Raw genomic sequence first — 72,089 nt, 5'->3', positions numbered from 1 at the left:
TACTCCTACGGTTTGCCATGCAGAACTCCAAGAAGGGATTTCTGCCAATGTCACATGGCGTGAGTCTTTCGAAGACTCAAGGTCCCTCTTCTAGAGAGGAGAGAGACTGCATGGATCAGATCCTTTATACCTCAGCCATAGGATCTATCATGTACGCCATGCTATGTACTCGACCTGATGTCTCGTATGCTTTGAGCATAACGGGCAGATACCAGTCAGATCCAGGTGAAAGTCACTGGATAGCGGTCAAGAATATTCTTAAATACTTAAGAAGGACTAAAGAATATTTCTTGATATATGGAGACAATGATGAGCTAGTTGTAAAGGGTTACAGTGATGCTAGCTTCCAGACCCACCAGGATGACTATAGATCGCAGTCAGGGTTCGTGTTTTGCATTAATGGTGGTGTTGTGAGCTGGAAGAGTTCGAAGCAGGACACAGTAGCTGATTCTACAACAGAGGCCGAGTACATTGCTGCATCAGAGGCAGCAAAGGAGGCAGTTTGGATCCGCAAGTTCATCACTGAACTTGGGGTGGTTCCTAGCATTGCTGACCCCATTGAGCTCTATTGTGACAACAATGGAGCTATAGCACAGGCAAAGGAACCTCGCTCACACCAGCGGACCAAACACATACTACGGCGCTTCCATCTCATTCGAGAGATCATCGAGAGAGGAGATGTGAAGATTTGTAGAGTACTTACAGAGGCTAACATCGCAGATCCCTTGACCAAGGCTTTGGCACAGAGGAAGCATGATGGTCACACTTGTTGGTGCAGCGGAGACCGGCAAGAGGGGGGTGAATTGCTGAAAACAAAAACAAACTATACCCTCCTCGGATTTCAACTCAGAATTTAAATCAGCAACTAAATTAATGAAACAGAAAAAGAAACACGAATAGAAAAGACTCAGAGATTTAACATAGTTACAACCAAGGAAGTTGTTAATCCAGGACAGTAGAAAAGCGTAGTAATAAAAATCTCCTTCTCTGAAGGCGGAGAAACCTTTTACACTTTTGAAGCTCACTAGTTGCTTAGGAATTGCTAACAGATTGATTGCTAGAGTTGTTGTTGAATTCCTAGCTCCAGGGGCCTTTATATAGGCCCTGGAAATCTTATCCCGAGAGTCCAAGGCGCCTCCAACTCGATCTGCGGATAAAACTTTATCCGCAGCGCAAACGGTCAAACTGGCCTGCTCAAGGCGCCTTGAACAGGCTTGAAGGCGCCTTCAAGCTTGTTTAAGGCGCCTTCAAGCTACAGTAACTTCTGCTACAGTAACTTTCTGCTACAGTAATTTCCAGCTTCTTTTGACTCCTTTTTGGGTGATTCCGGCCAACCGAAATAGGGCTCACCCGAATCCAATTTTCGGCCTTCTCCTCGAGCAGCCTTCCGTCCCGGCTTAACGTCCCTCGAACGCCGCGCACGCTCTTCACGCCCACCGGAGTACTCTTCCGCAGCTCTCTCGTCCTTCGGACGCACCGAGCCCGTCGGCTCCCTTCCCGTGCCGTCCTTCTCGCTAGCTGCGTCTTCCGCTCGACTTCCTGTGCTCCTAAGCTCCTGCACACTCAGACACAGGGATCAAACGCAGCAGGACCTAACCAACTTGGTTGATCACATCAAAACTACCACGGGGTCCAACAATCTCCCCCTTTTTGATGTGCATCAACCCAAGTTCAAGTTAGGGTTAAAAATAGACAAAAAATAGTAATTTTAAAGAAAAATTACTAAACTACCAAGTTAAGAATAATTTTTGCAATTAGTAAAATTGTAACACTTTTTTTTTTAAACAAATAAATTTTAAGTTTTCTCTAACTCCCCCTAAACTTGTACTTTTCTCTCCCCCTTTGATCACAGCAAAAATGGGGTTAAGAAAATATGAAACAAATAACTTAAGTTAAGTGAAATGTATAGAATTTTTTTTTAAAAAAAAAAAATTCTAAGTTAAAAATGAATTCTAAAAAAAAATTCTAAGTCAAATTTAAATTTTCATAAAAAAATTTTCTAAGTCAATATGAAATTTTTTTAAAAAAAAATTTCTAAGTCAAAATGAATTTTTCTAAAAAAATTTCTAAGTCAAATTTTTAAATTTTCAGAAAAAATTTTCTACCTCAATATGAATTATTTTAAAAAAAAATTTCTAAGTCAAATTTAAATTTTCACAATCTGACTTTTTTTTAAAAAAAAATTAAAAAGATTTAAAAACTTTTAAAGCATTATTTGATTCTAGTTTAATGCTTTTTCAGAAAGTTAATTAAACATTTTCTTTCAATATTTTAGCTTCCAGGTCGTGGCGAGGCACTAGGCCTTTTTGGTTATTGGAGCAACAACCACTTCCTTAGACAAAGCTTCCATAAAGAATTTTAATGTTTAATTTTCTCACTTTAAGCTTTTAATTTTTGAAAAATTAATTCAGCACTGATTTTGGAACCCAATAGAGGTTCATTCCTACAGGATTATTCAAAAATCTAGGGGGTACATAGTTTCTTGGTATTTTTCTAAGTTGACATTGATGCTTCCTTATATACCAATTTAATTTACCATAAATTCTAATTTTTGACTTTGGAAATTTCTTTAAGCATGCATCATTTTTTAATTTTTCAATTTCTAATTTTAAATTTTCATTTTCTGATTTTAGATGATCATACATTTCTAACGGGCATGCTCTTGCTAAGTTCAACTTTAGTTCAGCATTCTCTTTTTCTAATTGATCTAACTCTTTAGAAAGAGACTTGATAAATTTGAAAGATTGAGTTGGGGTTAGATTGCGTACCTTACTTACCTGATCTGGTGACGCTCCCCCTTCACTGCTGCTTTCTTCTTCTGATGTTCCTCCCCCTTCATCGATGCTCATCTCTGAGCTTGAGTCTTCTTCCGGTTGATGGTTCACCAATAGCGCTAACCTTGAGAATTCTTCGATGTCCGACTCAGAGGTTGACGAATCTGACCAAGTAGCCTTCAGATTCTTGTGCTTGGAGGGTTATGGTTTCTTGTATTTTGGCTTTGCCCTTTCTTTCTCCTTTCTCTTTAGCTTTGGGCAGTCATCTTTGATGTGTCCCTCTTCGTTGCAGTTGTAGCAGCGAACCGTCCTCTTTTTTCGATGATGTCTCTGCGATTTAAATTTATTAGTACTAAAAAACTTATTGAAGTGTCTTACCAATAGTGCCGCTTCGGATTCGTCGACTGAGGCTTCGGAGTCAGAACTGTTCATCTTTGCCTTTAAGGCAATGTTCTGACTTGTCTTCTCTGCTCCGTTGGATTCTGAAACTCGAGATTCGTGAAATTCAAAAGTTGAAAATAATTGTTCTAACGTACTTACCTCGAGGTCCTTAGAGATGTAGTACGCATCTACTAAGGAGGCCCACTCTGGAGTTCTCGGGAAGGCATTGAGCGCGTATCGGATAGAATCCCGATTGGTTACCTCTTCTCCAAGGTTCGTTAGTTGCGTTATCAGCTCCTTGATTCTCGCTTGGAGTTGCGCTACCTTCTCGCCTTGGTTCATCCGGAGGTTCGTTAATTGGTTCCGGAGGATGTCGCGCTTCGCTAGCTTTGCTTCGGAAGTACCTTCGTGAAGCTCCAGGAATTTTTCCCAGAGATCTTTCGCGGAGTCGTAGCTTCCGATCCGATTTACCTCCTGCGGCGGTAGAACGCTGAGTAGATGGAACTCAGCCTTTCCGTTGGCGACGAAATCGGCTTGCTCCTTCTTGCTCCATGTGTTTTCTTCTTTGTCTTTCGGCGCTGCAAAACCATATTTCATCGTAATTAGAATATCAAAATCTGTTTTAAAAAATACCTCCATTTTGCGCTTCCATGTGGCGAAGTCTCCGCCAAACTGGGATGGATGTTCGCCGCCATCGTCTTGATCGTAGTGCTTCAGTTGGCGGTTCTGAGGCGATCGAGCTTCGATACCAATTGTTGGTGCGGGAGATCGACAAGAGGGGTGAATTGCCTGAAAACAAAACAAACTATACCCTCCTCGGATTTCATAATTTAAATAGAACTAAATTAATGAAAGAAAAAGAAACACGAATAGAAAAGACTCAGAGATTTAACTCGGTTACAACCAAGGAGGTTGTTAATCCAGAGAAAAGCGTAGTAAGAAAAATCTCCTTCTCTGAAGGCGAGAAGCCTTTTACACTTTTGAAGCTCACTAGTTGCTTAGGAATTGCTATGATTGATTGCTAGAGTTGTTGTTGAATTCCTAGCTCCGGAGGCCTTTATATAGGCCCTCGAAATCTTATCCCGAGAGTCCAAGGCGCCCAACAGGTTCAAGGCGCCCAACTCGATCCGAGGATAAACTTTATCCAGCAGCAAACGGTCAAAGCTCGCTCAAGGCGCCTTGAACAGCTTCAAGGCGCCTTCATGGGCGCCTTCAAGCTGTTTAAGGCGCCTTCAAGCAATAACTTTCTGCTATAGTAATTTCCAACTTCTTTTGACTCCTTTTCTTCTTCGCTTTGGCTTCAAGCTCCGTTCTTTTGATTGGCCACGGAATAGGGCTCACCCGAACCCAATTCCCGGCCTTCTCCTCGAGCAGCCTTCCGTCCCGACTTAACGTCCCTCGAACGCCGCGCACGCTCTTCACGCCCACCGGAGTACTCTTCCGCAGCTCTCTCGTCCTTCGGACGCACCGAGCCCGTCGGCTCCCTTCCCGTGCCGTCCTTCTCGCTAGCTGCGTCTTCCGCTCGACTTCCTGTGCTCCTAAGCTCCTGCACACTCAGACACAGGGATCAAACGCAGCAGGACCTAACCAACTTGGTTGATCACATCAAAACTACCACGGGGTCCAACACTAGGTCATTGGGGCTTAGAGCCTACACTGATTGGCACTAGTGCTAGTGGGAGATTGTTAGCTAGAGCCCTAGAGCCAATCATTTGATGATTATATTTTTTGGACTTGTTGTATCATATTCTATATAAATAAAGGCATTTGGTTTTTGGTTATTTTACTTACTTGTATTGGTGCCAAATAAACTAAGTATAATAACGTCCTTGAGTAGAAGGTTCTTACCTATATCAATCGGTTAGCTGAACCGATAGTGAGATGATATAGGGAATGTTAGTTAGAGCCCTAGAGCCAATCATTTGATGATTGTATGGACTCATTGTATCATATTCTTGTATATTAATAAAGGCATTTGTTTGGTTATTATACTTATTTGTATTAGTGCCAAATAGACTAAGTATAATAGCGTCCTTGAGTAGAAGGTTCATACCTATATCAATCGATTAGTTGAATCGATAGTGAGATGATATAGGGAACACTACTCTAAATCATTCCTAGTCGAGTATTAACATTCAGGGACAATGTTAATGCAATAAGACTAGCATGTAGGTCAGCTCGATGACTTGATCTCACAAGTCATGGATATAGAGATATCAAGCTGACACATGGGTATACATTGGAGAATGTATACTGAATGACCCGCCATGAGAAAGTATCATGGATCGTTATATGAGTGTCATATACTTTCTCATGTGGCTATTAGTATGACTATTAGTCCTTAGACCTGAAGTCACCATGGATCCCTACATAAGGAGTTATGTACTTTGGTTTTGTCAAACGTCACCCGTAACTGGGTGGACTATAAAGGCGATTACCGGGTATGTAACAAATTATGCAGAGGGATGTGAGTGATGTAGATGGGATCTATCCCTCCCATATGACGGGAGTGACATCAATATTCTTGATAGAGTGAGACCACTAAGTGCATGGCCATGCCCAAATAAGTCAACATGAGGTGTTGAGCTCATTTGATTGAGTGAGTCTACTTGGGGTTCAAGATTTAGATTGATTAGAGGATGACACGGTCTATGCCTCATATTGATCAATCTAGATGTCTAGGATAGAAGTGTAGGATCGAAAAGAATTTAGATATCTCCACAATGACATGATATTGTCCACTTTGGGCCTAAGCCCTCATGGTTTTGCTCTTGGGCTCTACTCAAAAGGCCTCATGCCAATGGAGATATCTTTCTCTTATAAACCCATGATCTTTTCCATGTGCTTTCAATATGGGACTATGTTTGCAACCTTGCAACCCCAACAATCCCCCCCCCTCAAATAAAGGACCATGGGCTTCCCACCTCCGATCCTCGACCCACCAGGTCTTCCTGCCCCTCGGTCTACCCGACCTACTAGGACTTCCTTGCCTAGCCGCAACTAGGACTTCCTGCCCCTCGGTCCACCTGACCTACTAGGACTTCCTGCCTGGTGTCTGGTCCTCTTGATCCGAATATAGGAGCCCTCACTTTCTTTGTTCGAGGTCAATATTGTACTCACATGGTTCAATCAGACCATAGCTCTTGTGCACAGTCGGTGGTTAAACCTTCTGGCAGTCTGGGCTCTGATACCAATTGTAGGATCGAAAAGAATTTAGATATCTCCACAATGATATGATATTATCCACTTTGTGCCTAAGCCCTCATGATTTTGCTCTTGGGCTCTACTCAAAAGGTCTCATGCCAATGGAGATATCTTTCTCTTATAAACCCATGATCTTTTCCATGTGTTTTCAATATGGGACTATGTTTGCAACCTTGCAACCCCAACAAGAAGGACACTTGTCATTATTTTGTGAGGAGTCACAATTGGTAGTCACAAGGTGATGTCGGATCTCGACATTCTTGTAACTTGGGTAGTAATGATGTGTTGCTAGATACCGCTCATTACTTATGCTCCTAAATGTGTTTAGGGCATTGCCAACGTTACAAGAACCTATAGGGTCACACACTAAGGACAATTAGATGGAGATTAGGTTCATATGATGAACCAAGAGGATTAGATTCATTTGATGAATCAAATTGGATTAAGAGTAATCCTAATTGGGCTAACTTGAGTTAGACTCAAGTTGATTCATGTATTCAATGAGTCTAATTTAAATTATGACTCATTAAATAAACTTAATTTAATGAATTAGATTCATTATATTAAGTTGGCTTGAATCAAATGGTTAGATTAGATCAACCATGGAAGAGATTTGGTCAAGTTTGACTTGACTTGAGAGGAAGTTTAAAAGTCAAGTTTGACTTGACTTTATGCCACCTCATTGGTGAGTTGGCATTGATGTGGACCAATGATAATGCACCACATCATCATGGTTGCCACCTCATGGAAGTTACAAAGCCATTTTCTTAATAACTTCACATTAATTGCATTTAATGGGGAGTTACACAATGGAAGTGGCCGGCCACTTTGGTTTTGAATGTGAATTGATTTTTTTCATTCAAGTGTGTATCTCCTTCCTCCTTCCTCTCAAGCTCTCCCTCTCCCTCTCCTCCTTGTTTTGGCCGAATCTCACTAAGGTGCTAGCACACTTTTGTGTGAGGTTTTTCTCCACCTACGTGTCCGTGTGGATACTTCTAGAGGACCGACGCTTGACGGTCTAGAGATCCGGCAACTCCTTGGACGAGCGGGAACGCGAAAGGGCACACAACAAGGGTAAAGCTCTTAACATGTAGATCTAGGGGTAGATCTAAAAAGATATGTAAAACTCGTACTCGGAATTTTCGTTCGGTTTTCCTTGCACGGATCTACGGCTATGGGTGATTCGGGGTTTCCGCGACGCGAAAAGCGGTTTTCGCGGCCCGAAGAACCCAACAGTGGTATCAGAGCCACGTGCAAGGCTTGTACGAGTTTGTTTTTGGTTTTATGAAAACTAAAGTTTCTGTAATTTTCTGTAAAATTATGATTTTCAAGTTTTTATGGGTAATTTTTCCGTAGAAGCGAAGCACAAGTGTCTCGGCACTTGTAGGCTTCGGCTACCGGAAAGATTTTTCCAAAACGGCTTCGTTTCACCCCAAATTTTTTTGGGACAGCGGGCTTGGGTGCCATTAGATCGCTTAGGAGCAACTCGCGATGGTTAGATCGCGGGTAGGGGTACTGCCCCTAACCCCGCAAGGGGATTTGCTCCGCGGTTGCACCCGAAATCGCTAAAAAACGAACCCGCCGGGAAGATTTTTCCGAAACGGCAATGTCTCGGCCCAAATCGTTTTGGGACAGTGGGTTTAGGCGTTGTTGGATCGCAAAGGAACCCTCGCGATGGTTAGATCGCGGGTAGGGGTGCTGCCCCTGGCCCCGCAAGGGGATCCGTTCAACGATTGCGCCCGAAACCGCTAAACGGGTCCGCCGGGAAATTTTACTCGTAAAAATTGTAAAAATTAATTTTAAAATTACAGATAATTATGAAAAATATATAATTTTGAATTATATATTAATTTTGTGATAGTCATGGCCCAAAAACCCAATATGATTGGATTGTGTTGTAATTCATAATACGGCATGCGTGTCGTTATGTGTTTGCGAGTGTTGTATTATATTCGCGACCTGCGCGTCGTGCCTTCTCTTATATTCTTGTTGTAAATTAGATTTAGACTCGAATGTAACTCGAGTTTCAAATTGTAATGTACAAATTGGAGCGGTGGAGGGTCCACACGAGACGGAGTTCCGAGGCGGGCACGAGCAACACAAGGTGGTCAAAGGGAGGAGCTTGGAGAAGCTGTTGACCCTAGGTTGACCAATCGATCTTCTCATTGGCTTGAGAAGATCGTAGTAGGGTCATGACTAAATCACAAATAGATTAATTAACTGCTTGTGTATGTGATGCATATTTAATAAGTAGTTAATTAATTAGTGCGTTACGATTAGATTAGATCTAAGTCGTGCACATGATGCACCCTTGCGATTAGATTAGATCTAAGTCGTGCACAAGATGCATCCCTTTCGATTAGATTAGATCTCAATCGACTCAACTCTAATGCCTAACCGTGCCATGATACCTATCACTACCTCGATCACATGTATTGTTGAATCTGCCAAAGCAGAGCAATACATATTATCTTGGTAGGGTACGGAAGGACAATCTTGGTCCCGCCTATCAACGCATGGGTGAATACAAACTCAATTAGATTGAGTATTCCTAGTTACTCGGTTGGATCGAGTCAATTATAGGCATTCTTCCAATAGTTGGAAAGGTAGGACAAAATCACGTTTATATTAACTCTCGGGCATATTAGCCAAAGCTAACTCGAGTTTTAATATAAATATGGATCTTGATCCTATAAACAAGAGTTGCATAGAGATGTAATTGGTAATCGTTACCTACCGATCATACTAAGCCTTGGGCGTATTAGCCAAAGCTAACTCAAGGGTTAGTATGATGTGGATCTTGTCCCACATGAATTATAGTATTCAGTGGGAGCATAATTTAGTTAAAGGCCTAATTAAATGATTTTTAAAGAATATGATATTTATTTCTGCAAATTTTTTTGTTGTAGATAACCATGACGTCGAACACGAATTCCTTCTCCCTGCGATCTGTCCTTGAGAAGGACAAGCTCAACGGAGCGAATTTCCTGGACTGGTACAGGAACTTGAGAATAGTTCTCACCCAGGAACGTAAACTGTACGTTCTGGAGCAGCCCATTCCGGAAGCTCCTCCTGCCAATGCCCCGCGAGCAGATAAAGATGCTTACAAGAAGCATCAAGACGACGCATTAGATGTGTCTTGTCTAATGCTCGCGACCATGAACTCTGAGCTTCAGAAGCAACACGAGTTGATGGGCGCTTACGATATGGTTGAGCATCTTCGCCAACTATATCAGGGACAAGCGAGGCATGAGAGATTTGAGATCTCTAAGGCACTGTTTCAGTGCAAGATGTCAGACGGGGCTCCTGTAGGTCCTTATGTACTCAAAATGATTGGGTACATAGAGAACCTACAAAGACTGGGGTTCCCACTTGGCCAAGAGCTGGCCACTGACTTGATCTTGCAGTCCTTGCCGGATAGCTATAGTCAATTCGTTCTCAACTATAACATAAACGAGATTGACAAACCACTGCCTGAGCTACTTAGTATGTTACGAACTGCTGAGATTAACCTTAAGAAGGTTAAGCTCATTCTGATGGTCCAGAAGCACAAGGGCAAGGGCAAGCCCAAAGGTAAGGGAAAGTCCCAAACCAAGGGCAAAGGCAAGGCATTAAGCCTAAAGGAGGGGTCGCCAGGATGCTACCTGCTTCCACTGAGACCGGGCATTGGAAGAGGAACCGCAAGGTATACTTGAGGATCTTAAGAAGAAGCGAAGTGAGACTTCCACTTGTATATATGTTATAGAAGTCAATCTATCTATTTCTACATCATGGGTATTAGATACGGATGTGCTTCTCACATTTGTCCTGATGTGCACTGAGAAATAGCGAGCATTGGCAAAGGGCGAGGTGGACCTACGAGTAGGCAATGGAGCACGGTTGCTGTTGTTATCAGCTATCTCTGCCCTCTGGGCTTGTACTAGATTTAGATGATTGTTGTTATGTGCCTGCTCTTACTAAGAACATAGTTTCAGTTTCTTGTTTAGACAAGAAAGGATACTCTTTTATAATAAAAGACAAATGTTGTTCTGTTTATTTAAAAGATATGTTCTATTGTAGTGCACCACTAATAAACGGACTCTATATTCTAGACCTTGAGAGTCCTATCTATAACATTAGTACCAAGAGGTTCAAGTCAAATGACATGAACCAAACCTACCTCTGGCACTGTCGCTTAGGTCATATAAATGACAAGCGCTTATCCCAGCTCCATAATGATGGTTTGCTGGATTCATTTGATTTAGAATCATATGAGATATGCGAGTCATGCCTACGAGGCAAGATGACCAAGACCCCCTTTAGTGGGCATAGCGAGAGAGCAACTGATTTGTTAGGACTCATACATAGTGATGTATGTGGCCCTTTCAATGTTGCTGCTAGAGGCGGTTATAGATACTTCATCACATTTACTGATGACTTCAGTAGATATGGTTATATGTACTTGATGACACATAAGTCTGAATCCTTTGAAAAGTTCAAAGAATTCAAGAATGAAGTACATAACCAGCTTGGCAAGTGTATTAAGATACTTCGATCAGATCGAGGTGGAGAATACCTTAGCCGTGAGTTTCGTGACTACCTAGCTGAGTGTGGGATTCTATCTCAACTCACTCCTCTTGGAACACCACAGTGGAATGGTGTATCCGAAAGGAGGAATCGTACCCTATTAGATATGGTACGATCTATGATGAGTCACACAGATCTTCCGACATATCTATGGGGATATGCTCTAGACACGGCAGCTTTCATACTCAACCGAGTTCCATCAAAGGCCGTGATAAAGACACCATATAGGATATGGACTGGGAGAGATGTCCAGGTGTCTTTCATGAGAATTTGGGGATGTGAGGCTTACGTACGACGCCAAGTCTCAGACAAATTAGGACACAAATCCGACAAGTGCTATTTCATCGGATATCCCAAGGAAACTAAGGGATATTACTTCTACATTCCCAGTCAGCACAAGGTAGTTGTGGCAAAGACTGGGGTCTTTCTAGAAAAGGACTTTGTTTCTAGAAAGACTAGTGGGAGCGCGTTCGATCTTGAAGAAGTTCAAGATGCGAACAATAGAACTAATGCCTCGATGGAAATTGAACTGGAACCACAAAGTGTTGTGGATGATATTGTTCCACAAGGAGTTGAGGAACAACAACCGGTTCAAGTAGACATACCTCTTCGCAGGTCTGATAGGGTACGTCGTCAGCCTGAGAGATACTCTTTTCTCTTGTCTGACCATGATGACATTGTGCTCATAGAGGATGAGCCTACCACCTATCAAGAAGCTGTGATGAGACCAGATTCCGAGAAATGGCTAGAATCCATGAGATCCGAGATGGAATCCATGTACACCAACCAAGTATGGACTTTGGTTGATCCACCTGAAGGGGTAAAACCCATTGGGTGCAAGTGGGTCTTTAAGAGAAAGACTGACATAGATGGACTTATCTATAAGGGTCGCTTAGTAGCTAAAGGTTTCAAGCAGATTCATGGTATTCACTATGATGAAACTTTTTCTCCAGTGGCGATGTTTAAGTCCATTCGGATCATGCTTGCTATTGCAGCCTACCATGACTATGAGATATGGCAGATGGATGTCAAAACCGCGTTTCTGAATGGAAACCTACTCAAGGATGTGTACATGACACAACCTGAGGGTTTTGCAGATCCACAGCATACTAGTAGAGTATGCAAGCTGCATAGGTCCATTTATGGACTAAAGCAAGCTTCTCGGAGCTGGAATCTTCGATTCGATGATGCGATCAAACAGTTTGGTTTCATCAAGAATGAAGATGAGCCTTGTGTCTACAAGAAGGTTATAGGGGACATAGTTGTCTTCCTCATATTGTATGTGGATGACATACTACTCATTGGGAAGGACATCCCTATGCTTCAGTCTGTCAAGACCTGGCTAGGGAGTTGCTTCTCAATGAAGGACTTAAGTGAGGCATCCCGTATTCTAGGGATACAGATCTATAGAGATAGATCTGAGAGATTGCTTGGCCTAAGTCAGAGTACATACATTGACAAGGTACTCCTTCGATTTGCCATGCAGAATTCCAAGAAGGGATTTCTGCCGATGTCACATGACGTGAGTCTTTCGAAGACTCAAGGTCCCTCTTCTAGAGAGGAGAGAGATCGCATGGATCAGATCCCTTATGCCTCAGCCATAGGATCGATCATGTACGTCATGCTATGTACTCGACCTGATGTCTCGTATGCTTTGAGCATGACGAGCAGATACCAGTCAGATCCAGGTGAAAGTCACTCGATAGCGGTCAAGAATATTCTTAAGTACTTACGAAGGACTAAAGAATATTTCTTGATATATGGAGGCAATGATGAGCTAACTGTAAAGGGTTACAGTGATGCCAGCTTCCAGACCGATCAGGATGATTACCGATCGCAGTCAGGGTTCATGTTTTGCTTAAATGGTGGTGCTGTGAGCTGGAAGAGTTCGAAGCAGGACACAGTAGCTGATTCTACAACAGAGGCCGAGTATATTGCTGCATCAGAGGCAGCAAAGGAGGCAGTTTGGATCCGCAAGTTCATCACTGAACTTGGGGTGGTTCCTAGCATCGCTGACCCAGTTGAGCTCTATTGTGACAACAATGGAGCTATAGCACAGGCGAAGGAACCTCGCTTACACCAGCGGACCAAGCACATACTACGGCGCTTCTATCTCATTCGAGAGATTATCGACAGAGGAGATGTGAAGATTTACAGAGTACCTACAGAGGCTAACATCGCAGATCCCTTGACCAAGGCTTTGGCAGAGAGGAAGCATGATGGTCACACTAGGTCATTAGGCCTTAGAGCCTATACTGATTGGCACTAGTGCTAGTGGGAGATTGTTAGTTAGAGCCCTAGAGCCAATCATTTGATGATTGTATGGACTCATTGTATCATATTCTTGTATATTAATAAAGGCATTTGTTTGGTTATTATACTTATTTGTATTAGTGCCAAATAGACTAAGTATAATAGCGTCCGTGAGTAGAAGGTTCATACCTATATCAATCGATTAGTTGAATCGATAGTGAGATGATATAGGGAACACTACTCTAAATCATTCCTAGTCGAGTATTAACATTCAGGGACAATGTTAATGCAATAAGACTAGCATGTAGGTCAGCTCGATGACTTGATCTCACAAGTCATGGATATAGAGATATCAAGCTGACACATGGGTATACATTGGAGAATGTATACTGAATGACCCCCATGAGAAAGTATCATGGATCGTTATATGAATGTCATATACTTTCTCATATGGCTATTAGTATGACTATTAGTCCTTAGACCTGAAGTCACCATGGATCCCTACATAAGGAGTTATGTACTTTGGTTTTGTCAAACGTCACCCGTAACTGGGTGGACTATAAAGGCGATTACCGGGTATGTAACAAATTATGCAGAGGGATGTGAGTGATGTAGATGGGATCTATCCCTCCCATATGACGGGAGCGACATCAATATTCTTGATAGAGTGAGACCACTAAGTGCATGACCATGCCCAAATGAGTCAACATGAGATGTTGAGCTCATTTGATTGAGTGAGTCTACTTGGGGTTCAAGATTTAGATTGATTAGAGGATGACACGGTCTATGCCTCATATTGATCAATCTAGATGTCTAGGATAGAAGGACACTTGTCATTATTTTGTGAGGAGTCACAATTGGTAGTCACAAGGTGATGTTGGATCTCGACATTATTGTAACTTGGGTAGTAATGATGTGTTGCTAGATACCGCTCATTACTTATGCTCCTAAATGTGTTTAGGGCATTGCCAACGTTACAAGAACCTATAGGGTCACACACTAAGGACAATTAGATGGAGATTAGGTTCATATGATGAACCAAGAGGATTAGATTCATTTGATGAATCAAATTGGATTAAGAGTAATCCTAATTGGGCTAACTTGAGTTGGACTCAAGTTGATTCATGTATTCAATGAGTCTAATTTAAATTATGACTCATTAAATAAACTTAATTTAATGAATTAGATTCATTATATTAAGTTGGCTTGAATCAAATGGTTAGATTAGATCAACCATGGAAGAGATTTGGTCAAGTTTGACTTGACTTGAGAGGAAGTTTAAAAGTCAAGTTTGACTTGACTTTATGCCACCTCATTGGTGAGTTGGCATTGATGTGGACCAATGATAATGCACCACATCATCATGGTTGCCACCTCATGGAAGTTACAAAGCCATTTTCTTAATAACTTCACATTAATTGCATTTAATGGGGAGTTACACAATGGAAGTGGCCGGCCACTTTGGTTTTGAATGTGAATTGATTTTTTTCATTCAAGTGTGTATCTCCTTCCTCCTTCCTCTCAAGCTCTCCCTCTCCCTCTCCTCCTTGTTTTGGCCGAATCTCACTAAGGTGCTAGCACACTTTTGTGTGAGGTTTTTCTCCACCTACGTGTCCGTGTGGATACTTCTAGAGGACCGACGCTTGACGGTCTAGAGAGCCGGCAACTCCTTGGACGAGCGGGAACGCGAAAGGGCATGCAACAGGGGTAAAGCTCTTAACATGTAGATCTAGGGGTAGATCTAAAAAGATATGTAAAACTCGTACTCGGAATTTTCGTTCAGTTTTCCTTGCACGGATCTACGGCTATGGGTGATTCGGGGTTTCCGCGACGTGAAAAGCGATTTTCGCGGCCCGAAGAACCCAACAGGGAACACTACTCTTAATCATTCCTAGTCGAGTATTAACATTCAGGGACAATGTTAATGCAATAAGACTAGCATATAGGTCAACTCGATGACTTGATCTCACAAGTCATGGATATAGAGATATTAAGTTGACACATGTGTATGCATTAGAGAATGTATACTGAATGACCCGCCATGAGAAAGTATCCTGGATCATTATATGAGTGTCATATACTTTCTCATGTGGCTATTAGTATGACTACTAGTCCTTAGACCTGAAGTCACCATGGTTCCCTACATAAGGAGTTATGTACTTTGGTTTCGTCAAACGTCACCCGTAACTGGGTAGACTATAAAGGCGATTACTGGGTATGTAACAAATTATGCGGAGGGATGTGAGTGATGTAGATGGGATCTATCCCTCCTATATGACGGGAGAGACATCGGTATTTTTGATAGAGTGAGACTACGAAGTGCATGGCCATGCCCAAATGAGTCAATATGAGATATTGAGCTCATTTGATTTAGTGAGTCTACTTGGAGTTCAAGATTTAGATTGATTAGAGGATGACACGGTCTATGCCTCACATTAATCAATCTAGATGTCTAGGATAGAAGGACACTTGTCATATATTGTGAGGAGTCACAATTAGTAGTCACAAGGTGATGTTGGATCTCAACATTCTTGTAACTTGGGTAGTAATGATGTATTGCTAGATATCGCTCATTACTTATGGTCCTAAATGGGTTTAGGGGCATTGCCAACGTTACAAGAACCTATTGGATCACACACAAAGAACAAGTGGATGGAGATTAGGTTCATATGATGAACCAAGAGGATTAGATTCATGTGATGAATCAAATTGGATTAAGAGTAATCCTAATTGGGCTAATTGAGTTGGACTCAAGTTGATTCATGTGTATAATGAGTCTAATTTAGATTATGACTCATTGAATCAATTTAATTAAATGAATTAAATTCATTATATTAAATTGGCTTGAATTAAATGGTTGGATTAGATCAACCATGAGAGAGATTAAGTCAAGTTTGACTTGACATGAGAGGAAGAGGAAGAGTCAAGTTTGACTTGACTATTTGCCACATCATTAGTGATTTGGCATTAGGAGGACTAATGATGATGTGTCACATCATCAAAGTGTGACACCTCATGGGGGTTACAAATTTATTCTCTTTAATGGCCACATTTAATAAAAATGGGGGTTACCTTTTTGGTTTTGAATGAGAATGAATTTTTCATTCACTCACATTCACATCATCTTCTTCCTCAATCTCTTTTTTTGCTCCTTCTCTTCTCTTGGTCGTGGGTTTCAAGCAAGGGAGAAGAAAGGCGAGTGAGTCTAATCCAAGAAGAAAGGTTAGTGAAAGTCACATAGAGATTTTTAGAGGAGTGTGTTCTCTTCTTTTCCCTTCTTCTTCTTCCAATCCCATCCGAGAGCATCAAGAAGTGCTAGCACACTTGTGGTGTTCTCTTCTCCATCTTTGTGTATTAGAGAACACATCTTGTTCGTGTGGATACTTCTAGAGGATTGTCTACGTTGACAATCTTGAGATCCGGCACTTCCTTGGACGAGCGGGATTCGAAAAGGGCACACATCAAGGGTAATTTTCTAAACATATAGATCTAAGAGTAGATCTAGGTAAGAAACTCGTACATGTAAAATTTTTGTTCTATACTCTTCGCACGGATCCGTTGGCTAGGGAGTTTCGGGGTTTTCGCGATGTGAAAAAGCGATTTTCGCGGCCCGAAAATTCTAACAGGCTGGGTTAAAGAGAAGATCTGCTATGCTTCGACTATGTTTGATTGAGTGTAATCTAACTTGTAATGTAATCAAATTTGTAATGTAATTTAATGTAATCTTGATTACATTACTATGTTTGGTAATGTTAATGTATGTAATCTTTAATTACAAGGATGATTACATTTTTTTATTTGGTATCCATTATTTTTTATAAGGAATGTAATTCGTATTATTATAAAATGATAAAAATATTCTGCGACCTCTATTGACGACCGTTGCACCTCTATCGGAGCTTGTGGCAACCAATGGTCGTTGCCGATCTCCGGTTGCCGGTCGTTGCCACCCGTCGGTCGTCGCCGCCTGTTGGTCGCTGGTCGCCGCCGCCCGCCGGTCGTCGGCCGCCGCCACCCATTGATCGTCAGCTGTCGGCTGCAGCCACCACCGCCGACGGCGGTCGCGATGGATTAGAGGTATATTCGGCATTTAAATTTTGGTTAAACGGTGACCTCGTAATGTAATCGAATTATATAGTATTTGCTTTGTCATCCAGATTACATAACTTCACTGTCTTTTGTAATTCAGATTACATTACATTACAAGTTTAAAATTAAACCAAATAAAATAATCAGCCTTGTAATATAATCCTGATTACATTTTCCCCTATGTTATATCTTGAATTGTGTTGGTACTTTCCCCTATGTTACTAACATACAGGACATTCCTTGAGCAACCCAATTAGGACACTTATTCATTGGCTTGTTGAAATCGTCATCTCGACGGCCCCTCCATGATGGCCTCCTACTATCGAGAAGAAAGATAAATCACAAGGGTTTTCGTCTAATAACAACAACGGATGCAAGGAGAGATTAACCAACTAATGGAATATTTCATACCTGCTGGGAATCAACCTGGGCCTATATACAACACTGGTCTATGATTACTTGGAAGGAGGTTGCTTTTGTTAGATTATATAATTTAGATTATATAATCTATTAGAATTATTAGTTTATAGTTTTTTGGGCAATTTAGTCTTTTACCTTTTTTAGTTTAGGATTTAGATATAATCTTTTATCTTTTCAGTTTATGGTTTAGATTTTTTCTTGTAATTAACTATATAAGGCCTTGTACTCTTTATTTCTCAATCAATTTTGGATTTAATGATATGGTTAATTTCTCCATCTCTTAATTTCTACAGCTTTGTCTCAGGGGTGTAACATAGACGGTGGACGTATGACATTTCTGGCATAATAGTCAGGAGTCGATTCTCAGGAACTAACAACCTGAGATTTAACCCACTATATACTTATGATCTGTATACCTATATTTACTTCCCTTTATATTCATGGGACCGATACTAAATGTCATTAATTTAGCGGACCTATATATATATATATATATATATTTTTTGAATGAGGTTACTTTGCTGCTAAACATTAAGACAGCATTTGATTTGGTCAAAGTAACCTCATTCAAAATATATATATATATATATATATATATATATATATATTTATTTTTGAATGAGGTTATTTTGCTGCTAAAAATTAAGACAGCATTTGATTTGGTCAAAGTAACCTCATTCAAAAAAAATATATATATATATATATATATATATATATATATATATATATATATTTTTGAATGAGGTTATTTTGCTGCTAAAAATAAAACAATTTGATTTATTAAAAAAAAATATATATATATATATATATATATATATATATATATATTTTTGAATGAGGTTATTTTGCTGCTAAAAATTAAGACAGCATTTGATTTGGTTATTTTTTTTTTTCTTTTTCATTTTATTAAAAAAGAGAAAATATTGTTTGGTTGACGGCGTTTTTTTGAAAGTAAGATATCATTTTATAAAAAAATAAAGAATATTTAAAAATTATTTTCTGAAAAACAACGTGTGTTTTTAAGAAAATAAAGTTGAAAGTAAACGCTCTCTTATTTAAGGTCATTAGTGTATCATTTATTCTTAAGAAGCTAATTTTTTGTTGCTCGTGGAAGTGATGTCAAATCCATTATTTAAAAGTCTCTCCGTTTACTTTTATTTAAAGTAATATTTTAATTTGATTTTTCATTTTTTTTTAAATTAAATTGCACAAGACATTCTTTTAAGTATAAACTTCATTAAATAATAAAATTACAAAAAAAATAAATAAAATAGCGTTAGTCATCCTCATCATTCATCAAACCCCAACTATAGCCAAAGGAATACTAAAATACATTAAACTATTATTAATTGAATCAATCAAAATTTCTTTCAATCTTCCTTCATTGACTCATCTCTGAATTGCCATCGCAAAGTTTTTTTCAAGATAATTCTTCTATTGAATATGTACAAAACTATATTATTAATAATATTCAAATCTTTTGAACTCATTTTTTTTGTTATATTAAAAAAATGTTTTCTTTTGTCTCACTCTACCAATCTATATTTCTAATTTCATAATATTATTTCCATTTTTTTTCCTCTTGAATACCTATTTGCAACGAATTAGTTTGCTCCTTATTGATAAAGGAATGAGAAGTCATGTCTTGTTAGTCATGATTGAATTATAATACCATTATAGTAGCTTCTTTGAATGAGACACCAGGTGATAACATAACCTTGAACTATCATATCAATTAAAATTTGTGAAATAGCTTTTTTTTATAAGTTAATTGCACCAAAAACATTAAAAAAAAAAGTTTATTTCAAATATGTAAGTATTGCAGAACATCTACTTATATTGTACTTGTTTTTCTAGAGGCATACGCTTAATCATTTCAAAGTTGGCATTTAGCATATATATATATATATATTTACAAAAATATTTTGACAGAATCTTCTCTATTTTATGCAAAAGAGAATTGTAGTATAAGAAAAATAATAATAATGTATGCAAAATAACTAGTATCAAATCACTAAATTGGCGATCCAATATCAAGTAGATCATTTATGATATAATTATTAGACCATAAAGCAACGAAAAGATCCCACATAACATAACAATAATCCTTTGAATAAGAAAAAAACATAATGTATCCTACACTAATAATCCACATATATTTTAAAGTATTTGAAAAATAAAATAAATTTACTTGCAAACTTCATTTCACATCAGAGGACACAATAGATACATCTCTGAACAATAATTAAGATCTCATGCCCAATCTCAACCCTCGGCCTACAAATATTAAGGTAAAAAAAAAAGGTCAGTTCAATAGGGCAATAAACAAGTTGGATGTTTATGAACTTGTATTTTCTATTTTGAGTTCTTATTGGGTTTCTAAAATCAAGTTCTTTCAGTATAGGCTCAATCAATTTACACCACTGTAAGGGAATCAAAAGATATAATTAAATTAATATTTATCCAATATCATCTTACTAGTTATATATTTTACTACTAAAATGATTTTCAATCTTACCTGTTGAACTATGTTCAATCGAATCTGAGGAACTTGACAGACAACAACCTGTGTCACATGCGAGATGATGGGCCAATCATCTCCTGTCTCCCTTTCGCATCTTCCTTCCAGCTGTGGGCAATTGATAAACTTCAAAACTCTCAACATAGATAGATCCTTCAAACCCCTTGGCACCCTTTCTAATCGTTGGCAGTTCCGGATTGATAGAATACGAAGAGACTTGAGATGCTGTAGCCACTCAGGCAACGTCGTGAGATTGGAAAATTCATTTATGTATAAATCTTCTAGCAGTACAGTACTGCTTGCTGCTAACTCTGTTGTCGTCATCAACGACTCCAATTCATCACAACAACAAATGCCTAACTTCGTGGCTTTGCGGTAAAAGCAAAATGTACCATGTTTCCCACTTATTAACAATTCTTTGAGCGTGTGTAAGCGTTGCAGTTGCCCGCGTAAGTTGACCTTCTTGCCACAAATCTCTATTCGGAACTTATTCAGTGAATTTAAGAATGGTACGAGTAATTCTGGTTCCACTGCTATACGTTGAGATCTCGTGAGACGTAGAGACCTGAGACGCTCCACCTCTGACGGGAAGGATGACAAATTGTTACAACTGTAAATGGTCAACGAACGCATCATTTCTAGGTGCTGCATTTCATCCCCAGGAAGAGATTGGAGTCGTCCGCACTCTGTAATTTTCAATTTCTTCAAGCATGTGAGGTTTCTGATGCAGCCACTTGGAAGAGATGTCATGTCGTTCATATCCTCCACTTTGAGAACAGAAAGAGAACTCAACCTTCCGATACATGAGAGTAGGCTCTCACTGCAATATGATATCTCAAGCTCCTGGATTTTCGGAAACCTCGGCATTGATTTCAATTTGGGACATCGCAGAATCCGCAACTTCTGCAGTAAAGGGAACAACTGATCGACGCCATCAGACTCAGACCATTCCTCTAAATTATAGATCGAAGATAAGGAGAGCTCTCGAAGGGAAGGAAAGCCTCCGTGCCCGTGGAACTCAGCACCCATCTGTGTGAAAATGTCATTCATTATGCATAAGCGAAGCTTCTTAAGGAACTGCAGATTTCCAAACGGGGGAATATGCTCACAACCATAGCAATTGTCAAGGCTAACTTCCAACAAATTTGGCAAGTGTGACTCTATCAACCATGCTGGAAATTGTCTACTCCCGTAATTGCGTATGCTCAACTTCTTTAAGTTCGTGCTAGGAGAAAGATCATCCAACATGTCTTTGTCATTACTCTCCGAGCAATTAAAATGCAAGGATAGTTCACTAAGATGTTTATTCTTCAAAATTTGTCTTCCGCCGCAAGAATAATTCTTAAAATTCTTTGAAAACTTAATTGTCATTTCTCCATGAAGCTTTAAATCCTCAAGCTCTGTAATTGAGCATGCCCCACTTCTGTTATCAGCATCAAAGTGGGGTAAACATCGAAGATTAATTAGTCGTGACAACCCACGAGGCATGTATGTCAATCTAAGGTTATTGCAATGAAGATATTGTAAATTGAGGAGAAGGGTTATGGAGTCGGGTAAAACTTCAATATCATTCCAAGATAAGTTAAGATACCTCAAATGTATCAAATTTCCTATTGATGCTGGTACCTCCTTGATATTGTTGGATCTTAAATCTAAAACCCGCAAGAATTTCAGTTTTGAGAAGACATCAAGCAGGTTGATATTCAAGTGTGAAGATGTATCTTGGGACATAAAGGTGCGCAAGTACAATGGCTTCTTGCTTAAGACCTGAGAAAACATATCATTTGGTAATTCTCCCGGAAATATTTGCAAATAATGATATGTTCGTTTACCAATGTCTTCAACTGAGTCTTGATTAGAATTCCAATATACATCTGCAGATACTGATCGTGCCAGATCATGCATCAAATCATGCATTGTGCACTCGGTTACATCTTGAGATGGTACCAAGAGAAAGAACGATCTCGACACAAGATCATCAAAGATACGGTTGCCCAATGTTTCTGCATCAAAATTTCCTTCTGAACTTACGAAACCATTTGCTATCCACAGTCGTATCAATTCATCCTTGTTCATCATATAGTTCTTTGGGAATAGGGAGCCAAATGCGAAGCACTTCTTTGATTGTAGAGGGAGAGAGTCATAGCTCCACTTTAGTACAGCTAATACTTTCTGTTCCTCATCTTGGAGCTGCCATATTTCACTCTTCAACACCGAGGACCAATAAGTCTCATCTCGAGTGTCATGGAGCATGCTACCAAGAGATATGGCAGCCAAGGGCACACCGCCACATTTCTCAACAATCTTTCCACCGATTCCCATCAACTTTTGGTCCGCTGCTTCATCTCCAAAAGCAGATTGTTGAAACAAGGACAAACAATCATCTCGAGACAACTGTTGTATTTGGTGGGTGGTATTTGAACCCATAATTGAAGAGACCCGTAGGCTACGAGTTGTCACCAAAACTTTGCTTCCTCTCGCCCCACATGTTAAGGCTGCTTTCAGCACATCCCAGCTTGATGCATTTTCATTCCATACATCATCCAGGACGAGCAGGAATTTCTTCCCAGATAATGTTTTTTCTAGCTCCTGCCTCACTAAATCTATTTCTGAGATGTTGACTGGTTTACCAGTAGCCAATTCTAAAACAGATTTCATTAGCCTTTTACGATCAAATTCAGCCCCAACAACTTTCCACATTCTCCAACTTTCAAAATGAGCTTTCACCTTCTCATCGTTGAAAACAAGCTGAGCAAGTGTAGTCTTCCCCAGGCCACCCATCCCAACGATGGCGATGACCTTCAATGTATCATGAGTACTACTTTCATCTTCATCATCATCCTTTGTTAACATGTCGACAATCATATTCTTCTCTGTATCTCTCCCTATAACAACCAAGCTAGTGCGGGAATGTCTCTCTTCATGGAGATTTGATTCCGACGTGCGAATACTGCCTTGTGGCAAATTAAGAAAAATGGAGTTTTGCAGTAAAATAGAATCCAGACTATCTGTTATAGCTTTGATCATGCCGCCTATCATACTCTTAAATACAACTTGATTATTAGAAGAGAAGAAATCGCACACCGGCCTTAAAGCAGTGTTTGATCTCTGCTTCTTCTGCAAGACTTTGGTGTCATAGTAATCCACAACATCCTCGAGATCGTAGGCCAAGTATTTGATCTTCCTCAGCAAGTCCTTCACGGCATCTTTATTTAAAGGGTGGGACTCGACGTCTTGGATCACCATGTCAATGAGGGTGGACAACTCCTTGAGCTTCTCCATCTTCCCTTTGATGCCAGTTATTGCCTTGAGTTTCTCGTCGAGTTCGACGAGAATTGCCACCTTGTCCACCATGAAGCGACCCACAGCTAGCAAAGGTGCTTCCATAGCTATGCCTGAAACTTAGAACAACAAAGATTTAGAAGCTCTTCTTCTTTAATTTGTCGTGCCTGGAAGATTTTGGAGAATGTAAATAACCACTAATTTAGACGAACAAGAGTTTGCAATTTTGTAATATCCATTTTTATATACTTAAATGGAAAAAAAATAAAAAGTCTCCGATACATACAATAATTGTAAAAATTGCATCGGTCAACTACTCTAGTCTTCGATACTGCTACATCAATCATTTAGTCCGATTATGCATTTTGATTGGACGCAGAAAGTCTCCGATAATGATTGTTTACTTACCCTCCCCTCAAGTCACAGCTTTCGATTGGGACAATTAAGCTAATCTTTATTGCCCATGAAAGCAATTGCGGTGGTGTCAAATCCGTTATTTAAAAGGCTCTCCATCTTTGTGGCAATTAAGTATTTATTGCCATGGCATTGATTTCTAATTATTCTAAATACTTGCAAATTGGCATTAATTTAATTAAAATGGTGCATGAGAAACCAAATAGCGCTCCCCTACTGTTTTAAAATATAAATTCAATTTGTTTTTAAATTATTATAAATTATAAATCAAATAATTAAAGAACATTAGAATAAATAAAATGGTTTTTTTTTCCTTCTTATAATGCAACCGCGCACAAGCTTCCATTCATGGGCAACTCCAACTATTTTGAGGAATGTGAGTACCATAAATAGAGTTATAAATGATCTAAGTCGAGTCAAATTTTATATTATTCAAGTTTGTTTAATAAAGTAATTAAATCAAGACAAGTCTAAAATATATCAAGCCGTTAAAATCATTATTCAAACTTAGCTTGGTTCCCTTTTTATGAGCTTGAGCTTCATTCAAATAGGCTTGAGCTTAATGTTATCGGTCTCCCAAATCATATTTGTTTGATAATTTAAAATTTTTACATTTTAAACTTGTTTGATTGATTATTGAGTTTGATAATACAAACTTATTTGTTCATGTTGAAAGTGTATTTGTTTATTTAGCATGCTAATAGAGTTTTATTTATGAACATAATTCTCGAATATTGTTTACGAACGTTATTTATAAATATTATTTAGAACGTTGTTCATAAACATTAACGAGTTGTACACATGTATACAAGCTTGTTCGTTTAATTTAACAAATTATGCAAGTTTATTCATTTAATTGATTTTATGTGTATTGAAGAAATATAAACAAACTCTTACTAAACTGAACTAATACTAAACTTATTCACGAACGTTCAGTTCATTTACATCCTATAGAGCCAAGGCCAGCCTTGAGGCATGTCACCGAGGGCGATGGACAAGGGCCCCCGATTTTTGAGATCATATCCTCTGTCCCAAGATTCTCCGTGTCACCTCACCGATCGGACGGGCTAGATCATATCTCAAGGATGCAGTGCACATCACGAGGCTGTCATGACCGTCCGATCGACGAGGAGGGACACAAGAATCTTGGGACAGAGGATCTGATCAGGGGGCCCCAAATTTGACATGTATATATAATATATATTATATATAATTAGATTATTTTAATAAAAACCTAAAAAAAATTACTGGATTATTTTAATAAAGATCCAAATATATATTATTAAATTGTTTTAATAAATGTCCCAAAAATATATTTTCTATTAAAATTTAATAAAAAAATAAAAGAAAAAAAAAAGAAGGAAGGTAAATGATCATTTTTTCTCTTTCCAAGATTTTATTGTTTGTGCAGCTCTTTCTTCATTAATTTATTTACAGAAGTCATAAGATTATGACTTCTGAAGAGTAAAGTATGAATTCTGAATACTAATTATTTTGTCCTTTCTTCTTCTTTGAATCTCTTCTAATTAAACCAGAAAATTATAATCTCCAATTGAAATTTTAGTTTCATCAATATCATAATTCATCAATATATAAACTTACAATGTAAGCTACCTACTTATCTATATTTTTTTCTTATTGTCAATATTCAATATTAATTTTTATATTGTATTGGAGCCAATATTTTATGGTTTTTCTTATCGATTTGAAAGAGTTAAAATAAATCATCTCAATTTTAATCATTATAGAATAAATTATATCGATTGTTTCGAGCATAAACCAGGCTATATTGTTCTTCAACTATTATTTTCACTACTTGTGTTTGTTTCATTGTTAGCTTTGTTGTTGATTATGTGTGTTTTATTTTTACACTTGAAATTTGTAGTACAAACATGTTTTCAAAAAATATCAATCTTGGAATTAGAAAAGAATATAAAAAAAGTGGAACAGATTATTAAAAATCACAAAGATGTTCTTTGTAATTTTTTAAAGTTAGCTCTTCAATTGAAGATTCAATTGATGAATTACAAGAAGAAAGTCAAGAAGAACTATATGATCATACAACAAATGAGCAGCAATTGAGTAATCAAGAAGAACTAAATGATAATACAATTAATGAGCAGGAAGAATTAAGAGAAAATGATGATCATAATCATGCAACGAATGAGCAAGAAGAATTGAGAGAAGAAGATGATAATGATTTGAATATAAATGGTTTGACAATTTTATGTATCGAAAATGAGGTGTTAAAAAAAATTGATTTTGAAAACCTTATTGATGATTTTGCTTCTTAAAATGCTAGAAGCTATAGATTTTTTCAATGATTATTTTATACTTTTTTTTTTGTATTTGTAGCTATTATACTTTTTGGAAAAACTTAAAAAATATATGATTTTTTAAAGAATCTTGAGAAATATATTTTGTATGGAGTTTAAATTTTTCTATTAAACTATATTCAAATTGTATGTTAGTATAAATTTTTTTCCTATAGGGTCCCTTTCTCTTTTCGCCCATGGGCTCCAAAAAGTCAGGGTCAGCCCTGTATAGAGCATAAAGAAAGAAGCCTAAAAGAGATAACTAAGACTACGCAATATTATTTTGTTTCTCATTCAAATCCTATAGTGTAAATATATCTTATATAAAGATAAACAAGTTGATAAATATATCCACATCATAATGTATATATTTCATATAATCAAAAACTACCATTCCAAATCTTTATTTAATACACATCTTGCAAATCTTAGAGCTTGATTGCATAATTAATTGGCATTAGCTATCTAGCGAGCACCATATACTTGAAAATAAAACTCAAAACAAAACAAAACCTTCTTTGCTATGATAATAAATTGCTTACAACTTTTCCAACATGAACGGAATGATTGGTTGTTTCCATTGAGAAAACAGTATGAGTCAGAAGGGCAGGAATCATCATATAGACGAGGGTTATGTTCCTAGGAAAAATTGAATTTACTATGTTATCGAGTCATCTAAAAAGTGATCATGCCATTAGTTTTCTGTACATTAGCAAGGATTTAAGATGGCAAATGTTCACTTGTTATTGTGGACTTGCAGTGATTTTAACATGTAAATGTTTATCTATGAGATTAACACAAAATAACTTGGGTAACATTTTTTGCAAAGATTGCAACAATATTGTTTTTGAGAATTCCTTTATTTGCAGTCGAGTGCTTGTATTAATTATTCATTTTCTTAGAAACATTTTAACCGAACTTTTCTATTTTATACAAAAGTGCATCCACGTTTAAGAAAAAAACTGCAATGTATGCAAATGATCAGTATCAAATCACATAATTGTCAAACTCAATATCAAATAGTTTATTTATTACATAACACCACCATAAAGCAACAAAAAGATCCCACGTAGCATCCACCAAGAGAGGAAAATCATAATGTATCCAACGACAAATGAAGTCCTAGTGTGACGCATAATAAACCACATATATACTTTCAAAGTTTCTGAAAATAAAAAACTTAAAACAAATTTACTAGCAATAAAGGATTTCATGAGATGCAACTCTCATGCCGAGTCTTCATCTGCTCAGTCTTCATATGCTCAGTCTTCATCTGCCCAATCTTCATCCTCGGCCTACCATTTTAGAGGTCAAAGAAAGACAAAAGGCATGATGAGCACAAACGAACTTAATAACCTAAAAGAGATTTTTTCAAAAAAAAAATCATGATTGAATAAAATTGATGACAACACCGTAGATGTAATTGAATTAATGTTTCTCTAATATCATCATACGAATTATTTTAAGAGTATTCCAATCAGTATTATCACATTTGCATAATAAATGCGTTGTGCAAAACAGCTATTACAAAAAAAAAAGTATACGGTTTTATATGTATATATAAATGTCTAAATTTTGCTATTAGTTTTAAATAAGTGACTATTCTTTATGAGAATTTTGAAAGCTCCCAGGATTCTCCTTTTTTGCAATCTATTTTTTAAAAATCTTTTTGAAAATATTACAAGAATTCCATCAACATGCATGTATACAACAGCACTGAACAATCTCCTATAAATTACCATATATATCAACATTATTATCAAGTGGATGCTTGAAAACTAAGATTTTTGGATAAAAAAGAAATCATGCTATGCTATGCAACCATACAAATATATATATATAATGATGTTGTTTATTTAACTATAATGGTTTTATATCTTACCTTTTCAAAATGTCCTTCTGAATCCCCGTAGTGTATATAAATATTTCACAGATATGAGATGATCGGCCAATCTTCGCCTGTCTCCCTTTTGCATCTACTTTCCAGTTGTGGGCAATTGTCAATCGTCAAACCTTCTAACATATGTATGTTCTTCAAATTCTTTGGCAGTCTTTCTAGTAGTGGGCAATTCTCGATTGATAGTAAACTAAGAGATTTGAGATGAAGCAACCAGTCAGGCAAGGTCGTGAGATTGGAAATTCCATTTATGTGTAGTTCTTCTAGCACAATATTGCTTGCTGCTTCTGCTGTCATCAACAACTCCAATTCATCACAACAACAAATACATAATTCTGGATGTTCATACGCATGGTTCTCGAACAGATCTGATGCATTATGATCACCAGTTAGCAACAATCCTCCGAGCGTGTGTAAGTGTTGCAGTTGCTCACTTAAATTGACTTTGTTGCCACAAATCTGTATTTCGAACTCAGGTATTGAATTCAAGATTTGTACGAGTTCTTCTGGATGCAATATTATACTTGGGCAGCCTGAGAGCCGTAGAAAACAAAGAGAACTGAGATGCCCCACTTCTAACGGGAAGGATGTCAAATTATAACAACCTTCAATGATCAATGAACGAAGCATTTTTAGGTGCTTCATTTCATCCCCAGGGAGAGATTGGAGTTGTTCGCAAGCTATAATTTCTAATTTCGTCAAGAATGTGAGGTTTCTGATGCAGCCACTTGGAAGAGATACCATGTCGCGCACATCAACTACTTCAAGAACAGAAAGAGAAGTCAGTCTTCCAACACATGAGAGTAGCCTCCTCCTGCACCAAAGTACCTCAAGCTCTTGGATTCTAGGAAGCCTCGGCATGCATTTTAATTCTGGACAATTGATTATCTTCACTCGCTGTAGTAAAGGGAACAACTGATTGACACCATGAGACTCCGACCATTCCTCTAAAATATACATCCCATCCAATATGAGTTCTTGAAGGGAAGGAAAGCCTCCACACCCATGGAACTCAACACCCATTTGTCTGATACCATGCATACACCGTAAGTCGAGCTTCTTAAGAAACTGTAGATTTCCAAACGGAGGAAGATGCTCACAAAAACGGCTTGTAATGTAAACTTCAACCAAATTTGGCAGTTGTAAATCTATCGACCATGTTGGGAATTGTGGACTCCCATAGTTGGATATGGTTAACTTCTTTAAGCTCGTGTTGGGACAAAGATCATCCAACATGTCCTTGTCATATCTTTCTGAACCATTAAACTTTATGCATAGTTCATTAAGATCTTTATTCTTCAAGATTTTTCTTCCACCACAAGAATAATTCTTAAAATCATCAGAAAATTTAATTTCCATTTCTCCATGAAGCTTCAAATCCTCAAGTTCTATAATTGAGCATGCATCAGTTCCATCCCCAGCAACAAAGACAGATAAACTTCGAAGATTAGTTAATCGTGACAACCCACATGGCATGTGTGTCAATTTAAAACCACTATCAAATAAATAACTTGATAAATCAAGATCCCTAAGGCTTTGCATATTCCCTAAATCTTTTGGTAGCTCTCGAAGTTCCTTATTGAAACCGAGATTGAGATACTGTAAATTGGAGAGAAGGGTTATGGAGTCGGGTAGAACTTCAATCATATTGTTAGATAAGTTGATGTACCTCAAATGTATTAGATTTCCTATTGATGTCGGCACCTCCCTGATGCCGCAGTATCTTAAATCTAACGCCCGCAAAAATTTCAATTCTGAAAAGACTTCAAGCAGATTGATGCTCAAACGCGAGGAATTATACATAAAGGTGCGCAAGTACAATGGTTTCTTTCCTAAAACCTGAGTCATGCTTGATTCCTCTCCTCGTTGAATTTGCAAATGATATGTTCTGTTTCCAACATCTTCCACTGAGTCTTGATCAGAATTCCAATATGCATTTGCAGATACTGATCGTGCCAGATCATGCATCAAATCATGCATCGTGCACATGTTTACATGACTATCATCATAAACATTGGAAGGTGCCCAGAGAATGAATGACCCCATTAGTAGATCATTAAAGACAAGGTTGCCATTTGTTTCAGCATCAAAATTTCCTTCTGAACATACAAAATCATTTGCTATCCACAGTTTTATCAATTCATCCTTTGCCATCCTATAGTTCTTTGGGAATAAGGAGCCAAATGTGAAACACTTCTTTGACCGTGGAGGGAGGGTGTCATAGCTCAACTTTAGTACAGCTAACACTTTATCTTCCTCATTTCCCAACTGCCATATTTCACTGTTCAATACCGAGGACCAATAGGTTTCATCTCGAGTGATGCGGAGCATGCTACCAAGAGAAATGGCAGCCAAGGGAACACCGCCACATTTCTTAGCAATCTTTCCACCAATTTCCATCAAGGTTCGATCCACTTTTCTGTCACCAAATGCAAATTTTTGAAACAAGAACGAACAATCAGCTGGGGACAACTGCTTCATTTGGTGGATATAAGATGAGTCCATGATGGAAGAAACACATTGGTTACGGGTTGTCATTAAAATTTTGCTTCCTCTAGACCCACATGTTAAGGCTGCTTTCAGTACACCCCACTTTAATGCATCTTCATTCCATACATCATCCAGCACGAGCAAAAACCTCTTACCAGATAATGTTGTTTCTAGCTCCTGTCTCACTAAGTCTATTTCTGAGATGCCGACAGATTTACGAGTAGCCAATTCTAATATAGACTTCAGTATCTTTGTGGGATTAAATTCGGGCCCAACAATTTTCCACATTGTCAAACTTGCAAAATGCTCTTGCACCCTCGTATCATTGTAAACAAGCTGAGCAAGTGTAGTCTTCCCCAGGCCACCCATTCCGACGATGGCAATGACCTTCACTGTGGCATGGTTGCTTTCTTCTTCATCATCATCATCATCATTTGTTAACATATTGACAATCATATTCTTCTCTGTTTCTCTTCCTATAACAACAAAGCTATTTCGGGAGTGGGTCTCTCTGTAGGGATTTAATGACATGTGGCTACTGCTTTGTGGCAAATTAAGAAGAATGGACTTTTGTAGCAAAATAAAATCCAGACTTTGTGTTATAGCTTTTATCATGCAATTTACCCTGCTCTTAAACAGATTATCAGAAGAGATGAAATCACGGACCGACTCAAAAGAAGCATTTGATATCTGCATCTGCAAGACTTTGGTGTCATAGTGATCCACAACATCCTCAAGATCGCAGGCCAAGTATTTGAGTTTCTTGAGCAAGTCCTTCACGGCATCATCAATAAAAGGACGGGAGTCGACCTCTTGGATCACCTTGTCAATGATCGTGGACAAGAACTTGAGCTTCTCCATCTTCCCTTCGATACCAGTTGTAGCTTTGAGTTTGTCGTTGAGTTGGAGGAGATCTGCTAGCCTCTCGCTCATGAGGCGATACGCATCACTTACCAAAGCTTCTGCCATAGCTCCGGATGATGGATTATGCAGAAGTTGTTTGCGGAGGATGTGGCTAATGATACCTTTGGAGAAGAAAAGAGAGCAATATTAATATTTTGCAGGCCGACGACTCCTTGAGGTCTTCCTTTTTTATGGATATTAAATCGATTATTATTTAAAAAGGGCTGGATCTCCAGCAAAATTCGTACAAATCCCTGCTCACCATGCCCGTCACAATCATGGTTCGTCGGGGCGGACTTGGAACGGCCGGAACGGGCGTCCCGGCACGTGAACGCCTCAAGCCGTTCCAAAGTTCCGGTAAATAACGTGGTTTGTTTTGAAACGCATTTCTCGGACGTTATAAAGGCAAAAGAACGGATCGGATCAGAAATGATTACCTCTGGATGAATCGGACAACGACGTCGGAGGCGCTCCGGCGTGGCGGCACCTCACGGGGCGGGGCACGGCGCAGCGGCGGTGATTTAGGGTTTAGGCGCGTGAGAGAAGACGGTAAGACGTACCATGCTTCTAGAAATTTAGAACTTAGAATTTAGATTTTAATAAATAAAATTCAGTTTCTAGAAATATAATCATTTTAAAATAAAATATAATACAAATTCATTTTAAATTTTTAAAAATCTTAAAAAAATTATATGATCATATAAAATTATTTTCCTATTAACTATTAATTATATTATTATATTTTCATAAATAAATTTAATTAAATTAAATACTAATTAATTTTAATTATTATTATTATTATCATTATTATTAAGAATGTCTAGAATTATAGATCGAATGAATGTATAAATTAATATTTTCATATACCTACGGCAACCGTTCAGTAAAATTCATGATGATTATTATGATCATTCTAACAAACCAAGATCACAAAGGCTCTCCATTTATGTCTTAAACAACAAGCAAATATTTTATTATCAAGACATATTCAAATTTGTTCATCAAAAGTGACATCCATCTTATGTACATCTCAATTTGCCAATTCATTCTAAGCATTCCTTCTTGTAAAAAAAAAATTGATAAACTCAGCTAGTTTTGAGGTAATCGTTTGATTCTATAGAATTATTTTAATTAGTCACTAAAGTAAATTAAGAAATATTTATGATGAACGGTCTAAAAATTTAATATTTATTAATTATGTATCTATTTAGAGAAATATTTTTTACAAATATACTATAGTTAAAAATCAAACTATCAAATGTCTAGACCTCCATGTCCTTCCTACCGTATTTGGAAAAAAAGGTCACACCAATTGATGTCAAGTAATTTTATTCCCCCATAAGATTATTCTCAGGAATTCGATCTCATCTATCATATTAATTTGACTATGTCCGTGGGAGCCCAATTTGCATGCTCTCGAAAACACAACTAGCATTTGGCTTCTAACTGAGTTTAGTTAGTTTTATATATTTAGTATATCCCAATTGAGTTGTATTTAAATTATTTGTATAAAAGTTTATTTTCATTGATAATTAGCTAAAACATTTAAATAATTTTAAAATTACAATTAAAATAAATAATAATAATAATAATAAATTAAACTGAACTAAATTTTAATTTGTAGTAAAAAATACAATAGCCTGGCTTCATCATTGTTACATAATTGCTTCTGATTAGGTACTTTGATTGGACAAGGAAAGTCTCCTATTGATAGTGTTTACTTAGGGAGTGCTTGGTTGGAGGGAATGGAAGTAAGGAATGGGAAAGGGATTGAAAGTTAGTGTTTGGAATGTTAATGTTTGGAATGGGAATGGTGGGGCCCACGGATTCAAACCCCCAAATATGAGATTTGGCCATTACCAAGTAAAATGGGGGGAATGGGAATGGTGGGGTCCACGGATTCAAAACTCCTCATTCACATTCTTACTTCAATGAATCTCATTCCTAATCTCATTCCCTTCCACAAACCAAGCACCCCCTTAGATGTACTTGGTTGGATGGTATGAAAAGAGAAATAGAAAAAAAAAATGAAATAACGGTGCTTGATTTGAGTAAATAATGATAGGTCCTACAGAATCAATCTTTCAAATATGGGATTACTTAGCAGGGTATAGAAATCTTTTCATTCTCATTCTACACTTCTATTATTTTTATTTACATTATCATTCATATTCTTGGGACGAATTAGCGAGAACACTGAGTATTCATCTTTTATCATCATCATTTCCATTACCATTCATATTCCTTTCCAAAAAAACAAGCGCACCCATACCCTTCTCACAAATCATGGAAGCAACGTGATGTCAAATGGCATGGTTCAAATCCATTATTTAAAAGGCTCTCCATTGACTTGTTAAGGATCTGGTAAGTATTTTATCGCCAATGGCATGTTGAGACCAGCTCGTCAAAATTGATGTCTAAGTTACTTACATCACAATTCTATATGCTCTTCTTCCCACATCGTATTTGATTTCTAATTAGTCAAAGTGTCCGAAGATATTTGAATAGTTAACAAAAAATTCACCACTCCTTATAAGAAGATGTATACCGTATGACCACTTGTCAAGATTGTTACTCAAAGTCTTTGACCAAAACATCACATGTTAAGAGTATTGTACTCGTGGTCACATGTACGAGTAATTTGAATCAGCAAGACAAAAAAATATTACTTGGACTAGGTATGACATAATCAAACTAGTAGAGGCTGACAAATAAACCATATTCTAAACCAAATTGGTATAAGACAAGTGAAAAAAATGAAACACAAGGTTCAAAAGTGGTTCTAAAATCAACTATAATTTTTCAATCAATTGAAGATCATAATATACTACTAATATCACTCATAATCATTCCATAATTAATAATTAATTATGGATGTCAAACCGAAAACTTATAAGATCACACGCACTACAAGTTTATCTTAGAGATTTAAAACGAGTTTAAAAATTAAATTTTTAAATCGAAAGAGAGATAAAGTTAGTTGAACCAAACAAAAGATAAATATAGAAAAATATTTATTTTGCAAAACTTAGAGCTTAATTACATAATTAATAGGCATTATCTATCCTCCTAGCACAATAAACTTGAAAATAAAACTCAAACCAAAACCTTCTTTGCTATGATAATAAATTGCTTACAACTTTTCCAACATGAACGGAATAATTGGTTGTTTCCAATGCAAAAACAGCATCAGGCATAATACAGGCTTGTACATTTACAAAGGGCAGGCATCATCATATAATACATAGTAATTAAAGTAGATTATTTAGTGACCAACTGCTTCTTCAAGTTAAGTATTTCATTACCATATTGAGCTAGTTGCTTCTTTAACTTGGTCGATGCTTCTTCATATTTCTTGTTCATCAGACCCATTTCATCGACAACCTCTTTGTATCGACCACGATAAGCATCTAAAGTTGCCTGCATTGAGCGAAGCTGCATTCTGAGCTTTGTTCTCTCTTTGTTGTAGTTTAAGTTATCCTGCAAGCATCATCATGTCTTTAAAGAGTAATCTCACACAGAAAAAAATAGCACCAGCCCGAGAAGGAAATCTCTGAGCACAATGCAAAATTTGACATTGTAAATAAAAAGGTAATTGCTTCACATACCTTGTGCATTTTGAGTTCCATTTGCAAAAGCCTTTTTTCTAATTCATTTGAATCAGTCTTGGCCTTCACTATCTGCATAGAAAACAAGTGCTATTGGATAAAAACTTGAACAGATAACAAGACTGATTTCCTCAAGTCTAGACACGCCCCATCCTAACAAAACTGATTGTGCAATTGACCTACCAATTCTTGACCAATAGCAGATTCCAGAGAAGATAACTCATCCTTTTCTCTAGAAATGATGCTCACGTGCTCCTGCAGTTTTCGTAATTCTTCACAAGTATGTTGGTGTTCTGATGACAGTGCTTCAAATCTTGACTTCACCTGTTGGATAATCAAGATTTGATTTTTAATAACACAAATGTGCTTTCAATAAATAAATAAATAAAAACAGTAGATTAAACAAACAGAAAGGCTCACTTCATTCAGTTCCACAATCTCAACTGCACACTGCTTAAGATCGTTTCTTAGTTGATCAATCTCAGAAGACTTGGCCAAGCTGCGGAAGACAAAACTGTTATATTAATTTATAGAATATTAAAAAAAATAAGCTAAGTTGCATGAAATTAATTCTTTTGAGCATAAACTTCAAATTAAATAATAAAATTACAGAAAAAATTATATTAGCATGGAAGGCACTTGAAGTCATCCTCATCAAGCATTGCTTGTCCCTAACTATTTGAGATTGATCTTATATTTTTATTGGGCTTTATGCAAGACTAAAGCAAAAAAAAAAACTCAAATAAATTAAATTATTATTAATTACATTAACCTAAATTTCCTTCAATTTTCCTCATCAGCTTATAGTGTCCTCTAATTGATTCAACTCATCTTTGAATATGTGTCATGCCATCTCAAAGTATTTTTGAATTTATCCTTCTATTGAACTATATGCAAAACTATATAATTAATAATATCCAAACCTTTTGAATTTTTTTGTTCTATTAACAAATGTTTTCTTTTATCTCATTCTACCCCCCCTCAGACCTACTCAAATTGATTCAAATAATAACTATAAAACCAGTTTTCTACCTTAAGCATATATGCATACCATCTCAACATTTTTCATTTCATCAGACAAATTGGAAAAATTGAATAAAAAACAATCATATCCAACTTAGTCAACCAGGATAGAGATAGTCCCACTTTTCAAACTAAGGTAGACGCCACATGTTGGACATCCAACCAAAACAGGGCCCATCCCCTGTCAAATTTATTTATTAAAAAAACTAAGAAAAAATTCACCTGCTTTGTTTCTCTTCCTGTGCCTTTTCTTCGACGAAGATTAGCCTTTCCTTTAGTTCCTCGCATTGTTCTTCAGAAAACTTCAGATCATTCTTTGCCTATCACATGCATCAGGATTACGACAAAATACACAAATTATTCTTATGATAAAGTGCTCGAAGATCAATGAAAAGTGAAAGTGGCATTAAGTGGACAACATATAAAATATTGACATGGAAAAAAATAAGAATAATCTCTCATATATAATACCTCTTGTAAATTTTCAGATAGTTTCTGAGTCAGATTAATCTGCATTTTTAATTTTTCACTAGCATCCAACAAAGCTTTCTCTTTAGATGACCATATCGATTTTTCTGCCTCCATTTCTAAAAGGGCATCTGCAAATTGCTGCAGACCAAATGGAAATGAAGAAATTGGATGAAGTTCACAAGCAAAATACCAGAATCAGTGTTCCAAATGAAAGTTGCAAAAAATTATTACTATTCCCATCTCTTCTTTTTCTCTTAACACAGAGTTCATAGAGGACTCCGTTTCTTTCAAAACTGATTCAGACTCAACCAATCTCTCTGCCTGTAGCAGAACATGTCGAAGACAACCATTAGGAAAATAGGAAACAAGATAAAGTAAAGGGAAAAGTTTATCTTAGTAGGACACACCATGGCTACCATCTCCCCCTTCAATGACTTTATCTCAGAACCTGCAGTGCCTAACTTCTCCGAAAGAGCCTCTATTTCTGAATTCAAAAATTCATTCCTTGAGACGGCTTCTTCCTTTTCATTAAATGCACACAGCAAAGCCTCATTCAAACAAGTGATCTCAGCCTCCATTTCAAAGACACGAAGCTCTAGTTTTTGGTGGTCTTCCTAGACAAACAAATGGAGCTTTATATCTATAGTAATTGCAATCTAATAAATTGGCACAAGATCATACGAAATATGAAAAGATTAAAAGATATGACAGAATAAGAAACCTGACCTGAAGATTTTGCTCAATCATGTTGACACCCTTTTGCCGGTTATAATCACTTGATTTAGAGTCACGCATCCTAGCACCAAGTGAGTCACGTCTCCAAATATCACGTTCGAGAACAACATTTTGACTTTGCAAGTGCTTGATTTCTCGCTCAGCCTGTGCCTTTTCACTCTGTCAAATATTTCTGAAGATAATTACTGGAAGCTTGATAGACTACAGATCAAACATATCTGAACAAAAGGGATACAAACTATAAATGGCAACCTCTAGTTTTATCTTGTCTTGAATAGCATTTTTAAGCTTGAAATCCGTATCCTTCAACTTTGCCTTGGTTTTATCAAGTTCCTTTCTGATGGTTTCCTTCTCTCTTACTATAGAAGAGGATGACAAGCATGACACTTCTTTTTGAAGACTGAGGACTTGAGACAGGAGGTCATCCCTCTGAAGATCATGTTGAAGTCCAAGATCCTACCACAAATAAAAAAGGATAAGATAAGATCATCATAGTAACACATGCATAATGAATAAACTTACATCCATAGCTTTCCGCTGATTTTCCAATTCAGATATAAGTTCCTGCAGTTGATTCTGATAGGCAACAGATTGTTTGTGGAGAATGTCCTGCATTTCTAGCAAGTTAGCAAACAACGCAAAATGTGTGGTTAAGTATTGATGTTTTATCAAAAGCATAGCTACAACACACCTTTTCTTGCTCAAGCTCACAATTTCTCTTCATCGTACATCTTTGTATTTCGTTATGTCCTGCAATTATTGATTTGAACTGAGCAGCATCTGCATCAGCAAATGACCTGAATTCCTGGCATACAAACAAATATGAAGAAACTGTTACCAGAGAATGAAGTGCGAGATAAAGCACAAAATTACATGAGGCAGAACAAAGATTAAAACATCAACAAGCAGAGGAAACACAAACAGAAAATATTGCTGCAAAGCAGGACTCAACGTTATACATCCAAAATCTATTATCCTCATATTTTATAGTAGCATTGGCAAATGCCAAAGCTAGAGTTTTTCCATGATGCTAAAAAGGTTCAATTTTGAACAGAAGATATGCTTCAATTACCAGCACAAGATTGCACCTTCACTTGCCAACAATTGAACCTGTCCAGCAAAACCAATATGCTGAAAACACTTTCTATAGGCGATCACTCTTGAGTGCACAAGATATTCAAGACTCGAGAGCATGACACAATGATGAGACCAAACTCCAAAAAGTTGAAGTCGTGATAGGGAAGAGGTGATCAACGAGAACAATATTTAGCATAATAATAAATGATTTAGAATTGTTGAGATATCACTTGTGAAGTTGTGATATAAAATTACATGGAGGTCACAGGATAAGATCCATACACTCAAGTTGCTGTTGCATAACATAAAGACGAGAACAGAAAAAAAAACCTAGTATTTGACATTGTTTTCCTTTCCAATTTAAAATGGGATAAGCAATCTTTACCAAACGGCATACTCAAGAAATTCAAGCAAAAGGAATACATGTACCTGTCACTACAAGTTTAGCAAGAAATTTACCATAAATGCATCAGCTAGGATGGAGAAATCATTGAATAGATCTTTAACTATGGATACAGTATCATCCATAGATTTCTTTGAATGTTCAACCTGCATCGCTAAGTCTTGGACTTCAGTTACAACCTTTCCAGATAAATCTGACTTAATTCCCTGAAACATGCCAAGGAAGTATGCATAAAATAGAAAGATGAAAATCCATATCTTTTTTGTATTTACAGTTAAGAATCCATTCAACAACGAAATCATAAGAACGAGAATGAATGAGTAGCAAAAAAAAAAAAAAACTTACTATAACTGCATCGGTTAGTACCACTGGTTGAAGCTGTTCACAAGACGCCCTAGCCTCTTCTTGCGCATGTAAAAGCTCTTGATTGAGCTAAAGAAAAAAATAAGGTGAAAGATAACAACCAGTGTAAATTGGGAAAACAGAGAAAGAAATTAATACCCAGAACAATAAAATAGTAAAAACTTATAGAAAAGTTTATACCAGATCCCATAAAAGAAGTAAATTAATTATAAACTCATGGGAAAAAAACAATCGAGTAAAAGTCTAAAGCTCTCATTAAAAGAACAATTGCCACTGAAAAAATCATTAGTCATATCATAAATTTAACAAAAATAAAATTATAAATGTGAACAATGTGGTAAGGGATCCAAACCAAACTCGATCATTGAACTAATTTCTAACCAAAATATTTCTCAGTTTTTGTTCATATAACATATTGATATTTTCACTTTTAATACAAATAATTTAAGAAAGCTGCTAAAAAATTTTATCATAGGCAAAGATTGCATTGAAGTTTAATTTAAGGCCTCACATTATTCTGTTAGAATTTTCATGATAAGGAAATTGGATTTAATTTTCATAAATATTTGTGTGAAATTTTATATCTAATGTGCATATAATGGTATTTCTAATTCAACTAGTAATGTCGTTTTCATTTTTTTATTTAATCAATTTGGTACACCTTCCATTAATGGCATCCCCATAAATCAAGTTAAATCTAATATTGATTGAGTCTCAAATGCAAAAAAGAAGAAAAGGAGCAACTTTATTGTGCTATTCCCACATCCAAATGTATCATGTGGCACAAAAGTATTCCAAAATGCATTGACTAGTTACCTCTTCATACTTCTCCTTGAAGGAAGCATTCTGTTCAGTAGCCAACTCAAGAACATTGTCCAAATTTTTTTGAATAGATGCCTTCTCAATTTCTAGTGACTTGATCTGCATAGGCATTTATGTGTTCCAGTTACTATGTTAAGATGAGAGTATGTACATCCATGACAAATAAAGTACCTGATCCTGGAGTTGTTTGATGACAACGATTGCCTCTGATTCCCTCTCAGTTAAGCTTTTACACCCACGAGTTACGCTGCAGCTTGTTTTACCACTCGAGGCAATAGTGCTGCCATGGCTAGGACTGAATTCAGATAACTTTTTTGCTGGGCTTTTAAATTCTAAGTCCAGGGCATTCTGAAACGAATATTATATTCATGTTGGCTCTTACATCAAACACAAACTAGCTTGTAAAAAGATAGAAAGCAAAACCTGGCGATGACAACTCATGCTCTTTTCTATGTCAATGTGGTTGCATTCATCAGTTTCACTTACTGCCTAACAAAGAGTTGTTTGAAATTTAAAATCACATGGGACTAGAACAAAAAGTTGCAAAGGCAAAAAAAGATACATACCGAAAGCAAGCCAAGCTTTTTGGAATGGATTTTTTTCCTATCTGTAACATGCAGCAAAGCATGTGCATCTGGAAAAAAGAAGTTCTTGCAATCATAGTCATCCTCCGAATTATCAGGCAAACTAGCATCATGATTCATGTTATCCGGATTAACATTATTTTCTTTTATTAATTCTTCAAAAGGGACATGGAAACCAATATCAGAATCATGTCTAATGCGATCTGTAGCAATTGAATCTGGAACGGGCACCTGAATTTATATTCCTTACAGTTAGCAAACATTACAAAAAAAATATTGTTGCTTGCACTGAATCAATGAACTAGATAATGTATACAAAAAAAAATCCAAGTTAATAGGCATAACCAACATTTGCAGTGCGTTTGAATTGAAGGCTGTCATTATCAGCCAGGTGCTATATGGTATAGACATATTAAAGAAGCCTTCATCTACGAATAACAATTATCAAAGAAATATCCCAACTGACACTTCATGTTTCAAATGGCATATGCAGATAATGTGGTCTACTCACCGCAGAGAACATTTGCAACATGTGGGGCATATGTGAAGGCATAGCAATCATTATTACAAACTAACATGCATCCACTAAAGTATATTTCAAAACCTATATATATATATATATATAACAATTAATATCAATCAACTGTGTAAAACTAAAAGATAACCCAAAGCATTGCCATACTATTCCAGTAAGAAAGATTAATTCAAGCAATAAAACAAGCAAGACATTTAATGCCTAACATTTTGAAACGAAGATAAAATCATCAGAGAGATATGTTTTGTCCTTGATAAACTTAAACATTACTGGAATAGTGCTGGGTAAAGTGCTGGCCACCAGTCTAGACACTAATGAGTCCAGAAAAATCAAAAATAACATTTTGTTTTCCTGTAAGAATCTTAATATATTGATTAGATCATTATGCATTCAGTAGTCAATACACCTGGTATACAGGATATCAATATACTGAACTGCTTAACAAAAAAAATCTGATATTGATATTTTATATAAATAGCTCCTTAATTTAAACTGCGTAACTAACATAATCTGATATCTATAATAATACAAGTTGGCCCAGATTATGGTTTACCTCATTGTTACATTTTCGAGAAGGTCCTGGGCACCATGTTAGTCTTCTTTTGTTCTGTAAATGAAAAGGAACTTTAAGTTCAGGCATTTAGTTCTCAAAACAACAAATAGGATGGCATTCATCTGTAAGTAAAGCAAAAATGCATAATATAGAAACTATTGTAGATCATAACAAGTCAAAGCAAGAATAAATTGTAATGTGTGAAATGAACAAATTACTCTAAGGACGAGAATGAGTCTGATCGGATGTACTAAAATCCACAAACCTAGATTGGAACCAAGTTTCACTAAAAACATATCGGGACACAATTTTTTGGCATGGATTGGATCTGGCCAATTTTTTAAAAAATTCTATGTTTGCAAACTAAAATTCAATCAATTATCTGAATTCATTTATTATCATTTTGACCTTCTTTATTATTTAAAAATAATAATAAAATATGTAATTAATATGTACTAATTAATTACCTAATCAGTTTGGATCGGATTTTACATGAATGCTAACAACCAGACCCCCAACTCAAAAGAGTGTATTTGACATCCCCAAACCCGAAAAAACCCAAATTTTCAAATCAGTTCAATTTGATTTTCCAATTAGTGTCACATAAATCAATTTTTTCCCCATCCCTAATATTATATACTGTTGAATCATTCGAAAGAATTAGGAAGTAACTGAATCTATGAAAGTAAATCAAATTACAGCTTAAAAATGAGATTTTGGCTGCATTTGTGAGACGAGATATGAACAACATAAAAAAATGCGTAAAGCATATTATGCTAAAGAAGCATAAAAAAATAACCACAATTGATTTACCTAATTCAAGAACAACTGTTTTACCAATCAGACAACAAAAGAAAATCAGAGATGTAAAAAGGGGCGACCTAATTAATATGTAAATCAACCTATGTTTAGTTGCATTCACACTATGGCAGTGGGATGGATTTCTTTTTGAAATGAACAAAAGCACAGTTTTGTAGTAATATACTTAAAATGAAGAAATTTACTAACCTGACTAAGGTATGTACTCTTATCATCCCTTTCAGAACATAATACCAGTGAACTAAGGTTAGCAATTTTCTTGGCTTGCTCTAGCAATCTCTTTTCACGATGAGCTTTAGCTTTCTTTTCCTCTTCTAGCTCCAATGATATTCTGTCCTTCTCAAGCTCACTCTTAGAAAAATACATCCCATATTAAGAGAAAATAATCATCAATGGTAACCACATCATCAAATAGAAAAGCAAACAATGCGGTGAACCTGTAGCAGAGTGTTTCGAAGGTTAAGTATTTCTTCCCCCAAATGCTCTGAGTGAGAGCTCTATAATACCCAGCAAAAGTGAGAAATAACAAGACAAAAATTAGCAACTGAAGCAACATGGACCCAATACAAGTGGTAATAACATCAATGTATATGGACAGACCAATAATTTTGCTCGTAACCCTTCAATTTCTTTCCTTTGGCGTCTTAATAAAGCTGCATCTGTTAGGATCTGTCAATGAATGGCAAAAAGCAACTAAATATACAGATTACCCGTTTGTCTGAGACAAATCAAGCAATGCATATGAAACAGATTAAGAGTGGGTTCCAAGATAAATAAAAAGAGAAGTAAGAGAACCCCATAAACTTTTAGGTCAACGAAATAAATGTCTATTAATTGAAAAGTCAAGGTTGAATTTATTTTGGAAAGTTCCCAGTTCTCCAACTTGCTAAAAACAAAAATTTCCCAAGAATATGGGAGAAATCAAATTCTTATAAAAAAAGATTTTTTTTTGATAATTTTCAGGAATGTTCAATCTACCTCAAGTAAAAAAAAAAGCTTTATTTCATAGAAAAGTGAAAAACTCAATGTCAAATTTATTTCTTACTTATTTCATTTCAGATTCTCCTTTTTTTCTTTGAAAAGGAAAATTGAGCGGGGAAATTGAAAAGAAAGTGGGCCTAAGCTTGCAATAAGACAATGCGGCTCTTTGATTATTACTGAGAAAATTAAAAACAGAGATACAAGCAATTTTGATCTATTTTGAAAATTATAAGAATGATGGGGAGGTAGATAGTGAAGGGTGGTTGGAAAAAGAAAGCATGTGAGGTTTCTTGCATGAAGTAGAGAAAATTCATTTAGTCATTCAGAATTTGTTATAGGAATATTAAACTCCTAGAACATCAAGCAGTTACAACAGATATAAGAAAATGCAAACAAATAGGAAATGAAGATTCCATTCACTCTGAAATTTGTCATAGAGATTTAATAGAATAGGTTGCACTAGGTTCCAAAATAGGGTTGCCTAAGTATTCTTATAATCATATAAAACAGTTTACTAATGGAAGGTTGACTAGCAGTATTCACATTATGTGGTAAAGGAAGCGGAAAATGTTGTGAACAGAATCGGATAGCAGGAGTGAAGTTATAGTTAGAGATCAATCACTAAGAAGAGAATTTAGCATATTCTAATATTCATTAGTGGGAGAACACTAGATATCTAGTTGATACACATACAACTGCAGTGTTGGGAGGATAAACACTAATCAGCGAGGTAAGCATGTTTGCTGGAGAAGTTGATGCCCTTGGTGGTGAAGACAAACACATCAACATAGAGCTGAAAGGAATAGAGCACAAAGGAAACAATGTCCATGGTTTAAAGTGTCATGCCGAGACGGTCGAAATGGGCGAAACATCTCATTCCGCTCGACGACCGGCACCAGCACGACCTCGGCACCAGACCCACAACGGCTGCGATGTGTTGCGTGACCGTGTGGTCGTAGTGGAGGGGTTGCTCAACCCCGCAACAACAACGGAGTGGTCACATAACCCTTCCGCTGCCGCCGCGAAGGCGTCGCGCGATCCTACGGCTGCTGCAAAGGGGTTGCATGACCACCACGGTCGCGCTGGAGGAGTCACGCAATCCTCGTGGCCATAGCTGAGGGGAAGCACAATCCCGCAACAGCGCGGAAGCCGCGCAAGCTCGAGAGTAGTGTCGGATTTCAGATTTTTTTTTTAATTAAACTTATATTAATTATTTTAATCAATTCTTAACTATGATGGAAATAATCTAAAGAGGCTTTATTAAATCCTAATAAAATTATCTAATTAATTTTATATTTCATTTATTTTAATATAAAAATTATAATAAAATTTTTATTTATTTATTTATCTATTTTCATATCTCTAAGAAAAAACCTAGGTAGCACAGACACTCAAAAAAAAAAAATTTTGGAAGTGTCGGACACGGACATAACACGGACACGTAAATACGCATGTCGAACACGGCAAAAACCGCGTCGTTGACTTTTTACAAGTTTGACCAGTCAGACACGGCTAGGACACGGATTAGACACGTTTTCGGACACGTTTGGGCTCAATTGCAAAAAAAATAAAAATTTTGAAGGTAAAATTGAAAAATAATAAAATTACAAGGACTACTTATTCAAATGGAAAAAAGCCCTAAATTACTCTCCCCACTCCCGATTCCTCTCCCCACTCCCGATCGGCGATTCCTTTTTCCCATCGCGACAGAACTGTTTCACACAACCATCTCCTGCGCTTTCGCCGCCAACGCTCTCCACTGTTCGCCAGGGTCTTGGTTGCCTGCCGCTGCTCGCAGAAGTCCGCCACAGCGCCACTGCTCGCAGAACCCAGCAGCAACTCGCCGCTGCTCGCAGAAGCCCGACATCGTCTACTCTCTCTTCGACAGAAGCCCAGCGTCGCCGCCGCTGCTCGCAGAAGCCCGACGTCACCTGCTCAACAGCAACCCTCGCAGAATCCAGCAGCAGCCCGACGCTGCTCGCAGAAGCCTGCCACTGCTCGCAACAGCCCGTCGTCGCTCGCAACAACCCGTTGTCGCTTCCCGTCATAGCCCTCTTTCTAGTAAGTTTACTTTTTTGTTTTTTCTTCTGAGATCACGAATTTGTTTTTGCTTTTGGTAAGTTTCTGGTAAGTTTAACAATAGGCTCCCCTCCGTTACTTCTTAATTGTTATTTTCATCCTATTTGCCATGGAAAGTTTTCAAAATAAGAGTGCACAGGAGGATGTTGATGATTATTCTCCTTTGTGGAAATTTGTAACCAAGGTGGAAAAGGCAGTTAGAGGAGGAAATGTCACTTGGTCATGCAATATATGTAATAAAGTGTGCAAAGGATCATATTCAAGGGTGAAAACGCGCCTGTTAAAACAAAAAGGTGCTGGAATTGCAGGTTGTACGGCTGTTACAATGGATCAAATAAAACGTATGCAACAACTTATTGATGATGCAGAATTGAGAAAGAAGAATTCTAAACAGAAAGAAGTTCCGCTGCCTTCGTCATCTGCATCATCAAATATGGCTTCAAAATCCTCATTTAGTTCTAGTGGTATTTTACAAAATGATGATCCAACAAAGAAGAGGAAAGGACCACTTGGCCCACTTGAAAAATCTTTTAACTTGAATGCCAGAGATGAGCTCCACTCTAAAATTGCAAGGTTGTTTTACACTTGGGGGATTATCTTTCAATATTGCTAGGAATCCTCATTATGTTCGTGCTTTCAGTTTGGCTACTCAACGAACAATTCCAGGTTATCTTCCACCTGGATACAATTTATTGAGAACTTCACTTCTTCAAAAAGAAAAAGCTCATATTGGAAAGCTTTTAGAGCCAACAAAAGCTGCTTGGAAAGAAAAGGGAGTTAGTATTTGTAGTGATGGGTGGTCGGATGTGCAAAGAAGATCGCTAATTAATATCATGGTCGTGTGTGAAAGTGGTCCTATGTTTTTGAAGGCGATAAATTGTGAAGGTGAGTACAAGGATAAAACTTTCATCTCTAAGTTGCTCATTAATGCCATAAATGAAGTGGGACATCAGAATGTTGTTCAAGTGGTCACCGATAATGCTCCTGTTTGCAAAGTTGCTGGGCTTCTCGTTGAGACAAAGTACCCACATATATTTTGGACTCCTTGCGTTGTGCACACATTGAATCTTGCTTTGAAGAATATTTGTGCACCGATTGACTCTCTACAAAACAAAGAAGCCTTTGATGAATGCAAATGGATAGCAGAAGTAGCAAATGATGCTTCAATGATCAAGAATTTTATCATGAATCACAATATGAGATTATCCATGTTCAACGATAACTCAAACTTGAAGATGCTATCACTTGCGGATACTCGATTTGCTTCAACGATCATTATGCTTAAAAGATTCAGGCAAATCAAGAAATGTCTTGAAAACATGGTGATTAGTGAAAGATTTGGTATATGTACACTATAATCTTCGTCTTTTATCTAGGAGGAGTCCACATTATAATGAAGGAGAAAATAAGATGTGGGATGTTGGAGCAGATGGATTTGATTCCATGGATATGGAGGGTGCTACTATCCTTGAAATTGCCAATTTGTCTCTTGATGAACCTGAATTGGAGTCGGTCTTATTTACTGACGAAGGCGGAGTTGGCGATGAGACCGATATGGATGTTTGATTTTTTTTTTACTTGTTTATTTAAGATGTATTTGGGGTGTTGCATTTTGTTATGTTTACTTTTTGTTTGTAATGGATATTATGGTTAATCTAATATGAACATGGTTTTCTATTCTAGGATTTTTAATTCTTAATACGATATATATATATATATATAATATTTTTTTATTTTTTTAATAATCGTCGTATCCTAGCCGTATCGTGTCTTATATTTTTAAAATTTTTCGTATCGCCGTATCCGTGTCGTATCCAATACGATACCCGTATCCGTGCAACATAGGAAGCAACCTCTTGCAAAAAAAACATGGTAAAAATCCTTCCCCGGGGCCCCACATGGCAGGAGCTTCGTGCACCGAGTTGCCCTTTTTTTTATCTATTTTCATATCTTTTCCCTTTTTTTAAAGATTATTTTTTATATTATTTATTTTTTAAAATATTTATGTTAAATATTTTATTTTTTAAGTAATATATTTTATATTTAAAAAATATTGAAATTATATTGGCACAGCACGATACGGTACCAAAATCATATTGTTCCAGTCCAGAGCCAAAACCTCGACACGGGTCAAAATTGTAAACCTTAACGATGTTACAATGTGAGTCTCTAGCATTGATGATCATCTACTTTCAGTAATGAGGAAAAGGGTAGGTGATATTAGAATCAAAGGTAGAGAGTGAGAGGCTGAGATCAAGGGAGAGGGGTAGGAGAAAAGGAATGCTAAGAGCTTCAAAATAAAAGAGGATTTAGCATCAATTTCATTGTTATCATTTGTTATAATTGTGTTGTTGAGAGGACAACAATCATCAAAATGGCATCAATTGGCCAAACTTTTTTGCCAAGTTCCTTTACAAGTTACAAAGGCACCCATTATTTTTTTCTAAAATCAGACAACAATTCAATATAATTTTATTTTCAGTGTCAATTAGATATCTCCAAAGAAGTTCGGATAACATTTATGTACTTTCTCCTTAAAATATATTTGCTAGGCAATGCAAGAAAGGATGTATATCATCCCATGTCTACTCTAACCTATCTAGTCTTTAGGGTATCAAATATAATATCCTAATGTTCTTTATCTCTTCTAGTTGAAGAAACATGCTTAGCTTTCCCACTTAATGACATTCTACCAGTTGGGACTGAATAGAGAATCTTATCCTACACCTAACCCACTCCATTGAGGTCCTTACCACGAATATAAAATTAGATCCAAGAGTTATGTGTATTATTCTTATATTCTTCATTTTTGTGATGAGAATGAATTAATTCTCCCTTAATCTCAACATTTGTTGATAAATAGTCATTGCAAGATAAAAATAGACATATATCAGAAATTTCTAAGAATTAGAGAACAACAAAAGAATTTGATGACAACAAAACCTCATTAACACATGCGCAATTGGTAACACGCAGTGCTCTGCTTGCAAACTGAAGACTGCTTTTAGTCTCGTCCGCATGAACCTGCCATGAAGGATACAATGTGAGAGTTGATTATCACCTATCTATCAATAGTGCAATGTGTTTCTCACCTTCATTATGTCACTTATATACAATAGGAGAAAAAAGACCTTCAAAGAGGTACAAGTATAGAATATATAACAAACTTGGTTATCCGATAGATTTGTTTGCAAATATGTATCATCAAGAAAAACAGAAGGTGAGAATTGTCACTTGAACAATACGGGCATCAAGAGAACACAAGAGTGCACTAAATCAAATAACATGATGAAACTCCAGTAATCAACAGATAAATACAACAAGTTGGTGATGCACCTGTGCCAATGTAATGTTGCAAATGATTGAAGTGTTAGCATTTCCTCCAAGTGCAGGCTGTAAAATCCGAGTGAGCTTACTGTCCCTATAAGGAACATGACCGCTGCAATAGTTTAACAGTAAGGATGAGTATACATTTGCGTGTGAAAGAAACTACATAGGGCAGACAATAACAGCATACCCTTGGCTTTCTGCACCTTCACTTAACTTTTTTATGACAGTACCAAGCGTCATTAGGCTTTTGTTTATATGAGAACCCTCTTTCAGTCGCACGCCTTCTGCGCCAGTCTTGGCTGCACGTTCAGACCCAGCTAAATCCACCAAATTCTGCATGAGTTTAAACATTTTAAATCAATAAGATGGCTATTGAAAAGAGTCAAAGTGGGGAAAAATTTAGGAAATGTAATCACAATCAAGCACTGAAACAGTGCAAAATTTACATACAAGAACTGATACACGGACTGCATCACAAGAATCAATTGTGCCCTCTTCTTCCACCCTTTCCTTACTCTCAATAATCTAAAGGTCCATTCAAAAATCAGTGGAACAACTTAGGATAATCATCCGAATGCAATACATTTCAAATTATCAAATAAACGTACCATGCGAAATATAGTGTGAGACCTACTACTATGAAGATTCATGTTTGTCTCTCCGATATGGCGATGAGCTGCAACAAAAAAAGTGCTCATGTCATGTACTTTAATAACTTTCCTCAAGAACACAAAAATAATAAATAATAAATAAAGGGCAGTCCAGTGCACGAAGCTCCCGCTATGCAAGGTCCCGGGGAAGGATCCATTGTACGCAGTCTTACCCTGCTTTTTGTAAGAGGTTGTTTCCAAGATTTGAATCCGTGACCTTTGGGTCACAAAGCAACAACTTTACTGTTGTGTCAAGCTCCCCTTCAATAAAATAATAAATAATAAATAAAACTGTGGCAAACAAGAAAATACTTACATTCACCAAACTCCATCAAATCAAGAACTTGTTCAGCACAGGTCACAATCTCTTCTCTTAAACCAGCAACATATATACCCCTCTTCAAAGCATGGTCAGGATGATTCATTAAGATCAAAGAAAATATACAACAAAATCAATGATGCAAATGGGATAAAGTACTTTCAGTTGAAGGCTACCTCGAGGCTTTCATGGATTTGCAATTTACGATGCTCTGGGACCAGAAGATCATTTATTTCCTCATTATATATCTCCATGTAAGACATGCGGAGAAGGAACTCTCTATCCATATCCTAGTATTGCAATTAACATCATATACACAACACTAGTATCATTTGTCAAGCTATACAAGAATGAAGATTTTTGTAAATGGTCATTAACTTGGGTGGTAAACCTTGGGAGAAAAGGATAGAAGAACATGCATAAATTGACCTGCCTAAACCTACATTGGCAATGCCCACATCTACAAAAACAACTTATTCTTAACACTACTATCATCTTCAACTGTGGGAGTAACTCAATTCAGTGTTAATAGAACTGCTAGTATTACTCATATGCACAGGCTAATTTTATACGAAAAGGTAATGACGATGATGTGGCTTTCTTAAGCAGGTAAGTGATGGAAAATAAATAAGTTCTACAAATCAAAAATTGAACTGACCACAAATTGGCAAAGTGTTAATTTGGCAAAATATATATAGGAAAAGTATCATTGCCTCTTGGATGCTCTTGAATAAATCATGCACAGCGAGGGGGATAATTCCAGGTTCTGAATTTGAACCCCGCATAGTATAAGTTTTGCCACTGTTAGTTTGCCCATAGGCAAAAACTGTGCCTATAAGAACAAACAAAAAAGGGAAATGCTAAGGAAGCTAAAATTCACAAGTGCATAAGCACTCCAATTCAAGAAACATACTTGCAAGACTAATATTGGTCAGACATAGCTTAAAACTGACGAATTATGTAGATGGGTAATAGTGTTGCACGAGACCATTAAAGCCGCGGACGGCGGAAGCAACGATCTCCTTGGTGCGAGCTTCGTAGACATCAATAGTTCTGCAATCGTCTCCAAAAACCCTGTCTGACACTCGGGAAGAAATCGAAATGAGGCGTAGAAGTGCACGGCTAGGGTTTGAAAAGGAGGGAAGGAGGCGGAGACAGACCGAATTCGAACTTGGAAGGCTGGTTCGTGAGGTGGATGGAACTACCGGAGATCTTCCATGGGCTGCACTTGGATTCCTCCGGGGAGAGCGGCCGCGCCCTCACGGTCACGTAGATCCTCTCCATCGTCGCCGGCGCAGGGAAAGGTAAGGACGGCACACTCGGCTTGGGCACTGACTATGAATAGATAATTGAGTTTTTAGTTTCCCGCCCGAAAGCGCCAGGGAAATGTGGGCCAGGTATTTGTTAGTTAGGCTGAATCCCTGTGGCCCAAATCCGGCCCAATATGACTGTTCTGGGATTATTTGTAAATTATTTTTTTTTCCTTTTTATTTGGACAAAACTGATATAGAAAATAAATAAATAAAATGAAATTTTTCTGATTTTTCGTTATTTATTTGAAAGGGAAAATAGCAGAAGAAGGATTTTCATCCTCTTGAAAGGCTATCAAATGCCCACAACCCACACCATCTCCACCATTAGATCCAGCAGGAGGAGGAGGAGCCAGAAGCTATCCCCTCTCAGATGGAGCACCAGCAGCAGCCAGACCCACGTCCTCCATCTCTGCCTTTATGGCTATGCTCGCTCGCTCGCCTTCTCCATGCCGCAGCTGGCCCAATACAGGATTTTTATTTCGGGGAAGAGAAGCAAAAAGGAAGGTGTAAAGCCGCTGAGAGATAAAGAAGCGAAGGGTGGAGATAGATTGATATAGGGATAGCTGTCTCGAGAGGAGCCGTGGTCTTCTTGCAAATGGACTGCCTCATCTCCCTCGCTCACACCAATCCAACATCTTATGGGCGCCCGCCCCTCAAAAAAATTATCCTTTTGATCGAGCAAATCCAGTTTGATCTTGTGGAATTTTATGGGTTGATTTAGAGGGGAATTCCCTAGTCAGATCTTCGAGGAGAGAGAGCGCACCTTGGTTTCTCTCTCTATCCGCGACAAACTGCTTGGTCCTTATCCATCTGTTATCTTTATTACCTGCTCTTTCTGAATAGATCCGTTCTATTCCGCTTGTGAGTTCGTCTTTGTCGGCCCGCTTTAGGGTTTGCTTCCTTTCCCTTTTGTCGCCGCTTCTATCCGTGAGACCGAGGCGAGGATGGGGAAAAAGGCGAGGAGGGCGATCGTGGATGCGTCACCGGCCGTGGATTGTTGTCGAGTTGGGAAGGATACCATTGATAGGGGAAGATTCAAGCGTCAGTACCTGATGCAGGACTACGAGGAGTTGAAAAAGGTGAAACTTTTCTCTCTTTTCCCCCCTCATTTTACTATGTTCTATGATTTCTCAGAACCTTAATTTTCCTTCACTCTGTTTTGATGCTTAAGAATGGTATTGGCATGCAACTACTATTCGTTAAGGGCTCTTCATTTTTATTTTTTATTTTATTTTTGAGAGAGAGGACATTTGGTTAGCAAGTGTATCGAAAGTAGAATTTAATCCTTCTTATTTATCGTGTAAAAGGAGATGGAATTTCTTACAACCCATTCAAACATTGAAGTCATTCAACTCTCCTTTAAGCTGGAGCAGATATTCATGTGCTCTAATATTGTTACAGTTGTCATTTCTGGGGCCTCAGAGATAGTATATACATCAGCTAACTTAACTGATTAAAAAGATTATTGATTCAAATTTTTCTCACATATGAAATTCCTTATGCTTTGTTCTTTCACGAAGATAATTAGGTGCAATGAGTTGGGTCACCAGGTTGTCATGCAGCACCATGGGGGCATGTGATGCAAATTTGGTTTTATTTTGTGTTTGATTTTGATATTGGGTAGTCTCTCTAGTTTAGGATAGGGAGCTATAGCCTGGTCAAGTTCTCTAGTTTGGTAAGATTTTATATGCATTTATTTCCAAAGTTGTGAATCCTTTAGGTTAGTAGGTATTTCTTAGTCTGTTAGTTTGCTTTATTTTTCAACTTTAATTGGGTTGGAGTCTTTAAAAGACCCAACCCCCCCTTTTGTAATTTGTTTTTTTTTCAGTTAATAATTTTTTTTAGTTAGTAAAATTCATCGTGAAAGTAATAGTGCTGTATCAATTGGTATCAAAGTTGAACTCTCTATATGAGTTTTTCCCTCCCAGCATAAGTGTCCTACTCGAGAGAAAGCTGTCCTCCTCTCACCATGAAAATATCATTCAGTTTTGCACCAAGTATATCAACCTCCCCTAAAATATCAAGAGTAAATATCTTGGCACATAACTATATTGTCTTGCACCATTTTGTCTTTATGCCAAAATGTATCTTAGCTCTCCCAGATCTTGAATTTGATGCTCTCTTCACAAATGTGTCTTAAAGTTATATCCCAGCAGTGTTATACCCTGTAAAATACCATCAAAAGAACAGCTAGAAAGAATTCTGTTATGGAAGTACAAATGCCTATAAAATATTGAATAATTTCCCCAATACTTTCTCATCTAAACAATAGATAGGTTTTGCTGTAGCATTCATTTTCATCTAGTGGCAAAAGTGGATGATAAAACACAGGCATTATAGTTAAGAATTGCAGAACATAGCAAGGAACGTGCCAAATTGATTTTTAGGTTCCACTTAAAAAACAAAAGATGGAAAATGACTCTGACTGATCTATTATTATATTAATTATGCCATACTGTCATTATTGAATGATCATTAAAGAACAGAACAAAATACTGAAAGTTCTAGTTTAATATAACAATTAGGGCTCCAAATATTAGAATGAGCTAGCAAGGATGCTAGTGGACGCTAGTAAGATGAGGGTAAAGAGTCATTTTCCAAGATGGCAAGACTCACTATCTAAAGGCAATGTTTTGGAAGAATAGATATGAGATTTTGAAGGGGAGCAAATGAGGAATGACTGAGATGACTATGCATATGAAGAGCAAAAGGACACCTACTTAAGTAAATAATGTTTGCAGATGGTAGTGTCTTGAATGGAAACATAATCAATTTTTAATATGACAAGGCAGTTGTTTCTCTAATACAGCATGAATATTTGTTTCATTGTGCTAGCAACATGCTGTAGTGCATCCAAATTGCTTGTAGTTGTAGATGTGGCAATGTGGAATGTTCTTATTGAACTTATTTCAATGGACTGTTTTAAATATCTCATCATCTATGCAGCAATTGTATTCTAGCTCTTCAAATAGCTTAGACAAGCATTCATCAAGTCTCTACAACAACTGGCCTGTTGTTTAAGTTGGTTAGAAATAATAGATGGACAAAGCATGTTCCTCAGACTTATTAGTTCTATTTACCTAGTCAGCACACTTATAGATTGCAAAGGGAATGGCATGTTCCTCAAGCACATACATTAGCTTTGATTTGAACTACGAAATTGGTTATTCATCTCATCATCTGATTAATGTGCACCTACAACCCCACAAAGACAGATGCATGCAATAAAAAACACAATTAGTGAATCAACGTGTTCCAATCATCAACTACTTCAGATACAATGAGCATTCCTGATTATATACATGTGCATTCCTTGGATCATGGATGGGCTGCTATTTTTCTCAAAATTTTGCACTCTTTTTTCAAGTACCATCAGCTTCACAAATTGCTTTGCAAGGTGGACCTCTGAAACTCAAACCTCTTTTTATTCTCTTGAGGAACAAAAGAGCAGGACACAATCCTTCTTTTATTAATTGTTCAAGAAGATGAAATCCTCAAACCATTCAAACATTAATCCTGTCCAACAAATTTTGTTATGCTCACTGCTCGTGTACCGGGCTATCCTTTTTTTTTCACTTCTCGTTTCAAATTCTTGTTGAATTCTTCTGCTTGGATTGAACTATTGAAGGGCATCAAATTACATTGTTCCATAGGATTTGTTGTCATTACTTTTCTATTGCTCCCAATTCCTAATACTTTCTATTTCATGATTTTCATTTGCTTTTTTGCAGGAGTCTGAAGCAAAGAAGAAACAGTTAGAACTGATAAAACAGAAGAAGCGAAGACTCATGAATGAAGTCAAGTATTGTTTTATCCTCTCTCTGACAGTTTTTTTCATTAACAAATTTTCAAGTATAAGACGATTATTTGTCTTTTCAGAATCCTTGGAAAGAAATACCTGTCCTTTTTGGAAAATCCATCACAAACAACCCTTTTCGGAATCAAAAAGCAATTTAATCAATTGTCATCATCTTCTGCTTGCAATAATCTACCATTATATGCCCTTGGTGAAGTGAAAAATCAGAAAGTAACTGAAGCAGCAAAACCCAGCACTACTACACTGCTAGATCTGAATCAATTCTCGCACCTGGTACATCAACGATCCTAGCAAATACCCTCAGCATTAATTTTCATTGACTGATTAACTATTGTTTTATGGTTGTAGGATGATGAATCTCATATGGAGTCTTTGAAACTTGAAGTTTAGAACGAGTATGCAGTGAGCCAAGGACCAGATAGTCAAACGTTTGCAATATGTAGAGATGCACAGAAAAACTCAAGCAGGGCGTGCAGGAGAAAAGCTACATGGCAGGACCCAGCAATTCTTAAGGTTTAAATTTTTGTTGTGTTCTGTAATTAGTATGTAAAAAGATAAGTTCAAATGGATGTGAACTCGATTACCCTTTCACTTATTTGCAATTGAGCCATTGGTGGATGATCAGGTTGATGATGATTGATAAATTTCAGCTATCTGCCTTGTTGGTATCTCACGGGAGCCCCTAAATCTGGCTGCATCTCTAAGTAGTCCAATGCCGATTGCTAGCAGTTCAGATCCTCTATTCTCAAATTTCTCTGTTCCTATGTCCCCTTGCCGATCGAACGGATCAGATTATATCTCAAGGATGTCTTGTATATCACAAGGATATTGCATACATCTTAAAAATATCATGATACCTTGAGATGTAATCTGATTCGTCTGATCGGCAGGAGACACGGGGACAGAAGATTTGAACTGCATCGTCTTGGCCGTTGGGGAAGGACTGCTCTATGGAGAAGCCACCTCCCCTGCTGCGGCGACAGTGTTGCCGTGAAGATCACGTTCCCGAAGTAGCCTTGCGGGAGTGGCGGCTGCCGTCGTTGCCGGCCATCAGTCGCAATGTACAACAACTTGGTCAGCTGGTCTGGCTGGAGATCACGCGCTATGCACGCACACCGCCATACATGGGCAGCAAGGAGGACATATGTTGTAACTGCCACCTGGGGAGTTCGCTTAACTGCTGTTGGGTGAGCTTGAAGACGTTGACAGAGATGGCAGAGCTTGCAGGGGGCGAATTCTTCATGGAAGGAGGGGAATGGTATTCAATGTGAGTAAAAAGAGGGGCTGGGAGAGTCACCAGCACGGAGGGTTCGATTGATGAAAGGTTTGTTAGACAATCTTCCACAGTGAAGATTGCCCACGGAAGATTATAGGGATAGTGTTGCTATAAGAAAAATTCGTACGAAACATAATTTCTACGGTGCGCTTGCAGAGGAAATCAGAGAAGAGAATTTGTGGATGATCTTGTCTTCTTCGTGCTTCAGTGTCTAAAGAGCGGATGGCACTCGGGTGTTCTATTATTAAGTTATCTGAGTCGAGATTTTTTCTTTTTCAAATTCAAATGGGCGTCATTTTTTTTTTTGATAAAATATTATCCTCTAATAAACATTGGAGAAAGAATTAATTTTTTTTTGTTCATTTTCCTGCTCGGCCCGACTTTCCGACCGACTGACAAATGAAAGTGATAAAGCCTCCATCACTCGGGAGATATCGAAGCTGATTGAACTACCTCCAAGCAACTTCCAGTCTGACCAGTCAGAAATATCAAATTCATCAGCTGCTATTGGAGAGTGTCTTAAAGTATTGTCCGATCCGCACGCTGCAGCCCTTTACCCTAGGTATTTATTTCTTCTCCCCATCTTTGAATCTAACTAATTTATTTTCCTTTCTTGCAGCTCAAATCATGCTGAGGGCACGCCTGAGCAGCAAAAGTAGACTCACCAACGCAGAGATTAATGTCAAAGGCATTGCCGAGTTAGAGAGTCGGGGCCTATTGTCAATCGACCAATCTAGCGATTCAACTGGTGAAGCTGAGGGAAGCCAAGCAGCGGCTAGCGAGGTGGGTGGAAGCCGGATGGCGGCTAGCAACGATGCGGCCGCCACAGCTAAACTCCCTCCCGAGTGGCCTTCACTATTGCCAATCTCGGTGCCCTCGAAGTCGGCAACCTCGGGTGAGCCCTTAATCCAACAACGCAAGAGGCGTAGAGGGGAAGGTTCGTCCTGTTTGGCTACCTCTGCACTGCAGATCCCCGCCCATGTTGCCTCGCAGTCGTCGTCCAAGCGAGGTGAAACTTCATCTCCAGCCTTTCCCGAATAGAGGATCGTCACGGCTCCTACTCCTCTGTCACTCGACCGGACACCATCATTGTCCGTGCTGCCACCGAGGACCATACGTGTGCCGCCCATCGCATTTATGTCACCCCAGTCCTCCTTGTCGGTTGCCCAGGTGTCCACTATTCGCTCCTCCCCCATGACCCGATCAACAGGACAGACCACCTCCGAGCCATCAGGTTCGAGCTGTTGGAGACACATAACAACCATCATTAATCTACCAACGGACGAGTGGCGCTATCCTGATAGCACCGAGCCACGATCCCTAGAACACCAGATCAGGATTCAAGGACCGCTGGCACAAGTCTAGGCCGATGCTCGGGCTTGTGCAACAATCATTTCTCCTAGCGAGCTCGCGAACAGCTACACTCAGAAGTCCATTGGAGTATGTATATTACCATTATGTTTACTTGCGACTTTCCCGACCGGTCAATCATTAACCTATAATTATTACAGTTTTAGGTTGAAAGTCTGGCCATGTACTGGAGGTTGTCCTTCTTGGAGCACAAAGTGTAACAGCTGTGTGTTTCAAGCGACCCCTTAGAAACTTCTTGGGCTCACCTTGAGCAATTGACTGTAGAGGTGACTCAGTTGAAGGCCGATCTGGAAAGGAGCTTTGAGCAACTAATGGGCTCCGAACGGGCGCTCAATGTAGAGAGGAGCAAGAATAATGATCAAGCCCTACAAATCGAGCGGCTTACCAAGAAAACCAATAGTTTTGAATCTAAGATCAATTCCGCCAACGCCAAGAAGCTCCGAGCTATCGAGGACTTAGACATCAAAATAAAAAGACTCGGGTCTTGGCCAAAATCTCAAGGAGGCGGAGGTTGTCTGGCGACAGAACTGGATAGTCGATCTGCGGAGCAAGCGGCTATGAAGCTCCAGCTCGACGCCAAAGATGTCGAGCTGGCTTTCTTGAAAACTGAATTGGAGGCATCCCAAGCGGCTTTCAAGACGTACCAAGAGGAAGAGCCCGAACGACTTGAAGTTTACAAGCGCAACTATCTTCGTTCCGACCCTTTCAATGATACACACCAATCAGGCACTTCGCCTCTTCAACTGTGGCATTGATGGGACTCTTCAACAACTAAAGGATGACGACTATCTTTCTCCCGCACTGACCAATAAGATCATAAATAGGGAGAAGCTTACCGAGTCACTACTGGATGATGTGCTTCATTATCTTGACTAGTCGTCTATCTAGATTTCAAATTGCTTCTTGTAATCCCCGTCGATCTTTTGTAAAACTTCTAAGTCTCAATGAACGCGTGCTCGTTTGGCGCTTTTCAGCTTCTGTTAAATATTCCAAATGCCCTTTCGCGCATCCCCGCTCGGCCCCATAAGGCTATCCAGTTTCCTGCCTTATAGTCTTGTAATACTAATAGAAATATTCTAAGTGTGAATCCTTATGCTTCCACTCTTCTATGTAACTAATCGCTAAGATGCTTGATTAATCATTTCAGTGTAGGTCGAACGACCTCTTTGCCTTTCTAATCGAAGATCCTATCTGCCAATCGGCTGCAACACTGGGGTCGACAGTCGCCGCTCGACTGTCCAATAACTTTCTTTTGAGTTTATAGCAGCTGCTTGATTATTGTCGATGACTATTGGATTTATAGTCATTGCTCAACTTTATTTGGCGTAGACTCTCAGATTTATAGCTGTCGCTCAACTGTTGATTTTGTCGACTCTTGAATTTATAGTCGCCGCTCGACTTTATTTGGCATAGACTCTTGGGTTTATAGCCGTCGCTCAGTTGTTGACTTCGTCGACTCTTAGGTTTATAATCGTCACTCGACTATTGATTTCGTCGACTCTTGGGTTTATAGTCGTCATTCAACTTTATTTGGCATAAACTCTCAGGTTTATAGCCGTCGCTCAGCTGTCGACTTCGTCAACTCTTGGGTTTATAGTCGTTGCTGATTATTGATTTCGTTGACTCTTGGATTTATAGTTATCACTCGACTTTATTTGAGTAGACTCTCGGGTTTATAGCCGCTGCTCAGCTGTTGACTTTGTCGACTCTTGGGTTTATAGTCACCCCTGGACTTTATTTAGCGTAGACTCTCGAGTTTATAGCCGCCACTCAGCTGTTGACTTCGTCGACTCTTAGGTATATAGTCGCCGCTCGACTTTATTTGACATAGACTCTCGGGTTTATACCCGCCGCTTGGCTGTTGACTTCGTCGACTCTTGGGTTTATAGTTGCCACTTGACTTTATTTGGCATAAATTCTCGGGTTTATAGTCACCGCTCAGCTGTTGATTTCGTTGACTTTTAGATTTATAGGCGCCACTCGACTTTATTTTGCGTAGACTCTCGAGTTTATAGCAGTCGCTCGACTGTTGACTTTGTCGACTCTCGGATTTATAGTCGTCGCTCAGCTGTTGTACTTTTCTTGAATAATTTCGTATCAATAGTTTATAGTCGTCACTCGATTGTTGATTTTCATTGCTCAAGGGTTTATAGTTGCCGCTCGACTTTTGTTTTCATCGACTATAGGTTTATAGCAGTCGCTTGGCTGTTGTACTTTTCTTGAATAATTTCATATCAAGGGTTTATAGTCGCCGCTCAACTTTTCTTTTCATCGACTCTCGGATTTATAGTCGTCGCTCGGTTGTTATACTTTTCTTGAATAATTTCGTATCAAGGGTTTATAACCGCCGCTCGGCTATTATACTTTTCTTGAATAATTTCGTATCAAGGGTTTATAGCCGCAGCTCGGCTATTGTAATTTTCTTGAATAATTTTGTATCAAAGGTTTATAGTCGTCGCTTGACTATTGATTTTCATTGCTCAAGGGTTTATAGTTGTCGCTCGACTTTTAACTTGGCCGATCGGCACAAGAGTCTAGGACACTTGGGATTTTTATTTATCATTCCCCTGCAATTACAAGATATACGTTTATACAAGTGTATCTAAATTTAATTCTGCACCTCTCACCTGACTCTATAGGGCTGAAGATGATTTGCACTCCAGAGTCGCTCGAGCTTTCTCCCATCCCCATCTTGCAAATAGTAAGCTCCCGATCAGAGCTTCTAAATAACTTTATAGGGTCCTCCCCATGGGCTAGCTTGGTGGCATCACCGATCGACATCACTCTTTTCCATACCAAGTCGTCGACTTAGAATGACCTCAGGAACACCCTCTGATTGTAGCTTTGCTTTATGCACTACCGATATGTTGTAACCCGAACGACAGCCTTATCCTGCACATTATCCACCAAGTCGAGCTCCATGAACCTCCGATCGGCATTTTTCCCATCGTATACTTACACCCGGTCAGACTCCACTCCAACCTCGACTGGAACCACTGCCTCACTCCTGTATACTAGCTGGAACGGAGTTATGTCGATCGCCTCTCTTGGGGTCATGCGATAAGCCCACAATACGCTTGGGAGTTCATTGACCCAACTGCCTCTGGTCTGGTCGAGCCGAGCCTGAAGCTCTCTGAGTATTTCCCTTTTGGTGACTTCTGTCTGGCCGTTGCTTTACGAATAAGCCACTGAAGTGAAAGCATGTGCGATGTCGTAGCCTTCATACCACTCCTTGAGCATCTTCCCTATAAATTGTCTTCCGTTGTCTGAGACAAGCTTGAGAGGGATGCCAAATTGACACAGGATATTTTGTCATATAAACTTAATAACTATATGCTCAGTTATCTTGGCGAGCGGTTCGGCCTACACCTATTTTGATAAATAATCTACCACCACGAGTAGGAATCTTTGTTGCCTGGTCGCCATAGGAAATAGTCCAACAATATCTATGCCCCACTAGTTGAACGGATAGAACATGACGGATGCTTTTAACTCTTTAGTATGTTGGTGCGGGACGTTTTGGTACTTTTGGCAAGACAGGCAAATTACTACCATTCGAGCGGCGTTGACTTGCAATGTGGGCCAGAAGTACCGGCCAGCAGGATCTTGCTAGACAATGATCTGCCGCTTGGATGGGGTACTGCAAGAGCCTTAGTGAACCTCTTGCAGAATGTACTCAATATATTCCGCTACGACACACTTGAATAACGGCCTTGAGAAAGCACTTTTATATAACTGATCTCCGATTAGGTAAATCGCCCAGCCCTTTTTTTTAGCAAACGAGCTTCCTCCCGGAAGGTCGATGTGACTCCCGATCAAAGGAATTCTATCAACGACGTCCTCTAATCACTCGAGAAGGTCATTCCAGTCATCTGGTCGATATGTGCCACCAGTAAGACTTGTTTGACTGACTTATCTATTATGATCGGAGATAAAGAATTTTCTAGCATAGCCAGCTCATCCGCATATTGGTTGTTCGACCGGGGGATCTTCTGTATAATCACTTCTTAGAAACTTGTCTTTGTTAGACCCCCGTGGTTGTTTTGATGTGATCAACCAAGTTAGTTAAGTCCTGTTTATTTTTGAACCCTGTGTCTAAGTGTGCATGAGCTTAGGAGCGCAGGAAGTCGAGCGGAAGACGCAGCTAGCGAGAAGGACGGCACGGGAAGGGAGCCGACGGGCTCGGTGCGTCCGAAGGACGAGAGAGATACGGAAGAGTACACCGGTGGGCGAGAAGAACGTGCACGATGTTCGAGGGACGTAAAGCCAGGGACGGAAGACTGCTCGAGGAGAAGGCCGGGAATTGGGTTCGGATGAGCCCTATTCCGATTGACCGCAATCACCCAAGCGAGCGGAACCAGAGCAAGTCAACCGGGAAGTTGACTTGACAAGTGTTCGGTCAATCGGACGCCATGATCCGTCGACCGAACCCCTATCATCAGAAGCCAACCATTGGTGACACATCAGTAGCCACGTCAGCAACCAACCATTGGTTGATCGGTCGACCGAACCTGGGGATCGGTCGACCAATCCCTGTCGAGTCAAATCCTGATCCCGAAGATCAGGTGAACTGGATAAGTCTTGGAACCCCTATATCAAGGGGTCTCGAATAGCTATTCACGATGAACGAAAATCAACTCTATATTTCATCTCCAAGCAACGTGTAAGAGCCTTCAAAGTGTAAAAGGCTTCTCCGCCTTCATAGAAGGAGACTCTATTAGTGCACCTGTTCAACCGCCTTGGATTAACAACCGTCTCGGTTGTAACCAAGTCAATTCGCTGAGCCCCTTTTTCTTTTCTGTTATTTTTAATTTGCTTTATTGTTGCTTTTATTTTGAGTTGAAAGTTTTGAGGAGAGTATTTTTGTTTGCAGGCAATTCCCCCCCCCCCCCCCCTCTTGCTGGTCTCGCTGCACCAACAAGTGGTATCAGAGCCCGACAGCCTCAGAAGGACTAACCGTCGACTGAAGCACAAAGATAGAGATAATGGTCGGCGCGAACATTCATCCCCCAAAGTTCGACGGAGACTTCGCTACATGGAAGCGAAAAATAGAGGTATTTTTTAAAACTGAATTTGATATACTTTTAATAATGAAATATGGATATGCGGCGCCAAAAGACAAAGAAGAGTGCAACTGGATGAAGAAGGAGCAAGCCGATTTCATGGCCAACAGAAAGGCAGAATTCCACTTGCTCAGTGTCCTGCCACCCCAGGAGGTAACTCGGATCGGAAGCTACAACTCCGCCAAAGACCTCTGGGAAAAATTCCTTGAGCTCCACAAAGGCACCTCAGAATCAAAGCTAGTGAGGCGCGACATCCTCCGGACACAACTAACAAACCTCCGGATGAACAACGGCGAGAAGGTAGCGCAACTCCAAGCGAGAATCACGGAGCTGATAACGCAATTGACAAATCTTGGCGAATCGGTAACGAACCGAGATTCCATTCGATACGCGCTCAACGCCTTCCCCAGAACTCCTTAATGGCCATCCTTAATAGATGCATACTACATCTCTAAGGACTTTGAGGTAAGTAGTTTAGAAAGTTTATTCTCTACCTTCGAACTTCATGAGTCTCGACTTGCAGAGCCTAAACAAGTAGAGAAGTTTAACCTCAACATTGCCCTAAAAGCCGAAAAGGACGATCCCGAATCTGAAGCATCGATCGACGAAATTGAAGCGGCTCTTCTGGTAAGAAAATTAAATAAGTTCGTTAAAACGAATAAGTTTAAATCGCATTCGAGGAAACATCAACGCAACAGAAGGACGGTCTGATGCTATAACTGCAACGAGGAAGGACACATCAAGGATGATTGTCCCAAACTGAAGAAAAAGAACAAGGAGAAGCCTCAAAAACTGACGTCCTCAACACGCAAGAGTCTGAAGGCTACATGGGATGATTCTTCATCCTCTGAGTCAGAAGTCGAAGCTTCTCAGGAGTAGCACTGATGGCCAATCATCTCTTTGAAAATGACTCAAACTCAGAGATGAGCGTAAATGAAGGGGGAGGATCATCATAAGAAGAAAAAAGCTGCAATGAAGGGGGAGCATTACCAAGTGAGGTAAGTAAGGTACGTGATCTCACTCCTACTCAGTCTTTTCAGTTCATCAAAGTGCTGATAAAAGATCTTGCAAAATTAGAAAAAGAAAATGCTGAATTGAAATTGAACCTAGCAAAAGCATGCGCACTAGAAATGTATGATAATCTAAAATTAGAAAATGAAAAATTAAAAGTTGAAATTGAGAAATTGAAAAAAATAATGATGCATACGTTAATAAATTCCCAAAATCAAAACTAAGAATTTATGGAAAATTAAATTGGTATATTAAAAAATATCATGGACAACTTAGGAAAGCTCCTAGAAATTATGTACCCCCTAAGTTTTTGAATAACTCAGTAGAAAGGAATCTATACTGGATTCCAAAATCTTTGCTAGATTAAAATTTTTGTAAGTTAAGAGCTTTCAGCGAGAAAATTAAACATTAAGATTTCGTTATGAGCCTTGACTAGAAAGTGATTGTTGCTCCAATAACCAAGAAGGCCTAGTGCCTCACGCACTGCCTGGAAGCCGAATATAGAAATGAAAATTTTTAATTAACTTTCTGAAAAAATATTAAAATTAAAAATAAATAATGCTTTGAAAAGTTTTTAAACATCTTCCTGAAAATTCTTCAAAAATATTTTTTTATCTAAAAAAATGTTTCTTACTTAAAATTTTTACTTAGAAAAATTCTCATTTTAAAAATTTTTTTTTTTGAAATTGGATTTTTTTCTAAGCTAAGCTTTTCTAAAAATAATATTAAATTTTTACTTAGCAAGTTTTTCAAATCACTTAGAAATATTTTTGGGGGATTTTGGAAATGACTTAGAAAATTATTTTTACCCCATTTTTGCTGTGATCAAGGGGGAGAGTTAAGTAACAAGTTTAGAGGGGAGTTAGGAAAATTAAAAAAAATTAATATTTTTTTATGTTGCAAATTTTATTATTATAATTTTTGTGCTTCAAATGTTAGTTTAGTAATTTTCTTAAAATTACTATTTGTTTTTACCCTAACTTGAACTTGGGTTGATGCACATCAAAAAGGGGGAGATTGTTGGACCCCGTGGTTGTTTTGTTGTGATCAACCAAGTTAGTTAGGTCCTGTTTATTTTTGAACCCTGAGTCTAAGTGTGCAGGAGCTTAGGAGCGCAGGAAGTCGAGCGGAAGACGTAGCTAGCGAGAAGGACGGCACGGGAAGGGAGCCGACGGGCTCGGTGCGTCCGAAGGACGAGAGAGCTGCGGAAGAGTACACCGGTGGATAAGAAGAACGTACGCAACGTTCGAGGGACGTAAAGCCAGGATAGAAGACTGCTCGAGGAGAAGGCCAGGAATTGGGTTCGGGTGAGGCCTATTCTTGTTGACCGCAATTACCCAAGCGAGCGGAACCAGAGCAAGTCAATCGAGAAGTTTACTTGACAAGTGTTCGGTTGATCAGACTCCATGATCCGTCGACCGAACCCCTATCATCAGAAGCCAACCGTTGGTGACACGTCAGCAGTCACGTCAACAACCAACCGTTGGTTGGTCGGTCGACCGAACCTTCTGATTGGTCGACCGAACCGGAGATAAACTAGAGACTTAGTCGAGCATGCTGATCGGGCCAGCTCAGGGAGAGACCGTTGGTTGATCGGTCGATCGAACAATGGGATCGGTCAACCGAATGCAGGTTCGATCCACACAGACTGCATCTGGATGGAAGGCTGGTCAAGTATGCAGGTTCGGTCGACCGAACCTGGGGATCGGTCGACCGATCCCTCTCGAGTCAAATCTTGATCCCGAAGATCAAGTGAACTAGATAAGTCTTGGAAACCCTATATAAAGGGGTCTCGAACAGCTATTCACGATGAACGAAAATCAACTCTGTATTTCATCTCCAAGCAACGTGTAAGAGTTTTCAAAGTGTAAAAGGCTTCTCCGCTTTCATAGAAGGAGACTCTGTTAGTGCACATGCTCAACCGCCTTGGATTAACAACTGTCTCGGTTGTAACCAAGTCAATTCGCTGAGCCTCTTTTTCTTTTCTGTTATTTTTACTTTACTTTATTGTTGCTTTTATTTTGAGTTGAAAGTTTTGAGGAGGGTATTTTAGTTTGCAGGCAATTCACCCCCCCCCCCCTCTTGCCAGTCCTGCTGCACCAACAGTCTTCAATTTCTCAAAAGTTTCGGCATACAACTCGAGCCGAGTGTTGTTCACCTCGAACGTTCCCGATAGCAGCTGAGCTGTTAGTTGAGAATCCGAATGAATGAGGACTCTTATGGATCCTACGTGCCTAGCTGCCTGCAAACCAACTATCATGGGCTCATACTCTCCCTCGTTATTTGTTGCCCGATAATCAAGTCGTACGGACAAGTGCATCAGATCCTCTCGTGGTGATATTAAAAGGATTCTAATTCCACTGCCTTGTCAATTAGATGAATCGTCCACATATATCTTCCAAGTCGCATCTGGCTCAACGTTCTGGACCCTAGTGACAAAATCAACTAAGGCTTGAGCCTTGATCACCGTCTGCGATTAGTACTGTATGTCAAACTCACTCAACTCGGTGGTCTATTTGATCAATAGTCTGGATGCTTCTGGGTTGAGGAGGAATCTTCCCAATGCACTATTAGTCATCACCACGATAGGATGTGAGAGAAAGTACGGACGAAGCCTCCGAAAGCCGAATATTAGCGCATACCTCAATTTTTCGAGACCATTATAGCGGGCTTCTGCATCTTTTAATATATGGCTAAGAAAGTACATTGACTATTGTTCAGAGTTGTTTTGCCGCACTATCGCCGAGCCAACAACATGTTATGTGGATAACAAATAAATCCATAGCGGCTCTCTGCATTGAGCTTTGTTAGTATAGGTAGGGAGGTAAGATATTTCTTAAGTTCCTCCCTGGCCTTCTCACATTTCACGTCCCACTGGAATTTCATTGTGGAAGAATGGGTGATTCCGGTCAAACAATTTGGAGATGAATCTTGACAATGCAATGATTCGTCCGGTTAGTCATTGGGCCTCATTCAAGTTGCGAGGTGGGGACATGTCTTGCAGCACCTTCATCTTCTTGGATTTGCCTCTATTCCCCACGCGATCACTATGTACCCAAGGAATCAGCCACTCTTTGCTCTGAACAGGCACTTGCTTGGGTTTAGCTTAATTCTGTACACCCTCAGAGTGCAGCAAGTTTCTTCAATATATGCGCAAAGGTCAACGGCTCAGAGCGATTTTATTAGTATGTCATTGACATATACCTCTCGGCCGATTTGCAGCCGAAATATCTTTGATCCTATCCGAATCGCTGAACCAAAGGACGCTGGGCACGTGGCGTGCTCCTAGTCGATGGCGTGGGCCTCCGTCTGGTCGCACGAAGCTCCGGCGATCCTGCACAGAAGTCGGGCCGGGAAGGGGTTCCCGGCGGCGACCCTCCGACGCTCAAGTCAGGTAAGCAAGTGGAAAAAGTGGCTTTGAAGCTCCTAGAACGCGTACCTCCGGCGAAATAAGAGGCTCTTTATATAGAGCGGTGAAAGAACCAATGCACGTCCACCGAGGCGCATACGTGTCCGCAGCCCATACCTCGGTATGCACCTGTCAGAAAGCTTACCTGACGCCATACTGCAACAGTCTCATCGCGCCTTCGATGGGACAACAGGACACCCCGTTGTCAGACTAGGAGTATGGCCTAGCCATACGACTTGGCGGCTGTCAGAAGAGGTTCCCCCTTCTTTACTGCTCATAATCCAGGGCGTCCGACCAGCTGGACAGGGAGTCCGTACGGCCGGCCCCTCCTCCTTTTACGCGATGGCCGGACGGCACTCACCTCGCGTCCAGACGGACGGCACTCACCTCGCGTCCGGCCTGCCGTTGACATTGATGCACTGGGGAAATTTCCAGTAGGCGCTATGTAGGGACTGTTAGCAGTGTCATTTTCTCCTGGTTCTTCCGCTCGGCTCTTAACTACTGTTTCGACAGAGCGTCGGAACCCCGACCCGGTCAGGGCGCCTTTTACTACCGAATGTTCATTGGTCGGCCGATCGGTCCTATCCTTTTCTTCCAAGTCCGGTCGGCTCACCCTTCTCCGGCGGACCACTTGGCCCCTTGACCTCCACGTGGCGCTGACCCCTCGTTAGGAGGTCCCGGGCTCTTACCACCGGATCACTTGCCTTCCCCTCGAGTCTAGTCGAAAGAGGCGAAGTCCGACTGACTGGACTGCCGATCTGACCGAGCGATGATCACTGCATCAGGCCGCTCGGTCAGGCATAGGGATACTCCTCCGTTCGACGATATCTTGTCCGTGCCTTTGTGTTCTCTTGGAATCCATGTCCGATGCTCTCCCATGCTACCCATCACGTGCTCTGCGCACGGTAAGGGGAGCTCATTAAATGCGGCCAGTATCCTGTTGACACGTGGTGATCATGCGTTTGTCAGCGTATGGCGGTGGCGTCACTTCCGATGGACAGCCGCCGTTTGAAATGGACGGCTAGATGACACCCTCGATATCGGCGACCTGGATCGGACTGCGGAGGTTGCTCCCGGGAGGCGTTATAAAGCCCGCGACTTCGTTTCCGCCGCCTTGTTACTTCATCCTCCTCCGGCACCCCTCTGCTCGTTTTCTTCTCCGGCGATCTTGCCCCCCAACTCTCCGGCAACCCCCAGGCCCCCGTCGATCATCTCCTTTGCTTGTAAGACCTTCTTTCTCGCTCCCAACGCTTTCTTCCTTCTGTTAATTGTTTCCTTAAGTCGGTTTTCTTCCATTCCTCGCTTGAATCTTCCCTTTTGGTCCCGCATTCTTGTCTTTCGACCATGACTAGTACCTCGCAGTCGACCGACGGCGCTCCGGGTCTATGGTATACGACCATGGAGAGCCATTTTGATGAGGAAAACGCATTACGTCTCGCTCGGACTTACGACCTTCCTTCCGACCACCAACTAGTATTAGCCACACCGACCGATCGCCCTCATGAACCGCCGCTCGGCACAGTTCTTTTTTTTCGAGACCAATTTTTGGCCGGGCTACGCTTCCCACCCCACAAGTTCATCTTGCAAGTCTGCAATTACTTACGCATCCCGCTCGGCCAGATAGTTCCCAACTCCATTAGGCTGCTGAGCGGGGTGATAGTTCTCTTTAAACTGAACGGCATCCCCCTCGACCCTAAGATTTTTCATTACTTTTTTTATCCCAAGCAAGCCGAGTGGGGCACCTTTATTTTCCAGTCTATGATAGGTTTCGTTCTCTTCGATAACATGCCGAACTCCAACAAACATTGGAAGGAGCATTTTTTCTATATACGTTTTACCGAGCGGTCAACTTTTCGTACCAAGTGGCAGACGGCGATGCCGGCGCAACCGGAGCTTGGCAAATTTAGAGGCGACGCGGCCTACCTTCATGCAGTCGAACGGCTGGTCGGCCAACGATATCACATCGACAAGCTACTTCTCCCGGGAGTAATGTACATATTCGGCTTGTCTTCTACCCCGGCCGATCTACCCTGCAGCATGAGTAAGTTCCCTTATCTTCCCATTTGTTTTGTTTTAACTGATTTATTTTTTGCTTCTGCAGCTGAAGTCATGTGGCGCGCCAAGGCAACCGAAAAGCTCAAGCTGAAAGCCGCTCAAATTGAGGCGGTGAAGAACAAGGAGATCGCCGAGCGGGGCCTTGCTCCAGCTGATCCGGCCGGCGAAGAAGGTGAGGGGACTCCAACTGTCCCCGAAGCCTTAGACGCCCCTGCCTCTCAAGACGAGGCCGCGGGCGACATAGAACCCTCGGCTCAAGCCGAGGTAGAGGATCGTTCGTGTTGGAGTGTATACTGAAAGTCTAAGCTTTGTAAACATTCATTATGAATAAAGAATCACATTTGGTCTAATTATCTACATTTGTTTGTAGTTGTTCATTTAATTTATATTGTAGATAACATAGTATGTGGTGTCACATACAGAAGATGATGTTATCAGTACCTTATAAATTATAAACAGTAGCTCACGACCAGAATGGAAAGGAACAAACCATTAGAAGGTCGTAGTGTAATTAGGTATTAGTTTATCTTGACTATATAATTACACTAGTACACTCAGAGTGTATTGAGTAGGACCATTTGAGGTCGTTTCTTTATGCTGACTTTATAAAGGAACAAAGACCTCGGTTATTATGGAAGTGTGTGCTCTTAATCCTAATATAATAACAAGCACATATATTTGATATTTATTTCTTTAATTTATCAATGGGTGAGATTTAGTTCGATGAATCAATAAGCCTGATAAATTGGGAAATGATATCACTTATAGTGTGTGTTGTTGATTATAGAAGGAAACTGTGTCCTAGAGATACTAGGTTGATAATGTCCCCAAGAGGAGCTCATAAGGATTATCATGTTAAACCCTGCAGGTGGACTTAGTCCGACATGACGATAAGGTTGAGTGGTACTACTCTTGGACTTAGACATTAATTAAATGAGTTGTCAGTAACTCACTTAATTAGTGGACATTCGATATCTTAAACACAGGGAGACTAACACACTCATAATAAGAAGGAGCCCAAAAATGTAATTTGGGATTGGTGCGGTAGTTCAATGATAGTTCTCTAGTGGAATGAATTATCATTGATAAAATTAAGTTGTGTGTTCGGGGCGAACACGAGATGCTTAATTTTATCGGGAGACCAAAACCAATTCCTCCTCTCGGTCCCTATCGTAGCCTCTTATTTATAGAGTTCTATACCCACCTATACCCACCTTCTATACCCACCAATAGGGGGCCGGCCAAGCTAGCTTGGGAACCAAGCTAGGGCCGGCCTAGGTGTAAAATTGGGTGGCCGGCCCTAGCTTGAACCCAAGCTAGTAGGGCCGGCCAAATAAAATTAAAAAGAAATTTAATTTTAATTTTTATTATTATGTGGAAGATATATTTTAAAGAGAATTAAAATTAAAATATCTCTCTTGTAAAAGATCTACAAAAGATTAAAGAAAGAGATTAGATCTCTTTCCTTATTTGTAGATTGGAGAGATTTTTTTTTTCTTTAAAAATTATTCACATGTTGATAAAATTAAAATTATAGAAATTTCCTTTTATCAACCATGAAGAGATTTTAAAGAGAAATTTTATTTTTTAAAATTTCCGGAAACAAATTAGGAAGTTTTAATTGTTGATTAAAACTTGTCCTCTTTTGTTTCCAATGATGTGGCCGGCCACTTGAAATTAATTGGGGAAATTTTATTTTATTTCTCTCAATTAAATCATGTCAAGGAAATTAAGGAAAATTTATTGTAATTAAATTTCCTAATTTACCTAGGCCAAGGAATATAAAAGAAGGGGTGAGGGTGCCTTCACAAGACACAACATCTATTATTCCTCTCCCTCTTTTGTTCCTTGGTGTGGCCGGCCAACCTCTGCCTCTCGGCCTCGTGTGTTGCCCGAACCCTACGCTACTATTGGAGCTCTTGTGGTGGCCGGATACTACTCAAGAAGAAGAAGAAGAAGAGAGAAAGCTAGCATCTCTTGGAGCTTGGTTAGTATTTTGTTTTTCCTCCTTGGTGAAGCTTCCTCTTTGTTGGCCGAACCTAGCTAGGAGGAGAAGAAGGTGATTGGTGGTTTCTCGTCTCGGAAGATCGTTGCCCACACAACGTCTGAGGTTAGAAGAGGAATACGGTAGAAGATCAAGAGGTTTTTCTACAAGGTATAACTAGTAATTTCTATTTCCGCATCATGCTAGTTATTTATGGAAATAATACCAAATACAAGAGGCTTACGTTCTAGAATTTCGAATATGTTTTTTCGAAGTTGTGTTCTTTTGTTTCTTTCTTTTCCTTGTGATTTGATTGTTCTCTTTGGTTAACCTAAAGTTATTTTAGGAAATTAAATATTAGCTTTCTATTAAAGGTTTTGTCTAGTCGGTGGTGGTTGCTCCCATATCCAAGAAGGTCATGTGCCTCGCCACGTCAGTACTGGGAACCTTTTATGGAAATTAATATTTAATGGAATTAATAACTTAAGGAGACTTGGGTCGAACGTGTTAAGTTCCGCAGGAGATCCAAGTCAAAACCTAAAAGAACAAATAGATTAAGTTTTGGATCAAACGTGTTAAGTTCCGCAGGCGATCCAAAATTTAATTTAAAAGAACACATGGTAGCTAGGAAAAGGTTCAGACCTTTGTACAAATTTTTGTACAGTGGAACCTATAGGTTTTCCGAGTAGCAACCAACAATTGGTATCAGAGCTAGGGTTTTGCCTCTGTGTATTTGGTATTTAGTTTAATTATGCACATGTCATACATAATTTAGGCAGAATAATAGTAGGATGTGCTAACTTTGTGGATGCAGGATCCAACTATTATGACTTTTAGTTAATTATGTGTGTGATTGGACCCTTGGACATGTCAAGGGCAATTTATATGTGTGTGCATGATTGTATTAAAATACAGCAGGAGCTGTATTT

General features: G+C 38.8%; 3 protein-coding genes across 5 annotated transcripts; 1 reads left to right on the top strand and 2 right to left on the bottom strand.

Annotated features, from left to right (window-relative positions):
• Positions 1-19,786: 19,786 nt before the first annotated feature.
• LOC121991551 lies at positions 19,787-32,037 on the bottom strand. Its single transcript, XM_042545545.1, has 5 exons — positions 31,947-32,037; positions 28,151-31,631; positions 27,374-27,384; positions 20,206-23,609; positions 19,787-19,964 (listed from the first exon to the last, which is right to left on the bottom strand). Exons 2-5 carry the CDS (start codon positions 31,573-31,575, stop codon positions 19,953-19,955), a joined length of 6,852 nt encoding a protein of 2,283 aa, XP_042401479.1. The 5' UTR covers positions 31,576-31,631; positions 31,947-32,037; the 3' UTR covers positions 19,787-19,952.
• A 2,562-nt stretch (positions 32,038-34,599) lies between these two features.
• On the bottom strand, positions 34,600-51,208 carry LOC121989565 (kinesin-like protein KIN-7I). Of its 3 annotated transcripts, XM_042543682.1 has the most exons (32): positions 51,022-51,208; positions 50,850-50,939; positions 50,575-50,693; positions 50,038-50,151; positions 49,859-49,940; positions 49,501-49,568; positions 49,343-49,417; positions 49,080-49,225; positions 48,899-49,001; positions 48,506-48,586; positions 43,103-43,171; positions 42,940-42,999; positions 42,692-42,853; positions 41,684-41,737; positions 40,578-40,826; positions 40,435-40,500; positions 40,183-40,359; positions 40,006-40,110; positions 39,172-39,258; positions 38,883-39,032; positions 38,038-38,151; positions 37,869-37,955; positions 37,599-37,802; positions 37,338-37,505; positions 37,019-37,225; positions 36,843-36,932; positions 36,612-36,749; positions 36,363-36,460; positions 35,538-35,616; positions 35,301-35,441; positions 35,118-35,189; positions 34,600-34,989 (listed from the first exon to the last, which is right to left on the bottom strand). In XM_042543682.1, the coding sequence occupies exons 1-32, from the start codon at positions 51,143-51,145 to the stop codon at positions 34,771-34,773; spliced, it is 3,798 nt and encodes a 1,265-aa protein (XP_042399616.1). In that variant the 5' UTR covers positions 51,146-51,208; the 3' UTR covers positions 34,600-34,770. The 3 variants fall into 3 exon arrangements, with proteins under 3 accessions (XP_042399616.1, XP_042399617.1, XP_042399618.1); XM_042543683.1 differs by lacking the exon at positions 51,022-51,208 and having other exon boundaries at positions 50,775-50,914; XM_042543684.1 differs by lacking the exons at positions 49,343-49,417; positions 49,501-49,568; positions 49,859-49,940; ... (2 more) ...; positions 50,850-50,939; positions 51,022-51,208 and adding an exon at positions 46,536-46,665 and having other exon boundaries at positions 49,080-49,220.
• Positions 51,209-51,467: 259 nt separating this feature from the next.
• On the top strand, positions 51,468-55,627 carry LOC121989564. Its single transcript, XM_042543680.1, has 4 exons — positions 51,468-52,253; positions 54,906-54,976; positions 55,054-55,264; positions 55,340-55,627. The coding sequence occupies exons 1-4, from the start codon at positions 52,119-52,121 to the stop codon at positions 55,379-55,381; spliced, it is 459 nt and encodes a 152-aa protein (XP_042399614.1). The 5' UTR covers positions 51,468-52,118; the 3' UTR covers positions 55,382-55,627.
• The last annotated feature ends 16,462 nt before the right edge of the window (positions 55,628-72,089 follow it).

Source organism: Zingiber officinale, chromosome 6B, assembly GCF_018446385.1.
Source record: "Zingiber officinale cultivar Zhangliang chromosome 6B, Zo_v1.1, whole genome shotgun sequence".
Taxonomy (NCBI): Eukaryota; Viridiplantae; Streptophyta; class Magnoliopsida; order Zingiberales; family Zingiberaceae; genus Zingiber; species Zingiber officinale.
The sequence above is the reverse complement of the archived record's forward strand: the minus strand, read 5'-3'. Positions and strand labels throughout refer to the sequence as shown.

Coding starts and splice junctions, on each gene's coding strand:
- LOC121989565 (XM_042543682.1), bottom strand. CDS start 51,145: ATGGAGAGGATCTACGTGACCGTGAGGGCGCGGCCGCTCTCCCCGGAG. Junction 50,940..51,021: donor GCCTTCCAAGTTCGAATTCG/GTCTGTCTCCGC, acceptor CCCGAGTGTCAG/ACAGGGTTTTTGGAGACGAT. Junction 42,854..42,939: donor TTCGAAACACTCTGCTACAG/GTTCACCGCATT, acceptor TATTTTTCTAAG/AGTGAGCTTGAGAAGGACAG.
- LOC121991551 (XM_042545545.1), bottom strand. CDS start 31,575: ATGGCAGAAGCTTTGGTAAGTGATGCGTATCGCCTCATGAGCGAGAGG.
- LOC121989564 (XM_042543680.1), top strand. CDS start 52,119: ATGGGGAAAAAGGCGAGGAGGGCGATCGTGGATGCGTCACCGGCCGTG. Junction 52,254..54,905: donor ACTACGAGGAGTTGAAAAAG/GTGAAACTTTTC, acceptor GCTTTTTTGCAG/GAGTCTGAAGCAAAGAAGAA. Junction 54,977..55,053: donor AGACTCATGAATGAAGTCAA/GTATTGTTTTAT, acceptor TTGTCTTTTCAG/AATCCTTGGAAAGAAATACC.